We start from the raw sequence: 72089 nt of genomic DNA, 5'->3' as shown, positions 1-72089 counted from the left end.
ATCAGGGCCAACAGAGATGGAGGGGCAGGGGTCTGGGAGCCCGGAAGAAGGACGGATAGGATGAAACCGTCTTGGACACATTAGAAAAGCTGTAAACTTCCTTCACATGAGTTGAAAACAGAATGCCTTTGCTCTGTTCTTTTCCTTAGAAAATTGTGAACAGAGAAGGCTTTGTGCTTACTTTTAAGCAATGTCAAAATGCCAAACACAGCCATAAATCCTAAGGAACTTTAAAAGGGATTTCACTGAGGTTGTGTTGATAAAAGATGGGAAGGGAGAACCAATGAATTTGGGGCAATTTTCTCAGGCCAGAACTTACAGGAAGCATTTCATTTAATCTTCAAACAGCTCTGGGGCATGTCACTGGGGAGGAAAATGAGGCTCAGGGAGCTTAGGTGCTTTCCTCAAGCCACAGGGAACAGAGTGGGGATGTGAGCCCTAATCTTACAGCCCTCAAAGCCTAGACTCCTTCTGAAGACTCTTGCTTCTCATTTCAAACAGGACCCGTTTTATTCAGGGAGAGATGCTGGGGGCTTCTGCGAAGAAGGGCGAGACCATCTTTCCAGGGGACAATTCGATGTCTTATGTGGCTGCTTGGTTGGTCAGGACTAAGGCTTTTGACCTTGACCATAAGCCATGGTAGCCTCTGGAGCCTGAGGGGAGGAGGTGAAGGGACAGCTGATGGCTACATCTTTGGGTAGTTGTGTCTCCTAGCTGGACTGAGATTTTGGGCTCCAGTGCACCTATTTATTTCTCTGTGGTATTTTTCTGAAGTGTTCCAGGTAAGTAGACAATTAAGGAACCACTGGTTCAGTTGGAAATGTAATCTTAGTCACCTTTTGGGGTGAGTGACATTCCCCTACCTTCAATGTGGGTAGGGGAATTGAAGGTAGGGGAATGTTGATACAGGATAATATTGTGAACAATGATGCAAGGGTGTTGAAATCCTGCTAGGCCTCCCACCCCTGAGAGGGTCCCAAAGTACCTGGTACTCTTGTATCTAGTACAAGAGCAGAATCGGAATGAAGGTGTTGATCTGTGGGCAAGTCTCTTTGTAGCTTTCTGGTTTTATCAAACCAACACCCTTCCTCAGATGTGAATGAGGGCCCAGAATGCCCTTGTGCGCCTGCAGGAGAAGAGGGTGAGCCCCAGGCCCTACAGGAGTTCTGCGTCTCCACCTAGCCCCACTGAAAGGAAGAGGGAGGAGGCCAACTGACTTCCCTGAAGAACTAGCCATGTTGGGAGACATGAGAGAGTGAAGAGAAAACCTTCAAGGTACAGTATCCCTACCCAGACCTCACCCTACACTCTGGCGGATGGTTGGCTGGCCTTCTCTGTGGGGAAGCTACGAAGGAGCTGGCAAGACCTCCCTGGCAGTTAGAGTGATAAAGAGCAGTCTTCCACTACACTAGTATCTCTTTTCTGGGCAGTGCACCTCAATCCATAAGGACATGAAGGGGGTCACTGGAAGTTAAGTTGGTTGCATATGAACCCATCTTTCTGGTCATACTGATTGGGATGTGCTGGCCTGGGTTCTTGTCCTACAAATGTGGAGTTTGCTTTGATGGAGAGTTGGTCTTGCTGCACAGTTAGGCTTATAATATGTGAACTTTGAGATTCTAGGTGGCATCTTCTAAATAAACACAAGGACCAAGTTGCAGAAGGAATAGGTTTTTCCAGAAGAAGCAAGTGCAAGAGATGCAGGGAGCATTCTGATGGCTTCCTCCAGCTTTGTTCTGGATCTTTCTGAGGCTCTTACTCATCTTTGTCCTGCGTTTCTATGAGATACATCTGCTTCCTGTTGCTATATTTCTTCTTACTTAAGCTAAGGACTTCTGTTACTTGTAATGGAAAAAAATATGTCTATTGGAGTTAGTAAACAGGCTTAAAAAAAAAAGTTCATTTCATGTCATGCAACTGTTTAGTGTTCCTTCTCTAACGTTGTTTTTATTTTCTTGAAAAACCTTGTAGTCTGGGCCCTAAACTATAACAGGACTGCCTTCACCAGCAAGGCCACTTCTAGCTATTTACCCTAGAGAAATGAAAACTTACCTTGACACAAAAATCTGTAAGCAGATATATGTAGAAGCTGCCTTCATAATTGCCAAACAGTGGAAACAAAATACGTCTTTCAATAAGTGAATGGGTAAACTGTAGCACCTTCATACGATGAAATACTATTCAGCAATAAAAAAGGAACAGGCTATGATACACCCACTACCTTGAATGTGTCTCAAGGCACTGAGCTGCAGGAAGGAATTCATCCCTGACATGGACATATGATCTCATTTAGGTGATGTTCTCAAAAAGACAAAACTGTAGGGAAGAGAAGAGATCTGTGGTTGCCAGGATATAAGGACAGGGAGAAGGGGAGACTGTGAGGGGTAGCAGGCTTTTCCCAGACTGTTCTGTATCCTGATTGTGGTGGTGATTACAAAAATGTATGCAGGTGTGAAGACTTGTCGAAATGTACACTAAAAGAAAAAGGTCTGATCATTTAAAAATAAAATTAAAAACCATAACAGGCCGCACTCAGCCGTGTCGGCATGTTTTCTGTTGGTGGCAGAAGTCATGGATGTGCTGGGAAAAACCAAGTACAAATAATGAGTCTTTGGCCTTATGTTGATGTCCTTCCTCTCTATCAGCTGCATAGGCACCAGTGGAATCCGCATCTCATGAAAGAACGGATATAGTTGGTGGGAGGGGGTGAGAGTTGGTGCAGAGAGGGGGCACCTACCCCTCTCCAGCATTCCCCTGCTGAGTTAACCCCTCCCTCCTCCACCCCTCCCTCTGCTCACTTGGCTTCCCTTCATCTCTGCCTCTGAGCACTGTCCTCCCTCCGTTTCTCCCAAGAAAGAGCTGGTTTGGTCTCCCTTTAGACCAGTGCTTTTCAGTCTTGATTGTAATCAGTGATTACATTCACCTGGGAAGCTCTTTAAACTCCTGGTGCCCAGGCCAGGCCCCAGACCAAAGAACTCAGCCTCTCCAGGGAGGGCTCAGGCAGGAGTATTTTTCAAATCCCTTGGGTCCTGCGAATGTGCAGTCAAGGCTGAGAGGCACGGCGTCGGGTCTCCCGACATGCAGTCCCCGGGTCTGCAGTGGATGCTGGCCCCCGCCACTGTTGTTTCTAACTTCTCCTGGATGATTCTGCTCCGGGGGCTTCTCGCTCTTTTTGGTTTTTTGGTCTCTGTCGTGGGAACTTTATGTTACCACCATCCTTCCCTGCTGCTCAGCCCCTCGGGACGGATGGAAAAGTTAAAGTGACAGTCTGTCCAGGTTTTGGATTCGGTGCTTCCAGAGGACTCTGCCTCTTAGAAGCCAGCCTAGAGCTCGCGACAGGAGGGGTCCCGTCTCAGTGCCCTGTGGGTTTGGAGCCTTTATAGACCCGGGGCAAGGGTGGGGCTGGGTGGGGGTGTGCTCTGCCTCTGAACTCCGGCAGAGCCTCGTCCACTCCTCTGTCACAACACTGACCGCACCCCATAGTAGACGCTGCCTTTGTCCCCGGCCCGATCGGTTTAGGGGCGGATTGCTCCAAAGTTTGAGGAGGACTGTGTGATTTATCCTGTCTCTTTCAGTCCAGCAGAAGACCAGGGATGGTCACTAAAGTTTTTATTTATTTATTTATTTATTTATTTATTTATTTATTTATTTATTTATTTATTTATTTATAAGATTTTACTTATTTATTAATGAGAGACACACACAGAGAGAGGGGCAGAGACACAGGCAGAGGAGAAGCAGGCTCCATGCAGGAAGCCTGACGTGGGACTCGATCCGAGGTCTCCAGGATCATACCCTGGGCTGAAGGTGGTGCTAAACCGCTGCGCCACCCACCCTTTAGTGGGCTGCCCCACTAAAGTTTTTAGAGACAGAATCACCACACTAGGGCTAATTCTCACCAGCCCCTGTCCTGGGCCCTGGACCCCCTTCTCGTGCCCCTGGCTACCAGCTCATGTGTGACAACAGTCGCCACATGTTGGTCCTGGGAGCTCTGGCTGCTTTGTTTCCTCTTGGTTTTGGATGCCGGTTATCAGGTTATGGTCACTAGTTCCTTCCTTGATGGCCTTGTTCACCATCTCCTTTCCACTTTCTTCTTCCACCTCCTCCTCCTCTTCCCCTTCCCCATATTCCAGGCCCTTGGGGACCCAGCAAGACTGACAGGAATTCATTTCTTGAGTGTAACTTAACTTTAAGAACTGTGTCCTTTCCTTCCCCACATCTGTGTCCTTTCCTTCCCCCACATTTCCTAATCTCTAGGAGCTCAGTGTCTGCTGAAGATAAATGAAAAAATTGCACTGTAGTCTGTAGAGGGCCATAAGAGAGGTCTGTGTAAGCATCAGAAGGGACACCTGCCTTCCTGGGGGGGGGGGGGCAGGAGAGGGGAGGAGCTCACACCGGATGGCACTTAGGCAGGGTTTGGAAGGATGAAGAGATCATCAGGAGATGAGAGGGGAAGGGAACTCCAGAAACAGGACATGGCATACTCACTTAGAAGGGTACCTGGCGGTTTCATCCCTGCTGATTTCTTTCTGCATACTCTTTCATTCAAAATCATTTCTGCCCTTGGGTTTTGTAGGGGAAAAACTATTGAGAAAGGTGGTTTAAAACGAACATCTTTTTTACCTCCCGCCTGAAGAGTCAGTGGTCAGACAATTGCAATTTAGGCAGAAAGCTTCACTTAAATCAACATTAGATGAATTTTTGGCAGAGAACACCTAAGCAGACTATAATTCACAAGGTTATCCACATTAACTTCTGCTTAGTCTTTGTCCTAATCCCACTATCTGAGAAGATGTTCTTGGCCCTAAAAGGAAACAATTGCTGGCCTGGGAGTTGGCTTTCTAGGTGTGCAGCCTTCCAGGTGTGCACTAAGGCAGCAGCTCCTGGACTTCTGTAACATAGCAGCCATGACTGCAATGGCAAAGGCCAAGCAATGACCCCACAGCTTTCCCGGGGACAAAGGATGAGGCTGAGATATGTATATGGTGTTGAATGGACAGAACTGGTAGATGAACAGCTGTGAGGGCTAACGACAAAGAAGGGCCCAGGTTAAGCCCTAGGCTGCATGTTGTGGTTGGAGAGGATATGGGGCCAGTCACTGGACTGAGGAATCCCTGCTGCAGAGCACATTGTTGGGAGGCTGGAGAGGGAGACTTAGAAACACGCAGATCCTAGGGATCTCTGAATATTAAGAAGCAGGCGCCCTGATTGTTCCTTGTAGTGGGAATGTTCTGGGCTGGAATTTGTTTCTGGAAGTTAAGAATGGCAGACTAACATTCTTCTTTTTGCAAACAGTAGCAGCAATTTTCTGCCTGCATTGGAAAGATAACAAATTTCCATGTGACATCCCAAGGATTAGCTCATTAAATTCGAAGTATAGGACTAAGGGAATATATTAGGAGGCTCTCAAGGGGAGGTCTCCAGCGGCAGCAGGGTTGCAGGCAGAGGTGGCTCCCAGCCTGAGCTCTGCTCTTTTCTCTTTCACACCTGGATCCATCAAGTGCCTCAAGGGGTCTTGTACACTCTCCTGGGGGTACACCAGTCTGCATGTCTAAGCTGTGTTTACACTTCCCACAAACGGCCACATTTGGATACCCTGTGGGCTGGAGGTGTGAATGCCACTGGTACAGATGACCCTTGGAAGCATGGCACCAAGGAGGAGGCCCAGGCAGCCTTACAAGTGGACTTGGGCTGTCTGGGCAGTAATTCCAGATCATGATTGCACATCTCCAAGGTGATATGTAGTCTCATTATGGGGGTGTGGGCCCAGGGAAGGGGAAGGTTGTGGATTTCTCACCCTGGGGGGAAGGCTGTGGCCAGAGGAGAGCTGTATAGGGCCCCTAAAGTGCAGGGCTCAGGGTAGGGGCCCTTCTTGCTTGAGTCTAAGAGAATACTACTTGGAACTTCACTGATCAATATGGTATCCATTAGCCACATGTGGCCATGTATATTATATTTAAGTTCATTGAAATTAAATACAATTTAAATTCACTACCTCAGTTGCATTAGCCACATCTTAAGAGCTCCATAGCCACATGTGGCTCATAGCTTCCATACTGGACATCACAGATATGGGACATTTCCATTATCACAGAAAGTTTTCCTGGACAGCACTAGTCCCAGAGGCCCAGAGAAGTTGAGTAATTTGTCCAGGGCCATCTAGCTACATAGGTCTGGGGCTCAAATGTGGAGTTCAGTTTGTCTGATTCTAAATCCTCTGTTCATTGTCTTTCTCTGACCTTGAAAAAACTAACTTTACCTCTCCCAGCCTGTTCCTTAATCTGTAAAACAAAATATAAAACCCTCAAACAGCTATGATGAGGATGAAAAGAGATCAGACTTATTCAATGGCCATACAGAGTAGATTGGTGCTGGTTCTTAGTAAACCTGCTTTCCTTCTCCAGCTGGAAACAGAAGCCATGGAAGGATTAAGAAGCTCTTTCTACTTCCAATACTCAAAACAAGAGAAAAATGGCTTGAAAATGGCTGAAAGAAGATCCTTTGTAAACACTTCAATGATTAGACACCTCCATTGGAAGGACAGCTGATTTTGATGAGAGATACCAGGGATTAGCTAATGAAACTCCAAAGCCAGCATTTTTGTTTGAAAGTTAAAACTAATTTCACATGCAATTGGTTTAAAAAAAAAAAAAGTGCGGGGAGTATATTCATTCTCTGATTATTTATAACCAAGAGACAGGGATGAATCCATTAGACATTTAAGTTCCACACTTAATAGCTGGATCTGTTTTCTTATAAATGCTACTTTCAAGATTAAAAAAGGTTTGCTTCTGAAAATGTGTTCTCTTACAGCATAAAGTTAAGTATCCTTGACTGTGAGGATCTCAGCCTTCATCCTCCTGTCCTGTGACCTTGAGAGTTCTCTCCCCTCGGGGCTCCCTGCCCCCTCTGAGAAGAAAGGGTTGAAGGAGCGTTTTTAGGGGCTTTTCACCTCTGACGATACAGGATTCTATATCAATTCTAAACAATTATTTTAAGCATTGTTTTAAAAATCAGAAGAAGCTTACTTTATCTGTCACACGTCCCTACTGCTCAAACATGTTTGAGAAATGTGTTGTTAGAGGAAGATTTTTGTGCCATTTATTTGTGCGAGGGGAGATGGATTTCCTGCCCCCCTCCTTTTTATTACATCAGTGATGAAGAGAAATTAGACTGGCTACGCAATAGAATTTGCCCTTCTAGATTAAAAGAGAATGTATGGATTCATTCATTCATTCATTCATTCACTGATTCAAAAACTATTTATTTAGCTCTGATGATGTGTACCAGGCAGTGATAGGCATTGAGGATGCAATGATGAGCAACAAAGACAGAGCCCTTGCTCACAGAGCTTACATTCTAGGCTGGGAAGACAGATCATCAATAAGCAAAGAAAGATATGATGGGTCAGGTGATGATTAAATGCATTCACAAAGCATGAGCCAAGGTGAGTAGATAAAGCATGATGTGAGGGGGAGACACTGATATCTCAGATCAGGGGATCCTCTTTGAGATGACATTTGAGCAGATTCCCATAGGAAATGAGGAAGCAAGTCTAGTGTGAGACTGTTCCAGGAGGGGGCACAGCAGAAGCAAAACCCTGAGATGGAGAAAGGCTTCACAGGTTTGAAGAACAGAAGGGCTGTCCATGGCCAGAGCTGGGGTGGACAGCTGAGCAGGCCAGCATGCGAGAGGAGGTAGGGGTGAAGCCAGAGAGCTGACCAGGGACTAGATTGGAGAGTCTCAAATTATGGCCTGTGAGCCAAATCTAGTCCAATGGCTGAGTATCTAAATAAAGTTTTTTTTTGTCACACAGACACACCCATTGGTTTGTCCTTGTCTGTGGCTGATTTCACAGTGCAGTGGGAGAGAAGTAGTGACGGAGATGGTATGGCTTGCAAAGCCTAAAATATTTATTATCAGGCCCTTCACAGAGAAAAACTTCAGTCTCCAGCTTTAGATTATTATTTGACTAGTCCATCTTTTACTATGTCACCTTATTTTCAAGCTTGCTGTGTCATCATAACATCTCACAAAACAGAACATAGCTGGATTTTTTTTTTCCGATTCAGTATAAGTATCTCTGCTTTAAGTGACATTTGAATATATTTCTACCATGTTATGCTTTCCATTTGATTTGTCCTCCTTTCTTTCCCTTATCTCTTTCTCGATTACTCGATCCTTTTGTATTGATGCTTTTTTATTTTATTATTTTATTTTTTTAAAAGATTTTTAATTTATTTATTCATGACAGACACACACACACACACACAGAGAGAGAGAGAGAGAGAGAGAGGGAGGCAGAGACACAGGCAAAGGGAGAAGCAGGTTCCATGCAGGGAGCCCAACGTGGGACTCGATCCTGGGTCTCCAGGATCACACCCCGGGCTGAAGGCGCTAAACCACTGGGCCACCGGGGCTGCCCTGTATTGATGCTTTTTTAAAAAAGATTTTTATTTTTAAGTAATCTCTATATCCAACATGATGCTCGAACTCACAACCCTGAGATCAAGAGTAGTATGCTCCACTGACTGAGCCAGCCAGATGCCCTGATACTTTTTTTCTCTTCACTTTCAGTTTGTGGATTTATTTGTAAAGGAGTGCCCCCTAAAATTGATTGTTGTCTTGATGACGTTCTGGATTAGAAGTTTTATTTTCCACTGAGACAAAGCTAAAAAATTGATTTCATGGTTAAGATAAGCAGCAAAATTTAACTCCTAATATGAGAGCTTGCTTTGTAAGCTAAAGAATGTACAGAAACCAAAAACGCAAGGCAGTACCAAACTTAAGTAAGAATATGAAAACTGAAGTCTTTAGTGTCTACTAAATATCTGAAATTGGTATCAGTTAGAAGTTAAAATCTCCACTTTTTAACAATAGTCATTTTATTTTTAAATTTTTTTTAATTTTTATTTATTTATGATAGTCACACAGAGAGAGAGAGAGGCAGAGACATAGGCAGAGGGAGAAGCAGGCTCCATGCACCAGGAGCCCAACGTGGGATTCGATCCCGGGTCTCCAGGATCGCGCCCTGGGCCAAAGGCAGGCGCTAAACCACTGCGCCACCCAGGGATCCCTAAATTTTTTATTTTTAAGAAAGAGAGTGTGAGCAACGGGGAGAAGAGGGAGAGGGAGAGAATCTTACTCTGTGCTGAGGGCGGAGCCTGATGCAGGGCTTGATTTCACAACTCCAAGACCATGACCTGAGCCAAAATCAAGGGTTGAATGCTCAACTGACTGAGCCACTCAGGTACTCTGAAAACCTCCACCTAAAACAAAACAAAAAAAAAAAACTTTTATTGTGGTAATTTATGCAAACATAAGACTTAGCATCTTAACCATTTCTAGGCATCCAGTTCAGTGGCATTAAATGCATTCATAATGTGAAACTGTCTCTACCATCCATCCCAGAACTCTTTTCATCCTGTAAAGCTACAACTCTGTCCCCATTAAACAGTACTCTCCATCCCCCTCTTCCAGTCTCTGGCAACCACCATCCTCCCTTCTGAGTATTAACACTTTTAAGATTCCTTTTTTCCTTTCAAATCAAATGTATGTGAGATCTATATGTTGTAATGGGTTGACTATGCAAACATTTTTCCTGGCTGAGTCATGTAATAAATCCAGAAAAAAGATTTCCCCTTGGAGGGAATTTCTTGTTACTTGATTGTTTTTTTCAAATAGTTATCACCACATCAAGCCCGAACTCCCGCTTCCTGCACCCAGTCTTCCTCTCTTGGCTTGCCACCTCCTTTGAAACAGCACACTCTCTCCAGCTGCTTCTTGACAAAGGGTGCACAGGAGTGCTAGACCATGCATCTCTGAAAATATCCTTAATCTATATTCAAACCTGATTAGCAATTTGGCAATTTCTAGAATTCTCCTCCGGAATTTATTTATTTATTTTTGGAACTTTGAAGACAATCACCATTGGTTTTCTAGATCGCAGTTGAAAAGTCCAAAGCAATTCAGATACCTTGATCTTTTGCATGTGACAATTTTCTTGCCTGCAGCTCGAGAGAGAGAGAGAGAGAGAGAGAGAGAGAGAGAGATATCTTTTCTCGTGATGGTCTGAAATTCCACAATCACTTGCCTTGGCGCTAGTCTATTTTTGTCCACTGCATTGGGCCCTGGGTGGCTTCTCTCAGTCTGGACTCTCTTATTTACCTGGGAGATTGTCTTGAATTATTTTGGAGAAGACTTTCTCCCTTCTATTTTCTCACTCTCTCTTTTTTTCTGAAGTTATTATTTGAACACTGGGCTTCCTGGACCTCTTTTTAAATTTTTCTTTTTTAAAAATTCTCTACTTCTTTGTTCTATTTTGGGAAAGGAGGGGGCAGATTTCCTTAACTCTGTCTTCCAACCCTTTTATTGAGTTTTTAATTTCTACTTTTTTCCAAGATTTTTTGTTCTCTGTTTCTTTTTATAGTATCCGATTTCCATATCTTTTCATGTGTTTCTGAGGATATTAATGATAGCAAATGGCGTAGGGATCTTCAGCAGCAAGGGCATTCAGCCTACTTGGAAAACAAAATACCTGCTGTGGGGGTGGGGTGCAAAGGTAGGGGAGGGAGGGAGCCTTTTTCGAGTGAGGGTAGAGAAAGAAAGAAGGGAGAAAATGCAGTTGCTAGTAATGGTGTGGATTTTGGAAACAGTGGTGGGTAAAAAGATTTTTAAAGATCTTGCTTGGTTTTGCACCCTGTAATTCGCCCTTTGCATGTTCCTTAATAGATCTTGGAATACAGATCTGCCTTAATTTTCAAAGCTTTTGTAGCTGTACTTGTATTTCTTTTGGACTCAACCCAGTGCCTGGGGCTGCCTTTAGGGCAACCCATTTTTATTTGGATTACACCAGATTCCCTGGGGCAATCTGATTTCACTTGGGACCTCATCTGGGAAGTTACTCTTCTCTGAAAAGAGGGTAGAGTAGACTATTATTGTCAGGCAGAGCAGTTTTGCAAATTGGGTAGAGAACTACAGGTCCAGGCAGGCAGAGTAGCCATTTCAAGACCATCATTAAATAGCACAGGCTTGTTTCAGAGACCCTCAGAGAAAGCAGGACTTTGTAAGAAGAGACTTAGGGAGGTTGTGATGAGAGGAAACCAGGAAATCCAGGAAGAAAACAAGACACACATTGGACCTGAACAGACCCGAACAGAAACAATCTTTTAGTTCCATAAGATTAAACCTATAAAGTAATGCCTATAATATTTTATCAAATGCTTAGTAAGAAGAAAATAGAGGGATCCCTGGGTGGCGCAGCGGTTTGGCGCCTGCCTTTGGCTCAGGGCGCGATCCTGGAGACCCGGGATCGAGTCCCACGTCGGGCTCCCAGTGCATGGAGCCTGCTTCTCCCTCTGCCTGTGTCTCTGCCTCTTCTCTCTCTCTCTCTCTGTGACTATCGTAAATAAATAAAAGAAGAAGAAAATGGAAATTAATATCTGAACTCTCTTATTCTTGAGCTTGCTCTCCTAGAAACCTCACACAGATGGCTGGCTGCTGGTCAAGAAAGGAGTCAAAAATTCTGGATCCGAGGTCACTCATCTGCTTATTTTGGGCATAGGCTTACACTATTTACACTCAATGCAGAGTATGGACATGATGCTCTCACTAATTTGTTATCCTTGTAAATAAAGTCTCCCACTAAATAGCTCACTGACAAAATAGTATATACAGTATAGTCCCACTTTTGAAACTTTTTTCTATATACACCCAGATGTATTTGCACAAGAAAAAGACAGAAAGGTACAACGTAAAAGATGCACAGTATTATTTGGAACCATGGGGCTGTACATGGTGTGAAATTTTTCTTTTGGCATGTCTGAGTTTTCCAAATGGTTTATTATGATGGGAGGACATTTGTCATCATGTAAAAAAATAACAAGTTAATATTTCTATAATTAGAATAATTGTGATCACACAACAGGCATTTGGCAGACACTTACCCTGTGCTGGGCACCACTTGAGGGACCTCACAGGTATTATTCCATTTTTTTCTCAGGGCATCCAGGCTTCCAGCGAAGCAGGGCCTTTTTTATGTGCTCTCTGCAGGAGAAAACCCAGATGCAGACACACATCTTTCAGCTCACAGTGCTAGTCAGAGGCAGGATTAGAGTCTCTGCGGCTTCAAAGCTTGGTTTTTAATTTTTTTTTGGTTTGAAAATAAAAAAATAAAAAATAAAATAAAATTTTTTTTTGTTTGGTTCTGCCCTCCTGAAATATTTCCTAAGGAAATCCTATGCAAGGAAAGCTGTTCAATACACACGTTCCCCCCACCCCAGACGTTGTGTCTTCTAAAATGATAACTTTATAAGAAATATGTCTGCATGTAGCACAGTGTGGAAGGAATTTGCATGTGTAAATAATCGTTTTAGGTTGAGCAGGTTATCAAGTGCATATATATTTTTTTGCTTTTCATTTTCCTTATGCCCTTTGAAGATGTTATCGTCCTAGAATAAGAAATGCAATTTAAATATTAGGACATCTGTCTGAAAAGCCAGTGTTTCCTTGGCATGTCAGTAGGATGCAAAATCCCTATCATTTTAAAACAAAAATACAACAGACTATCCTAGCAGCCTTTGAAGCCCAGAGCCATAATCACAGGCTTTGAAAAGTGTGCAAGGAAAATGCTATCCAGACTTTTGGATTTCTGATGGGATTAGATTTCCTGTATCCCTGGGACTCTGATGGGCATGTGTTGTTATCATGGCTCCCCAGAGCCCTAAAGGTCTTGCCTTCCCCGTATCTGCAGCAGGCTGAAGCCCGGCTTTGCTGTGGGATTGCTACAGTGGCTCCATTTTTGTCTGGACCATGATCACTTCTGAGCCTCAAATATTGGCTTTAGAAAAATGAAGCTTCCTTTTTTAGGAATAATTTTTTTTTAAGATTTTATTTATTTATTCATGAGAGAGAGAGAGGCAGAGACACAGGCAGAGGGAAAGGCAGGCTTCATGCAGGGAGCCCGATGCGGGACTCGATCCAGGGTCTCCAGGATCACACCCTGGGCCGCAGGCGGCGCTAAACCGCTGAGCCACCTGGGCTGCCCTAGGAATAATTTTCTTAGACCATCAAAATTATTTCTCTGGGGGGTGGGGAGGGGAGGTTACTTGGGGCTTTCTGACCAGGTTATGTTTCAACCAAAAAGGGATGCACATGAACTTAAAAAGAATACTTCAGGGGCAGCCCCGGTGGCTCAGCGGTTTAGCGCCGCCTTCAGCCCGGGCTGTGATCCAGGAGATCCAGGATCAAGTCCCACATCGGGCTCCCTGCATGGAGCCTGCTTCTCCCTCTGCCTGTGTCTCTGCTTCTCTCTCTCTCCTCTCTGTATATTCTCATGAATAAATAAATAAAATATTTTTTAAAAAAAGAATACTTCAGTACAACTGTTAGGAGTCAGAAGTTGTGCCTTATTGACTGCAGAGCTTATCATCGGTTTGTTTTATGAGTTCATTCTCTACACCCCCTAGAGTGAAACAAACCCTCATCAGATCAACCCTGTGTTTGACATCATTCAAAGCCTCCCCAGTCCTCCTAGGATCAAGTCCAGCCCTGACAGTGCAGCATTCAAGCCCATTCAGCTCCAGCCTTCTCTGCCAGCCTGGCCTGGAGCTAAGGCCCCTCCCCTTTCACCTGCATTCCATTCATTGAAAACTGCTTGCTTTTCTCCTATATGCCACCCACCCTGAAGCTCTATCTTTACTCATCTTCTTCCTGGTGCCTAGAATGCTAGCCTGACTCCTTGTCCACCTGGAAAACTCACCAGCATTCTATGAAATTGAGCTCAAATGCAACTACCTCTAGGAAGCTTTTCCTGAAGATCCCTCCTTCCTTCTGCTCTGTTTCTTATCTCCTGCTGACTTACTTCCTCTTTTCCCCTGGGCCTCACTACACCCTGTACACCCCTCTGGTACAACACTTGGCACACGGCTCTGTGATTATGAATAAGTAGTGCTTGCCAACAGGGATTTTGAAGTCAGATGCACTTGGAGTAGGATTCCATATTCTCCACTTGTTGACTGTGTGACTTTGGGCGGGTTATCACACCTCTCTCAGTTTCCTTTTTTTTTTTTTTAAGAATTTATTTATTTATTTATTTATTTATTTATGAGAGAGAGAGAGGCAGAGACACAGGCAGAGGGAGAAGCAGGCTCCATGCAGGGAGCCCGACGTGGGACCCAATCCCGGGTCTCCAGGATCACGCCCTGGGCCAAAGGCAGGCAAACCGCTGAGTCGCGCAGGGATCCCCGATCTCTCAGTTTCCTATCCATGAACTGGAACGTAATAGAACCTTCTTGCAAGGTTGTGAAAGTCAGATGAGATCATGTATGTAAAATTGAGGCATGGTACCTGGAATATTGAAACTTCAGTGAGCCCCACCTGCTGTTCTTGTTTCTATGGCTGATGGGCTCTGTGTCTCTGATTACAAGATCTGAAGAACTGTGGCTGGCTCTGTTCTCTAAGGCAAACGCTCACTACAGGCCTGGCCCAGATGCGTGTTGTTCAGAAAACTTTCTGGATTGCTGAATGCAAAGCCGCTGTGGAGGGCTGCTATCCTGGAATAATGGAAAAATCAATATTCCAGTCTCAATGTGAATGGATACGGGTACCTAGCACCATCCCAAAGCAGAGCTTCACCTTAGATCCCACCAGGAGCACATATTTGCAATGCTAACTCCACTTTTCCAGGCTCTGCAGGCTCCTTTGCAAATTTTGTGCCTCAAAGACTAGAGAAGAGCTTGGGCATTTCCCATTTTACTTTCAAATATTCCCCAATTCATCTGGGTCCTAAAACTTGTCATTATTCTCCCAGAATTCCCTCAGATTCAAGAAGTAGGGAAGAAGCAAAACACGGGAAAAGCAAAAATGATTTCCTGGTTTAGGTGCAGCCTTCTATAAGCAGCATGGCTTGGGGATTTGGGGAGAAGCTCTTCTGGGTGTCACGGAGCCTGGGCAGCAAGGCCAGTTCGGGGCAGCCCGGCTCTGCCTCCCCGGACTGCAAGGTTCTGCTTCAACCACCTATTGCTTCTTGAGCCTTGTTCTGTGAAACGTGTGTGGAGCTGTGACTCCCAGGGCCGAGCTGCCTGGCATAGAGCAGGTGCTCGATTAGTGAAACATTATGAATGGTGATGTTTGATAGGATTATCCTGATGGGAACTCAGAGGGAGTCCTGTTCATCCTGTGGCTGCTCAGGTGGAATGGTGGGACCTGCCTGATTGCAACACGTTTGCCGAGAGAACTGACGCCAAGGGAGGGAGATACCAGGGGTGGCCAAAGTTGTTGCCCAGTAACTGACTCTTAGCCGGCAGAGGGAAGTGAGGCTGCTAAGCAGACTGTATTACTCCCCGTGCTCCTGGACCAGCCACCTGGAAGCACATCCGGATTCCAGCAAGAGAACACCTGCACTGTCGTGGGGAAAGGCTTCCACCCTACTTTGCTGTGCGTTTCTGTGGCCCTTGACCCAGGGTAAGTTCCAGGTATCTCTTCTGGGCAGCACACTGCTCTGGCCAGTGAGGAGGGCCTCTGCCCCCTGGAGCAATGGAATGCCCCAGAGAGTGATAATGACTCAGCCAGAAGCTGGCTTGGACCCAAGGCAGTGTCTGGAAGACCAAAGGTGACACCCACTGCTGCAGTTGCTCCAGGTAGCTGCTTTCCCAGAGAGGCAGGCAGAGGGAGGAACATGACACCCAGAGGGGCAGGCAGAGAGATGTAGCAGCCCTACTGCGAACTGCCGGGTTCAACCGAGAGCCTCCATGGCTGGTACGTGCCAGTGAGCCAGGGAGCACCTCACGGCAGGCAACGGTGGGATGTCTGTGTCCAGGAGTGCGGCACGGAGACTGGCCGCCCACGGAACACAGCGGTACCTTGGAGACCTGAACTTAAGACTCAGCGCGATAATGCATCGTGTGGATCTGGGGAGCCGGGTTGAAGAGCAGGGACTGCAGAGCGGCAGGAACAGAGCTGCACTGTGAACACACAGGAGAGGATCCTCTGGGGCCTTCTGCAGTGATTGGGGTGTGCCAGTTGTGTTGGCCAGGAGCCAGGGCAAGTGGAGTCCTTACGGTTCTTACTGACTCAACGACGCTCACAAGCTGGTACAGCTTAGGGAAATGGGGGTTACAACAGTGGGTACTTGCAAGCACTGTTGGCAATAATAAAAACAAGGAGGGGATTTACCCTACACAATGTCTGGAGTGCCCTCTTGCATTTAAATTGATGAATCTCTGAAGAGTTTCCCTCAGAATATCAGAACTTCATATTCAAAGACGTCTTCAATTTCCCTCCTAATTAATTCTAATTATAATTGTTCTCTCCTTCTTGTCATACTCTACAAACCTCGAGATGAGATCAGATTACAATCTGCATATATTAGACTTGAAATAAAACTTGCTTCCATTGTGCCAGTCTTCCTTGTAGGTTCCGCAGTGGGAGATCCCCTCCTCCCTTCACCCTGACCTCCTGACCCAGCTGGGTGGGCAGCTGGGGAGGAATAGAGAGTCACAGACAAGGTGATTTGAGCTGAGCTTTGGAAGTTTGATGTTCAGGAGGGATGGTAAACAGGTGGAAGAGAGGGAAGTGGTTCTGGAGAGAAGAACTACTGTACATGGATGGCCCTGGCTTGCAGGGTGGCATGTAGGGGTCTCCCAGCAGAGGCAGCAGCACTGCTGGGAATAAAGAGGAAGGGATGTGAGCAGCAGGAGATAAAAAAAAAAAAAAAGAAAAGCGTCGAGGTGGACTTTGACCCCGCAGTAAAAGCTCTGATGAGCTGTACTAGCTTGAGAGCGCCTCTGCCCCTTTCCTGCCGCAGGGCCCTGTATTAACCTTTGTCCTTGGATCCCTTCTTTCTGTGGCTGTAGGCTTAGGGCACCCCATGCCCCTGCCTCTGACATCAGCTCTGCTAACTTTTCTTACCTGCACTCTCAGGTGACCTGCCAGCTTTGTAGCTGGGGGTTAGGAAAGCGTTTTGATTACCTGATGGAGTTGGTAGTAGGGGCTGGGGCCACAGGAAAGGCAGGGCTGTCCACGGATCAGTGACAAGGCAGGAGTCACAGAGGCCAGTTCTGGGGTCAGGTAGGTCGGTCAGCCTCTCAGAACCTCATTGCCTCCTCTGCAAGGTGGGGCTAGCTATGTCCACGTACAGAACTCTCTGGAGATGATGCATTCATTGCATTCAGCCAAAACCTCCTGACAGCAAACTGGGGCAATGGGAGCAACAGCCCTGTATTATGTGCTGAAAGCAGCTTGTCTGACAGAAATCCACCATTCAGTGGGGACAAATCCACCAAATTCTTCTACCAGCTGCTGTATCTATAGCATCTGCTTGAGGGGTGGGAGCATAATTCATAATTCACCTGGAGCAGAGCTGATCTTTGGTTGGTGGGGGGGCATCATTATGGGCTTTGGGGTTTGCCGGTGAGACGAAGCTGCCCTGGGGATGAAGAAGCAGTTGTGGATGTTAACTGGCTTTGGGAGCCGGGGAGCTGAGGGCCTGCAGTCAGGAGCCGAGTGGCTTATTGACTGGGGAGCGGGGGAGAGGGCCTGGGTCTGAGCAGAAGACCGAGGGCAGTGGCAGCAGGCGGGACCACAGGCAGACGTGGTCGCTGTGCTCTTGTACGCCTGGGCTTCAAGGCCCTAGTTTATAATATCGAAACTTCAGTGTTCACTTTCTGGAGAAAAATACATGTAAATCCATAGAGCATCTCTGGAAAGCTACATCAGGAACTAAAAGAAATGGTTCCTTTTTGGGAACTGGAACATGAGGAAGTTCGCTTTTTAACCATATACTGTTTTGTGTCTGTATGCGAATAAAGTAATCTCAAATATCAGTTCCCTTGTTTTGCTCTGGAATGTGTCTGTAATAGCCTCAAGTCTTGAGTAAACCCCAAAGGACTCAGCACTCAGCTGGGTGCTGCCCCAGCAAGTGGGAGGAGGGGCTGGTTTCCCCACTCCTGGGAAAAGGAAGACCACATGGGCGGGGAGGGAGTGGGAAGGGAAAGTTTTGGGTGAGAACAAGTCCAATCGTGCCCAGGGAACTCTCAGAAATGTTTGGGAGGAGCCTGGCTTTCCTGCGATCCAATAGGATGGGGACTCGGGATTCTTTGCTTGGCGGTCACTACTACGTTACAGGAAGGGTGACCTCAGAAGACTTTGAGGACATGGAAGCTCCCAGAGTAAAACAGATGGCTCTGTGAGAGAAAGAAAAAGAAGCAAAGATCAGACACACCAGCTCAGAGCTAGGTGTCATCCCGTATTTAGTCTTGCAAAATCCTCACTCCCATTTATGGGGTGAGTAGCCTTATCCCCATTTTATTGATTAGGATACTGAGGCTTAGAAGTGAAGTAACTTGCTCAAGTTTTAGCGATCTGCTGGCTCCAAGCTCAGACCTTTCCAGCACCTGAAAGCAGCCTCTTGGGAGAGGGTGGGAGAGCAGGGCAAGAAAAGGGAGGCTGAGGCAGGGAACTGGAGCGACAAACAGGTGGGACTGGAAGATCACCAAGAACTAGCTCATTATCCCAGTGGGTTTGAATAATTCAGGGACACCTCCAAAGGCTCTGATCTAACTTCGAAATAAGAGTAGAGCACCTTTGAATAAAAAGTGCTTTGAACGTAGGCAGGAAGTCTCTTTAGAAGCGCACACTGGCAGGGGATGCTGGCAGGTGGAGCAGGTCGGGGAGGACTGCAGACAGGGACATTTAGGGACTGCTCATGTATCTCCTGAATATGAGCATGGTGGCCACAGCTACTTTCTGGAACGGCACCAACCGAATCACACCCTGCCGTCCGGATCTGAACTGTTCATGCAGCAAAGAGCAGAAGATCCGAGGGAAACCAGCTCAGGTTACTTGTTGAGTCATTTCACTAAACGGTCCAGGGGCAAGTAGTCTTTTATGTGATGAGACCCGGGAGACAGTGGGCACTTGGGGTGCTTCCTCTCTGTCCCCCATTCCTTGGGGACAATCTAGTCTCAGGCAGGCTTTCTCCTACGGCGGTTCCCATGATGGTGGCCACAAGCTCCTGGGGTTGCATCTTCGTTAATGTCCAGCAGGAAAAAGACCGGGGTTCTCCGAAGCTCCTCTGGATGAAGAGAAAACTTTTTCTCACTGGCTCCTTAGATCAAGTTGGGAAATTGCCAGCAGGATCCACCACTTGGGAAGCTTGATGTAGATTCAATATATCATCCACGCCAAATGACTGAGGAAGAGAAGTGAATTCCACTGTAGCTTGTTGGAATTTGTCATGACCGCCACGATAGAAAGCAGAGGAGGGCAGAAGAAGGGACAGGTATGTTTTTCCAATGGACAGTCCACCCACAGAGGGCCCATGACTCTTGGCAGTGTGGCGTGGGAACAAAAACGAAGTTCTGAATGGGAGGCTAGGCCTGTTCCAGTAGCCTAGCCAGGGGCAGGGGTGGACTGAAAAGGGCTCTGGTGGATATTTTTAAATCTCTCGGTGTTCTCAGATGAAGCATGATGGGTAGCTGAACTGTGTGATTCACCTTTCCCTCCAATTTTTTGTTATGGAAAATTTCGAACATGGGACACCTGGGTGGCTCAGCGGTTGAGTGTCTGCCTTTGGCCCAGGGTGTGATCCTGGAGTCCAGGGATCGAGTCCCACATGGGGATCCCTGCAGGGAGCCTGCTTCTCCCTCTGCCTGTGTCTCTGCCTCTCTCTGTGTGTCTCTCATGATTAAATAAATAAAATCTTAAAAAAAAAAAGAAAAAGAAAAATTTTGAACATACAGAAAAGTTAAGTATTGTAATGATCACCTGAATATCTAATACTTAAATAAGAAGGAAGTCCAAGCCTTTTACATGCGTTCTGGAGAGAAAACACTGGGTGATTCTCTCCTGTCTCAGCTCCCTTATTTGGGCACGGTTTGTGGGAGTGGAGTTGGTCGTGTTGGTGGTGGACCCTGCCTGCCGGACATAGCTTTGCACTGTTTGACACAGCTCTCAGGATACTTTGGCATATATCATCTTGTGTCATTCTCGCAGACAGCAGATGAAGCAGTGTTACATCCTTTCCCCAGATTAGGTCATAGACGTTCAGGAGGGCAATGATGTGCCCTGCTCCAGTTTCTAGGAGTGACATGTAAGGCCCCTCCTCATGGATGTTTCCCTGAACTGGGGGATTTTTTATATAACATCTTGACAATTTAGGCTATTTCTGTGAGCCATGTGTACCACATTACACAAGATAATTTTCTTTTTTAAAAATTATTTTTTATTTTAATTTTTTTAGAGAGAGCAAGAGAGCTTGGGTGGGAGAAGGGCATAGGGAGAGGGAGATTCTCAAGCAGACTCTGTGCCCAGCGTGGAGCTTGACATGGGGCTTGATCTCATGGCCCTGAAATCATGACCTGAGCTGAAATCAAGAGTCAGATGCTTAACTGAATGAGGCACCCTGTGTCCCCAAAATAATTTTCTTTACATAGACTTTGAACAACTCCTATTTTTGTTTAGCCCTGCCTTATGCAATCATATATGCCAAATCATACTTTATAAACTTTTCTAACTTATATTCAGATAAATGAGATAAGAGCTCCTTTATCAAGTATCACTGAGTCTTATAGTTGCATGGAAAAATTCAGGTTAAAACAAGGAATTCTAAAATGAGACATATCATAAGTAAATTATTTTGATTTCAAAGATAAATTTTTCAAAGGAAACAATGGACTTCTCTTTGAGCGTGGTGAGTTCCCTACAGCTGCCCCAACGAAACATCACAGACTGGTGGCTTAAACAACAGAAATGGACTATCTCACAGTCTGGAGGCTAGAAGTCCAAGATCAGGTGTCGGCGCCCTGGTGCCCTCTGAGGCTGTGAGGGAGGGTCTGCTCCATGCGTCTTCCCTGGCTTGTGGTGGTTTATTGGCAATCTTTGCTGTGCCTTGGCTTGTGGAGGGAGCACTTCAATCCGTGCTTTCCCCCTACAAGACAGTTCTCCCTGTGTGGCTGTCTGTGTCCAAATTTCCCCTTTTCTGTAAGGACACGAGTTGTACTGTATTAGGGGTCCGCTTACTCTGGGGGGACTTCATCTTAGTTGAACTAATTATGTCAGCAAGGACTCTATTTACAAATGAGCTCACGTTCTGAGGCACTGGGAGTTAGGGCTTTAACATGTCTGTTTTGGGGGGACACAGTTCAACCCCTAATGGGTATATTAATTAGGATCCTGTGACATCTAGCATTTACTACACCATCATGTATTGCCCACAATTTCCAAATTCAGATTTTACAGTAGGGTGGGGATTCCAGACCTTTGGATATAAATATGGGTATAAAAGCTCCCAGGATTATATTACTTTTCCCTATATTTTTAAAATTTAAATTCAATTTGCCAACATATAGTATAACACCGTGCTCATCCTATTCCCTATTCTTTTTTTCCAGCTGTCTTTCCACCTACCTAACTCAACAGCAGAATTCTTCCCCTGGCTCCCGGCACATAGAAGTGGCTCAGTAAATAATAATGATGAAATGATGGTTGTGGGAAGCTGGTGTTCCTCATTATATGTGTGGGGAACTGGGGGGGGGGATTGAAAGAAGGGGAACAATTCTTCCACATGTTCCTGTGTTCCAACCAAGGAGAGCAGCAGAATCAAAGAAAGCTTCCTTGATGGAAAGGTGTCCAGTAGAATCTTCTTGAATAGGGAAGAAAAAGCTCTCGGGATAAGACACCCTAAGGGAAAGTGAGGAGAATTTTCGGGGGTGCTTGAGATTTGTCATAAAGTTTCCTTGATGGTAATCCTTCCCAGGCCATGTTTTGGGGAATGATCAGGCTTGAACGCTGCCTCCGGCAAAGAAAGTCCTTTATTACGAACTCCAGGAAATCAGCTGAAGGCCTCTCTATCTGCTGAGAAGATTTCAACAGGGCCCCAAGCAAGGATGACAGTGGCAGAACTAGAAGCAAAAGTGAGTTTAGTGCTTGAAGATCATTTTCTTAGAGAATACTTTCAATCAGAGGCACCCAACACTTCTGGGAGAGAGATTGTTGAGTCTCTTACATCATTCCCAATGGAAGGAGTCAGACAAAACACATGTCTCTCTCTTGAAAGAGAAGGCCATTGTTTGAATACCACCAAGCAATTCTCGGACACCAGCTGAGTGTCCTACAAATTCTACTCAATTCTGACACGGTCTACCGGGAAAATGATGCAGCACTTTTAGAGAGAGATGAGAGTGCCAGTGTGGTTGGGTTCTGCTGAGAGCCCTTGGCCTGGTCTGCATAAGGATGCCCTCTTGCTGTGTCCTCACATGGCAGGAGGGGAGAGAGGGAGAGAGGAAGGAACAGCTAATCCCACTGTGGAGGACTGCATTCTCACCACCTGATCACTTCCCAAAGGCTGCACTTTTTTAATATTATCACACTGGGGGGGATACAAACATGTGGTCCATAAGCAGCTGGGATGGCCAAGGGGAGCCCTCTTGAGGTGACACTGGACCCTAAACTGGTAGGATAAGTGTTTGCCAGGTGGAGGGGGAAGAAACAGTGGGCAGGTGAGGGATGGATAGAGGAGGTGGCCCTGGAGTGAGTGTTAGAGGATAGGTTGATACTTATGTATGTGGAGGAAAAAGGAGGACATCGGAAGCAGAGGATGAAAATGGGCCTCCAGATGAGGAGAGGAGTGCCCCATTCTGCTGGGGGAAGGGGGCACAGAAAGTGATACTGAGGAGCCCAGGGCCCGAGCCTCCTTAGCACACACTCAGCCATGTATGCAAGAGCTGAGCTGACTTAGAGTTTGTCCTGGGACTTTATGAGGCTGTTGATGTTGATTTTAATGGAAATGGGTGGAAATTATTCAGAGGTTACAGCTGAGAGTTGTTCAGTGTTTCAACACGGAAGAAAGAAAAATAATGTTCACTGAGCACCGATCATAGGCTAAGGAGTGGAAATAAGTTGTTTACTCCTTTGGAGAAAGCTCTGCAGCTGCACAGCCTTTCTCATGTTCTAGAACATTCCAGCAGCTTCCTGCCCTTGACCCAGGCACCTGTTGTTCCCTTGAAGGTGTTTGTCATCACCTTCCATGTTAAGTTTCTGTTGACCCTTCAGGTCTGAGGGGAACTTCCACTTCTGTGGAGAGGCTTCCCTGAGCACCTGGCCTGAACCGGCTCCTTCCTCAGCCACACTGACTTTCTCTCATTTACCTCTGTTTTGGAAACAATTGTGCCGCTTCTCACAATTTGTGATTAGGTTTTTATACCAGTGTGCGTTTCACGCTCGCTCTTCCACTGAACTGCGAATTTCATAACATCAGGGGCCATTTCTGTGCTTGTCATCCCTGAGGCCCCGGGTCTGGCTGAGCGCCTGGCATGTAGTAGGCACCGAATGTATATTTTGAAACGAAATGAGATAAAATGAGCGAGGGCCCATGCTAAGAACTTCCACAAGCAGTCGGCCATTTAATCTTCTCGAGGACATGAAGAGAAAGAGTATTACTGGTGTTGCTTAGATGTGGAACCTGAGGCCCAAGGTCACACAGTGTGTAGGGGTGGAGCTGAGTTCAAGTCCATGTTTGTCTGATCTAACAAGGCTTTTCCTGTGATTAACTAACAGGATCTGAAGACCACACCATACACCTCTAACAGGCTGCGTGCACATGCTGGAAAGGACACACACACACACACACACACACACACACGCTGCTGCGTTGTTTTATTGGTTTCAAAGCATCTTCTTTATTCCAAGGATTGAGGCTGGCCAGCTCCCCTCCTGCCAGCCTTGGTTCCCTCCCAGTGAGTGTTCATCCTCTGTGAATCTCACCGAGCTTTGTAGGCATCACTCCCATAATGCTCCTGAGAAGTAAACTGACAGTTTGTTCAATACGGGAGGATACTGAGATGCTGCAGAGCTACATGAACATGAAATATTGGCAAGTACACTGTGCACATTTAAGAATACATTACACGTCACCGCCAAAAAATTTGTGACAATAATGCACATATCAAAGGATTTTTTTTTTCTGGGGCTTGCAGGGCAGAGCTGGTATATCAATCCATTTTCCCTAAAACACAAATCACTGGCATAGCTAACTGAACCCCTGGAGCCCTTGGGAGGTACCACAGAAGTTCATAGCTATTTTCCAATCTCTTTGAAGACATGATGGAAATTGTACATTTCCTTACAACGTGGCTGCCAGTCCCACGGTGCTGTGCGCTGGGCTGGCAGCATAACCTTCCCTGTAGCACCTTTTACAATTCCTTCTCTTTTTGGAACCATGTATTTGGGAAAGATTTCGCTTTGCCAAGTGAACCATGCAGTACCGTTGAAAATATATTTGTTTTCTGGGTTTCTACTCATCATAAAGACAGAGAAGAGCTTGCTAGAGCTTGTGACTAGAGGAAATGAGGAGGACAATGATGGGACCAGACCACAGGGCTTCCCACGGAGTTCCTGGGTCCTTGCAAGTAGATCTGGAAATTGGAAATGCAAAGTGGTTTTGTACACAAAACAAGCCACAGGTTAGCAACCTTGACTGTTGTAACATAATAGTGCCATTAAAGCCTGGAATATTTCCTATCTGAGAAGTTTACTGACCTCTACCTTAGGTGACAGGACGTGAGCTTCAGTGAGGCAGTCTGCTTATTCCACTGAGTGTGACATTCATACATGCTGCTGTCCATGTGTTTAACGACGGGGTATGGTCCCCCCCCCCCCGATACTGTGCCTTAGTGTATGGCACATACAACAGATTACTTTCTTAATTCCAGAGCATCCCGTGACACATCCAGTGATGGGGTTTCTGATAGAATAAGTGCACAGGCAGTGGCTCACACTCTGTGCTTTCTGTGCCAATGCTGCTTTAAGTAGTAGCTGTGTAATAACTCAGCCCTCATGCAACTCTCCCCCATAAGTCACATCATAACACATCTGACAAGTGAGGACCCTGCAGCCAGAGAAGTTAGTGTGCCAGGGTCACACCTCTGGGGAGGGCCAGTGGGAGGTCCTAACTCTCATCCCTGCCCAGACAGACCCTCCTGAACGGCCATCAATTGCAGTGATGCAGGTGCTGGAGCATCCGTGGGCTTTGGGGTCAGGTGCACCTGGCCTTACCACCTGCCAGGTATGTGACCTTAGGCATATATGTAGCTTCTGCAGCCTCATCTGCAGGGGGAAACAACAGAAAGCTACCTCCCGGAGTTGTTCTAGGGCTCCCTGATGCTGTTAGTCGTGGTAGCTCACACTGACATAGGACTTGCCATCTGCCTCGCACTATTTGAAACCATTTATTTACATTAATTCAGTCCTCTTAACCTAGGTGGTAGCCACTACTATCATCCCTTCTTTATAGATGAGGAAACTGAGGCACAGAGAGGTAAGTGCCCTGTTGATAGTCCCCACTGGTAAGTAGTGAAGCCAGGATATGATCCCAGCTGTCTGCTCTAGACTTCATGCCCACAGCAACTACACTCTGGTCACAAACTGAACATCTGTGGTATACTTGAGCCTCAACTTTCCCATTCTTAAAATGGGACCACTGTTTATACCTTCCAGGATTACATGAGATAGTCTGTGTTAAAGGGCTGAATGGGTAGTAGATATTCAGCACAAGTTGGTCAAATAAATGACAAATGTCTTGAGGAGATAGTCTTATCTTTTCTGAAAACATTCGGACAATTGCATTCAATCTATTTCTCCCACATCCATCACTGAAGCAGAATTTGGGCTTCCACAGAGGTAAGAACTGGGTAGTCACTTTCTTTACTCCACCCGCAACTTTGTTCCCCTGCATCTATGTAGACGACACCTAGGACTCTTGAATTTCTTTTTGTCTCTCTACAGGTGTCGCATTTGTTACCACTGGCCCATGAGAGACTACTCTCTGCCCCCAACCCGTCCCTGATAATGCCTATCCCAGGTAGGGCTCTATGTAAGCCTCCCTTCCTCTTGGTGACCCTCCTGACTCTGGCCTGGGCTGGGCTCTCAGGAACCGGCTCTCCCAGCTGCCCTGTCCCGACACATCCCTGCAAGTTTGATGCTTGCTCGCTTGTCAGCTGCCAGTGGGGCACCAGAAGCTCTGGGAAGGCAGGGCTTGTGTGATAGTCTGGGAGGGTACTTCTCAAGCTTTAGTGTTCAGAAAATCCACTTGAGGAGCAAGTGAGGAGCTTTTTGACACATGCAGACACTGGGCCCGGCTCCCGAGATCCTGGTTCAGCAGTGCTAGGATGCACCCCAGGAATCACCATTTTCAACACACCAACTCCTCTCTCCCATCACTGGTGGAGGCTGAGAAAGCCCGGGGAGCGGGACTGGGTTTGCCTGGTCACCACTCAGCCCCTATCCTTAGTACCTCAGAGAGGGTGGGGTGGTGGTTAAAAATTCAGAATCCTGGGATCCAGCCCTTTGCCGTCAAAGTTGTTGGGGATCTAGGCTTATTTTTTTCTTCTAAATGATCTCTCTGGCTGCTTTCTTTACATCCGAAAGCATTGTGGATCACAGTTGTCAGTTGGGAGTGGACATTTGAAGTGGCTTGATTGACAGTTGCTTGAGGGTAGGACCTGTGTTGAATTTTTTTTCCTCAATCTTTCCCAGCCCTGGGCAAAGGGCACAGATGAGCTGCAAACATCCTCACTGAATTTTCGAGAGGGACGGCTGCTCCCAGCAGGCCCTCAGGGCCTGTTTGTTGTGGTTGATATAAAATGTATACAACACAAAGTGTCACAAATTCACTCTCACAGAATTTACTTCCATTGAAGAAGCAGGAAAAGCAACTAGTGTTTACCGTGCTATGAAGCCGGCAGAGCACAAAACCCTGTGTATGAGTTGTGCTGCTCAGCCTTGTCTCATAATTCAAGGGGTTGAAGGTAACTTCCCCATTTGACAGATGGAAACACTGAGGTTCAGGCTTTCCCGAAGCCTTGCAGGGATATTGGGCTGGGACCCGAGCCCACGAGCTGCTACCTCCCAAGTCATCTTTCCCTTTGTCTGGGCCACACCACCTTTCCTCCTGAGAGCCCTTTGCTGTAACTTGTATTATGTTCATTTCAGAGATGAGGAAAGTGGCATTAAAGTGGTTTCCTGGTCACCCAGCCAGTGGACGTTAGAGCCAGACTCAAACCTGGGATCCTCAGAGGCTGAATCCTACGTGTTTATCACCCCTGCATGGAGGTGGTGGTGCTGGCATTGACCCTGGCTGCATTCCTAAGTGACCTGAGTGTGTGGCAGACCTGTTCCTCCAGAGCCAGGGGTTCTGGGCTGCCTGGCCACACAGGTCCTCTCTGGAAGATGCAGCCCTGTTGTCTCTGGATTCCTACCTACATGGAAACTGCAGGGTTTCAGAGCCATGCAGTAGGTCTAGGGGCTTTTTAACAGAAACTGTAGGCAGCTTGAAAGAAGCAGAGAAGTGTTTTAGTCTGGGGAATTTGGCTCTAGAGATCCAGACCACCACTCTTGGAGTACAGGCTGGTAGCATAAGCCCAGCTAAATACTGCTGATCAGCATGGGGCTTTCTTCATCACCTCTAACCAAATCATGGTTGCTCTGGTTCAAGCCATCCTTTAAAGGAGCTGGGGAAAAACAATACTGAACCCCTGAGTCCCAAGGGTAACAGAATAAACAGATAATACTCACGAGGGAAATTATCCATATGGTGGTCAAAGAAGGGCACAGTTAAACAAGGGGTACTGTTTTAGATCCACTAAATAAGTAAAATAAGTGGGAAAATCGTAACTCCCAGTGCTGGTCAGGATGTGGTAAAATTGGCACACATATGTCCTGAGGCCAATGGTGCGAATGGACACAGCACATTTTGAAAAGTAATAGCAAGATGTAAAAAAAAGTTTAAAAATGTTGCTTTTTAAAGTCAACAATTTTATTCTCCAAGGAAATAACTTGATAGAAATGAAAAACTGTACACAAAGAGGTTCATCACACCAGTATCTAAAATGGCCAAAGCGGAAAAGAAAAAAAGAAGGCCATGCATGCACCCCCAGCGAACATATGCATGTGGATAAGACAGGGACCTGCTGGAAGAGTCTGGTTGCAGGGGCAGCTGGTTGGGGTGGGCCCCGGGTGGTCAGGGTGACAACAGTTATAGTGATAGAAAGAGGTGGGAATGGGTTAATGTTGGAGCCGTGGAATAACAGTAATAGTCAACGTTTCTCCAACAGTCACCATTTATTTGTTGCACTATTTTAAACAATCCTATGAGGTAGGTACTTCCATTGTCCTCATGAAGAAGGAGAAGCACAGAGAGATTAAGTAAGTCCATTTGGTTAGTAAGGCCACATCCTTTAGAGCACAGACTCCCTGCTAACGATGCTGCCCCTCAGAGGCTAACAGCTGCCTCCTGCATGTTAGCCATGATGGGGCAACTGTGGTAGGTGCTGCCCATGCCTTTATGGGTTCATTCGCAGTCCAGGAGAGACCCCTGGGGGAGGCTATCGCCTTCTAGATACTGGGTATGCCATTGGATAGCAGATTGCAAGGCACATTAGATATTTTATGGCTAAAAAGACAGGCTCAGGGAGGACTAAGTAACCTACTAATTAATGATTTGATTATTAATGAGTATTACTTAGTTTTCATATCAGTAGAATATTCATTACAATAAAGTTAATAATGTGGTTTCGGCGCCAGATATCATCTCACCTAAACCCCCATGTCACCTCATTTTTATCGGGTATGATTACTGCTTTCCTCATCCTGTATATGAGTAAATTGATGTTAGGAGCATTTAGGCAGTTTTACCAAGATTGAGCTGCCCGGATGCCGTAATCTGATCACCTTCCTGCTTCTGTGGGATAGTGGGATAAGATACTGAGTCCCCTGCTGGTTGCAGAGATGCCCAGCTTGTTCCCAACAGGATGTCTTTGGGTGGGGGGAGTGTCTCTCAGTCAAGCCCAGGAGTGAGCCCTGGGGGATGACCAAGCCCTACAGGTTGGTGGCCTAGGATGCCAGCTGACTGGGCATAGCTGGGGGCTCAGCCAGGCGAGCTGGGCCAGGCTGGCCCCGCCGTTCACTTTCCTGTGGCTACTCCCCACTTAGGACCCGTGCCGATGGCGGGAATTCATTGCCAAAATCACTTCTGTTGAGCTTGCAAAATGAGGATGAAAATCATGATGCCTGGGGTTGCAGTGCCGAATTTGGAGCAGAGGCAACGTACCTTCTGGAGTTTGTAGCTCACTTGCCATCGCCCACACTTGTCTGGCAGGTTGGATTTGGTGTGTGCAAGTGAGCCAAGTGGCTGCAGCAATATTTTTGATGCTGGCAGTCACCAAAGCCGGGCTGGTGCCGGAGACAGGCAGCCGGCCGTGTCGGCAGCTGGCAGTCCCATCAACCAGCCAGGGTCCACATCCCTGACATGGCCTGTGTGAGGGTTGAGCAGATGATTGATGCCGGTACAGGGACTCGAATCTTGTACCCTGCAGAGTGGGGGGAGAGCATGAGATTGGGAGTCAGATGTCCCTCTGAATTTCAGTTGTGCCTTGGACGTGACCTTGGGCAGTCATTTCTCTGAGCTTTACTTTCCTCATCTGTAAAATACTATCCATAGATGATAGTCCTTTCCACCTCATGAGGATTAAATTGGACCACTCATGTGAGGTGGGCCAATCCTGAGGACACAGCACTTCTAGCTATTATCAAAGGTAATCGGCCAGTTTCCCTGGGTCCTTCTCTGTGGCTCTTGATGTATCTGGTGACACCAATACCTCGAAAAGGAGGAAAGGAGGAACAAATATGAATCATCCACCTCCACCTCAAAGCTTTTATTTCAATGTTATTGAAATTCATTGTTATTTCATTCATTGTTACAGAAGTTTAGTTTCTGGGGGACTAGAGGGAATTTTCAGTAAAGAAAGCCCCCCCCCCCAATACTGTAACGTTTCCTTTGGGTGGAGGAGCACTCAGCAGGGAGACCTGACAACACCGTGGATGTGACTGTTAACATCTCTGGCTCTGACCACTGGCCCCCTTTAGCGGTGAGATCTTCACACAGTGTAGGCCTTGACCCAAAGTCCGCTGAGCCTGCGGAGGTAGTTCCAGGCACATTGTCCCAGGTACATGGACAAACATCCAGGGGAATAAACCCGGAGGATCTACAGCGTAATCACAGGGCCAGTCGTGCCTGTTCTCATTCTAGAGGCACCAGGAGGGGTACATAGGTGGCAGGAGTGAGGAATGGTCTCTCCCTTCCAATGACAGGTTGGCTCTGCATGGAGAACTGCTGTAATTTCAGTCTGGTGGACTCTCCCCATGATGGAGCTTTGCACTCAGCACGCATCAGATGGATAAATGCACATAGTGATGAGAAGATTCTGTTTATAGAGGATGGGCTGGAGACTGGGTCTCCACTCCCTTTTCACCATCTCACGACAGTGCAGGGGTAGAGAGAGGTAAGAGCCCTTGCTGTGACAGCTCTGGGGTCCCCGCTGGTTTGGTACATGGCTGAGAGAGGTACATGGCTACAAGGCTCCAGTCTTCTCTCCTGTTCCACAGTGTCATTATTTTAGCACCTTTATTTGTCGGTCCACAGCTTCTGGGAGCCCATAAGGGGCAAATACTTGTTCAATAAATAGAGTCCTCAAATTTCCAATGGTAAGGAAACAGGACCCTCTCTGGGTCTCAGTTGCTCCATAGGTAAAATGAGCTGGTTGACCTCTGAGTTCTCAGTTGCTTTTAATCTCTGATAGACTTCTGTGATTTTTCTGCTTCCCTGGCAACCAACAGCCTCTGTGGACAAGCAGAAATTAACCAGGGTCCACTCCAGTGGCCTGTTGCACTTGATAGCTCTTGGCGTGGTTCCGTCCCAGGCATCCCGGACCCACCAAGGCTGCAAGAGACAGAAACGTGTGTGGCCCACACAAGAGGTAAGGAGAGGTTTGATTAAATTGATTAAATTTCATTTCTAGTCCTGGAGGCTAGGGGAGCAGACTTAACATTTTGCTAAGGGCTTTTTGAAAAAAGAAAAAGAAAATAAACTAACTTATGCTCAGCAACCCTTGCATGCCAGAACTGTGTATATATTGTGTTTTTCTATCCTTTTCCTTTTCCAGACAAGAGCCTGGAGGCTGAGAGAAGTTTAATAGGATGCCCAAGGTCCCATGGGCAATGAAGGAAGCAGACCTTAGGCTTCTCTTTACTTTCCGTGCCTCAGTTTCCCTATCAAATTGCCAGGACAAAACACAAAGGAAGGTTCCTCCCACATAGTAAATGTTAATAAACCTGAGCCTCCCTGATGGCTAGTGATCCTCACGCCTAAAGTTCTCTCCCAGGGAATACCAAAGCTCCTCAACTATGGCCAGACTCACCCAACTCACTTGAACATGCACTGCAAGAGTTCCCACCTTTAAATGAATTTAGTGGCTTAGTCCAAGCAAACAGACAAGAGTCATTCGATCTGCAGATCCTGAGGCACCAACCTTGCAATTTAGGTAAATTCACCTGCAGGAGATTTTGTCTCGGTTTGAACTGTTTTTGTCTAAGGCCAACTCACATCGGGACACAGGGTACAGTTGAACGCACACACGTGTGTGGGCACTGATGGGTCTTCTGGGAAGTGTGGGATTTCTGCTTTCATCATAACAGGCTCTGCTCAAGACCCAATCTCATTTTTGTGAATATAGATGCACATACACGTACATATACAAACTCTCAAAAGGTTAATGGTGATTAGTGAGGATGATGGGCTTGTGGTGGTTGTTTTTTTAATCTGCATATTTAATTTTTTTTCAAAGAAACATATACTGCTTTATAAAGTAAAATAGAATGTAATGGCTGTTCTTTACCAACCCCTCTTTTTTTGTGTGCTGGACATTACACAACGTGCTTTTTCTATATGTTCGCTCTATATGAAGCCTCACAGCCATCTTGCAAGGAAGTGATTATTATTTAAGGAGGAAACTGAGACTTAGAAATGCTAGGGAATAAAGATTCATTTGTTACCTCTCCCCAAAGTGGCCCCCAAATCTTTTCCAAATTCGGAGTCCTTCTGCAATCTATCACCAGAGGCCCGCTAATTACCTCTGGCCCTCTCCCTTTCTTGTGAAGCCTTCCATGCAATTGAGAGCCCACCTCGCCCACACAGTCCCCTGGGAAGAAGTTTGGCGAGTCCCAGGGGGCTCAGAGATATGTACTGCATCGCAGAGGCCTGCTGGGCCTGGGCAACATGGCCTGGTTGATGCTATCCTGGTGAAGGGAGCTGAGGTGTGAACAGCCTGTGAGCACAGAGGCCTGGATTTCCACAGATGCTGCCTGAGATTGGGGTGGGTGGATGTAGGTGGTGGGGGCCCCAGGTGGGAGGATCTGGTAGGGTAACCCAGAGCTGGCCTGCCCTTGTCCCATGAAACTCTAGATGTAGAGCTCGAAGTCAGCTGGGGGTGGGAGTTACCTCCTTAGTTTGGTTTTCCAGGGCTGGCATCAAACGATTTTTAAAAGCAGAGCTGGTGGGCAGCCTGGTTGGTTCAGTGGCTTAGCACCGCCTTCAGCCCAGGGCGTGATCCTGGAGACTTCGGATCCAGTCCCACGTTAGGCTCCCTGCATGGAGCCTGCTTCTCCCTTTCCCTGTGTCTCTGCCTCTCTCCCTCTGTGTTCTCATGAATAAATAAATAAAATCTTTTAAAAATAAATAAATAAATAAATAAATAAATAAGCAGAGCTGTAGCAGAGATTGCATTTGGTTTGGCCCGGTGGGGACAGGTGGTCTTTGGGGTTATTTTGTGTCTCATCTACCTGGAGTCCCGCTGACTGCAGTCGTAAACTGGGAGCACTGGTCCATACTTCCTTGGGCCGATGTGAGGGTTAAAGGAACAAGATGACATCAAGAGTCTGGGCTAGTGTCTGGGCAGATTATAGGGGCTCAGTAAATGTGAGTAGAATCTGCTTCATGCTCACTGCCTAATAGGGGTGGACAGGCCCATAAATACTCAGATGCTTCTATAGAAGCATGAAACGTGCCATGTGAAGAGGGGCATGGGGGCTGAGAAGCTCAGAGGTGGGAGTCTGGGGTAAGAGGATGATTTTTTTGGGGGGCCGGTGGGTGGGCATAGAGGTCTCATAGAAATACAGAAATAAAACTAGACCATATACAGGAATAGTAATCATCCGTGGAGCATCTACCAGTTCTAGGCAACGTCCTGACCCTTATAAATATCATCTTGTTTCCCTGTCACAAGCCCAGCGGTTGATATTATTTTCGGAGGCAAAGGTCACAGCAGAAGCCAAAGGACAGAGGTAGCCTACAGGGGAATCTTGAGTAGTCCTGAGCTGCCTTCTCCTGTCTGTTAATCCCCCCGTAGGTGGTACAGTCTGTCTTCAGGCTCCCAGCCGGAGGCTCTCAGCCTTGGCATGGCTGGCATTTTGGGGTGGGGTCATTCTGTGTGTGGGGGCTGTCCTGTGCACTGTAGGTAGTAGGGTGTCCCTCAGCATTCTTCGATGCCCTCCCCACTGGAAACTAGTAGCATTCCTCCTCCACCTGCCCCCAGATGACAGCCAAAAATGTCTCCAGACATCGACTGAAGTCATCTAGGGGCAAAATACCACAAGAACTGCTGCTCTAAATACAATCTATCCATGAATGATGTCAAATGAATGTCCAACCCAAACTGAGTTCCACGTTCACATAACCGGCTACTTACATAACAGCTTTGCTTGGGTGCTTCTCAGCTCTCTTGAACTTAACATACTCAAAATGGAACTCCTGGTCTGCTTCTGGTTTGTTCTCCCTGCATCAAGTTTGAACAAGCCAACTGAAGACATTTTCATTTGCTCATGGGCTCAAATAAGAAATGTCAAACGTATCTTCCTTTTTCCTAACCTCACATCCAATATATCGGCAAGGTCTGTTCAATTTCCTGAACCCATGCATTTTTTCCTATTGCACCCCTTGTCCTCAGCCAGCCAGCCTCTTCTGTCACTCAGCACCATCTGTACTGCTCTGACTGTTCCCACTGCTTGTTTTCTTTCAGTTCATTCTCCAAATAACAGCCAAAGTGGTCTCTTTCAGGCAGAAATCCGAATACATCACTTCCCTCCCTAAAATCCAAACTTTTAACCATAGCCTTTGAGGCCTTACTTGTTCTGGGCCCAGACACCTTTTCCAGTTTAAGATTTTGAGATTTTCCCAGGTAGCTCAAGGATAAGTGAAAGTCAGTTCGTTTATTTTCCCCATGTTCCTGCCATGAGGTCCTACCTTCAAAGGTGCTCAATATAGTAGGGACGTAGAACAACAACATATAGAACTGGGACATCAGTGATAGTGTGGCATAAAGAGTCAGAGAGCCCTGAGAACCCTGACAGGAACTAACCCAGTCTAGGAGATCATGGAGGACTTCATGGAGGAAGTGCCGTTTGAAAAAGGTTGAAAAGAGAAACACACCCATAAGGGTATGACCATGTTGGAGGAAATGTAGTTCAGGGTTGCTGAAACATAAATTTGTGAGAAAGGAAGTAGTGACAGAGGTAAGCCTGGGGTGCTGGGGGTAGCTAATGACTTAATAATAAAGGCTGTGCAGAGTGTTCAACTCCAAAGAGTAGTCATGGTCATGATGAAAGATGGATCAAATCTTAAGAAAGCCAAGCCACTACCCAAAGTCACAGAACTAGAAAGTGGCAGAGAAGGGGATCACACTCAGGTCACTTGGATTCAGGTCTACATGCTTCCTTCCCTGTCATTGATATGGAAGTCACACTGGACAGGACAAGTAGGGAAATGGCCTTAGGGAAGCTGGATGAGGGCTATGTGGTCAGAGTCAATACCATCCTATGTATAAGAAAGAGAATGTTCAGAACATCTGGTTTCAGCTTATAATACAAACATAAATTTTGATTTTTAAAAAAGATTTTATTTATTCGTGACAGAAAGAAAGAGAAAGAGAGAGAGGCAAAGACACAGGCAGAGGGAGAAACAGGCTCCCTGCAGGGAGCCCAATGTGGGACTCGATTCCGGGACCCCAGGATTACAACCTGAGCCAAAGGCAGACGCTCAACTGCTGAGCCACCCGGATGTCCCAAATCTTGATCTTGTATAATAATGTAAGGATTGGGGCACCTGGGTGGCTCAGTCAGCTAAATATCTGACTCTTGATTTTGGCTCAGGTCATGATTTCAGGGTGATGAGATTGAGCCCCTTGTTGGGCTCCACGCTCAGCAGGGAGTCTGCTGGAGACTCTCCACCCTCTCCTTCTGCCCCTCCCCTTGCTCACTCTAATTCTAAAATAAAAATAAAAACATTAAAAAAATAATATAAGGATTGACAATTAATTCAAACATTTCAGAAGCATGGTGGACCAATCCAAACATGTTTGTGGCTTACCCTTAGTCCATGGCCACTGTTTGAGACTTTGGCAGACATTTCCCAGGATTGCCTTCAGGATGGGTCTATATAGGTTATAAAACAATAGATAGAAAGAAAGATAGGTAGATAGCTAGAGGGATGGATACATAGAGAGATGACAGATGGAAATCATAGGGATAGTTATCACTTGTTTTAGGGCTGAGAAGCTGAGGCACAAAGATGAGAGTTCACGCAACTCAGATAGGCAGAGCAGGGTCTTGCCCTCAGCATCCTTTTTACTGCATCTCCTTGCCTCTCCACCTGGGAAGCTGCGGTCTTAAGGTAGATGTCTTATTCTTTTTCACACAACATTTGAACAGCCTTCCCCTGTTTGAAGACTCCTGCACCTTTGGGACAGAATCCACACTACACTATAAAAATACTGGAAATGCCAGGCTCTTTTCCTAGACTCACTTGTACATAGTACTAGATTTGTCCTTCAAGTGGACCGACCCCAGATTTTGAATGGCAACCTAGAGACACAAAAAGGCAGGATTGTGCCAAATCTTTTGTGAAGATGGGTGGTAGCAAGGGTGCCAGCTTCACCTAAGGTCTAGCTCTGTTGTCATTACCCCTAATATTGGCAGTGTAAGCCACAGGGCCTGTCCCCAGCAGTGGCGGCTATGAATTGGTGCTTTATTGGGTCAACAGTGTACAGTGATTCGGAGAAATTGTCCTTGGCTCCACGGCATCTGTGCCCAGGTCTCCAGCTGTCTTTGAGATGCAAGAAGTATCCTATATCCCTTTTTGGGGGAGGCAGGTGGCTTCAATTAGAGCCAGCGACCATCCAGGTCCCTGGTACCAGAACCATAGAAAAAGTTATAAGAGATTACTGAGAGCTTCGCTTGGTGAGTTTTTCTTCTTTCAACACTTCACTTACCAATTTTCCATTTAGCAATCACTGACAACAGTTTTCTGATTGCCCATGATACTGTATTCTATTTACAACTCCATCTTTGGGGAGGGAAAAAATCCTCCTGAATTCCTTGAGTGATGGCCTTTGCATAATTTTGCTTTGCCCTCTTGTTCTTATGATTGCTGCTCCTCTAAATAGTCACGTAGTAGTGATCGTCTTTCATTGCAGATCACAGGGGCTGAGTCTCCTCTTTGAAGGTGCTTCATTTTTATGGAGTGCGGATGGTCGCATAGCTTCAGCTTGCTCTTTCATTAAACATTTGTCCCTTTGTTTTCCAGAAAGATATGTATATCTTTCTTTGGGAACACTGTGCCAATCAAGACAGGCTAGACGATGTTACGGTAGCAAGTGATCCTAAAATCCCAATGTCTTATGAGAACAAAGGTTTATTACTCTCCATACTGATCAGACAGATTCTATCCAGTCTTGACTCTGAGACCCAGCTCATGGAAAACTGCTGGCTGGAACAGTGCCAGATGTACAGCAGGAAGAAAAGAGGTTCAGGAAATCATGGGCTGATTCTTAAAGCTTTTCCCAGGAAATGACTCAATACTTGCTTCCCACTGTCATGCACCAGAGAAGTCACACGGTTTACTTCTAAGTTCCAGAGAGTGGAGGTGTACTGTCCTCCCACAGGGAAGGACACACACACAGAAAGTCCACCCTTTCAGCCACTAGGTAGCTCGTTCCTTTACTCTACCTCAAGCAGAAACATCCAACTCTTCCTTAAGGGGGACAACTCAAGGGTCCCCCTAATGCTCCACCCAATCACTGCTTCAAATGAAAAGTTCAGGATCTCTGGGGATGGGTCTCCACCAGATATGGAACCCCTGGGTCCAGGGAGCAGTGGTCATAGTTGGTTTGTTTTCTTTAGAATGGGACCCTGGGACAGGGGTACATTATTAATGATTTCTCTGGGAAGTGATTGATACTGATAGAGGATTGGAGAAGCAAGACAAGGACCAGAAGGCAGCCAACAGAAGGCATGAGCTAAATCTCATTGGAGAAATTATGGGAGCCAGTGAAGGGACACACCTCAGGATTATCTCACTTCATGGACAAGGAACCTTGGGGACTTACGTGCTGACTCCTACCGGTGACTGGTTGAGGGTGCTCCCAGGGAAGTTGAATTCCTCAGCACATCTGGACTGGAAGCTGGGCAGAGAAAGCCCTCAGGACAATAAATTCAGGCAATACAGTTGGAATTTGGTAGGTGTGTGCTGACAGAGTTAGAGGTGGGGGAACAGGAATGGGACACCAAAAGCATCACACATTAGTGAACCCAAAAGATGAATTATGTGTTTATTTCTACCCCCAAAGCAATGGTGAAACAGGATAGGATAATTCCAATAAATACTCTCGTTTGGAAGGAAAAGAATGGGAAGTGCACAGCAGTTACTGGTCCATAGCAATTCTGTAATCCTGTATGACAGACATTATCAGATTCCTAGCTGGGGATGGGACAATCCTCACCCATTCCTTGACTTTCTAGGATTCTTTTTTTTCTGTTTTAAAAATATTTTATTTATTTATTCATGAAAGACACACACACACACACACACACACAGAGGCAGAGACATAGGCAGAGGGAGAAGCAGGCTCCATGCAGGGAGCCCGATGTGGGACTCGATCCCAGGACCCCAGGATCACACCCTGAGCCAAAGGCAGATGCTCAACCACTGAGCCACCAGGTGCCCAACCTTCTGGGATTCTTATATTCTCTTTCTTAGATGCAGTTGAAGAGGGCTTTGGAGAATCTGTTCTCAAGTGGGGGTGAGCAGCTCGCTCCTCTGCTTCCTTCTGGAGAAGACTGAGGACCTATAGGTCATTTTGAGTCTGGCACTGTCACAATCTTTTTTTTTTTTTGTCTACAGTGATGGGTCATTTGACTTCAGACTCTCCCCAAAACTCAGCTGCTATATTCCGGTCAACAGCATGTGCCAGTGGCACTCACAATTCTTTTTGAGACATGACGTTTCACTCAACATTTAATTGTGGGTGTCTTGAGTTTGTCAGCTTTCTGAGTGAGAGCCACATCCTTCAGATCTTTTCCCTGAGCCATTTGGTCCAACTAAAAAAATTTATTAGATGCCATGTCAGTTTTCCACTGCTGTTGAACAGATGACGAGACTCTTACTAGCTTAAAACAACACATGTAATCTCATGGTTCCGTAGGTCGGAAGTCCGTGCGTGCCATGGCTCCATTCTCTGCTTAGGGTCACACAAGGCTGACCTCAAAGCTTCAGCAGGACTGTGCACCCTTATGGAGCTTGGGGTCCTCTTCCAAGCTCATTATGGTCTAGAGAAGAATCCAGTTCTATGTGGTTGTAGCAGTGAGGTTCCTATCTTTTTGCTGGCTATCACCCAGGAATCGCTTTCAACTCCTAGAGGCTGTCCTCAGGTCCTCACATGGCAGCTTGCTTCCTTGAAGCCAGCAAAGAAATTTCTTTTTCTTTAAATCTCTCAAATCCCCTTTAAGGATTCATCTGATTATCAGGATTACCCAGGAAAATCTGGTGAGGGACCTTAATTACATTTGTAAAATCTCTTTTGTCACATAGTTCAAGAAAATTTTGGGAGTGACATCTCCTGAGATTCACAGTTTCTTTTCTTTTCTTTTCTTTTCTTTTCTTTTCTTTTCTTTTCTTTTCTTTTCTTTTCTTTCTTTTCTTTTCTTTTCTTTTCTTTTCTTTTCTTTTCTTTCTTTTCTTTTTTCTTTTCTTTTCCTTTTCTTTTCTTTCTTTTCTTTTTTTCTTTTCTTTTCTCTTTTCTTTTCTTTTCTTTTTTTTTGTATGGTTTTTTTTTTTATAAATTAATTTTTATTGGTGTTCAATTTACCAACATACAGAATAACACCCAGTGCTCATCCCGTCAAGTGTACCCCTCAGTGCCCGTCACCCATTCACCCCCACCCCCCACCCTCCTCCCCCTCCACCACCCCTAGTTCATTTCCCAGAGTTAGAAGTCTTTATGTTCTGTCTCCCTTTCTGATATTTCTCACACATTTCTTCTCCCTTCCCTTATATTCCCTTTCGCTATTATTCATATTCCCCAAATGAATGAGAACATACACTGTTTGTCCTTCTCTGGTTACTGTGGCCAAGTTCAAAAAGGGTGTTGCCTGAGTTCTTCTCTGGGATTTTGATGGAATCTTGTCTCACATTTAGATCTTTCATCCATTTTGAGTTTATCTTTGTGTATGTTGCATGAGAGTGGTCCAGTTTCATTCTTCTGCATGTGGATGTCCAATTTTCCCAGCACCATTTATTGAAGAGACTGTCTTTCTTCTAGTGGATCGTCTTTCCTCCTTTATCGTATATTAGTTGAGCATAAAGTTCAGGGTCCACTTCTGGGTTCTCTGTTCTGTTCCATTGATCTATATGTCTGTTTTTGTGCCAGTACCACACTGTCTTGATGAACACAGCTTTGTAGTACAACCTGAAATCTGGCATTGTGATGCCCCCAGATATGGTTTTCTTTTTTTAAAATTCCCCTGGCTGTTTGGGGTCTTTTCTGATTCCACACAAATCTTAAAATAATTTGTTCTAAGTCTCTGAAGAAAGTCCATGGTATTTTGATAGGGATTGCATTATACGTGTAAATTGCCCTGGGTAACATTGACATTTTCACAATATTAATTCTGCCAATCCATGAGCATGGAATATTTTTCCATCTCTTTGTGTCTTCCTCAATTTCTTTCAGAAGTGTTCTGTAGTTTTTAGGGTATATTTTGAGAACCATTTGAATGGTAAATGGTTCTCCAACCTTTTATTTTCAGGTTGTAGGTGTCCTTCTGTCTAAAATGAGTCTCTTGTAGACAGCAAATAGATGGGTCCTGTTTTTTTATCCAGTCTGAAACTCTGCGCCTTTTGATGGGGTCATTAAGCCCATTCACGTTCAGAGTTACTTGAACTTCTTCTTAAAGGGGAGTTTTAAGAGTCCCCCTTAAAATTTCTTGCAGAGCTGGTTTGGAGGTCACATATTCTTTCAGTTCCTGCCTGTCTTGGAAGCTCTTTATCTCTCCTTCCATTTTGAATGAGAGCCTTGCTGGATAAAGTATTCTTGGTTGCATGTTCTTCTCATTTAGGACCCTGAATATATCCTTCCAGCCCTTTCTGGCCTGCCAGGTCTCTGTGGAGAGGTCTGCTGTTACCCTAATATTCCTCCCCATGAAAGTCAGGGACTTCTTGTCTCTTGCTGCTTTAAGGATCTTCTCTTTATCTTTGGAATTTGCAAGCTTCACTATTAGATGTCGAGGTGTTGAACGGTTTTTATTGATTTTAGGGGGGGATCTCTCTATTTCCTGGATCTGAATGCCTGTTTCCCTTCCCAGATTGGGAAAGTTTTCAGCTAGGATTTGTTCAAATACATATTCTGGCCCTCTGTCCCTTTCGGCGCCCTCGGGAACCCCAATTAAACGTAGGTTTTTCTTCCTTAGAGTGTCGTTCATTTCCCTTAATCTGTCTTCATGGTTCTTTAATTGTTTATCTCTTTTTTCCTCAGTTTCCCTCTTTGCCATTAACTTGTCTTCTATGTCACTCACTCGTTCTTCCACCTCGTTAACCCTCGTCGTTAGGACTTCTAGTTTGGATTGCATCTCATTCAATTGATTTTTAATTTCTGCCTGATTGGATCTAAATTCTGCAGTCATGAAGTCTCGTGAGGCCTTAATGCTTTTTTCTAGAGCCACCAGTAGCTGTATAATGGTGCTTCTGAATTGGCTTTCTGACATTGAAGTGTAATCCAGATTTTGTAACTCTGTGGGAGAGAGGGCTGTTTCTGATTCTTTCTTTTGAAGTGAGGTTTTCCTTCTAATCATTTTGCTCAGTGCAGAGTGGCCAAAAACAAGTTGTATTGGAACACGGGGGAGTATCACTGGTCCGTCTAGCTGGTCTTCTGGGGGAGGGGCCTGCTGTGCTGATTTTCAGGTGTCAGCACTTGGGGGAGCTGCTCTGCCCCTGCCTGCTGCAGGGCTCAGTGGGGGTTGTTTACCCCGTGGGACCCAGGGAGGAACAGCAGCAGTTGCTATGGCAACTCTGGAAGCCTGGATTCAGCCTCCGCAGGAACTACGGGCTCGGGGCTCTCGGTTCTCTGTCCGCAGGGCCTGGAGGCTCCGGGGCGGGGCCGCTGATGTGCTCAGCTCGGGGCAGGAGCGTCCTTGCTGTCCTGGGCCCTCCCGGCCTCTGCCTGTCCCAGGGGGAGGCCGGATCCTGGGCTGTGTCCCGGCGCCCTGTGCTCCGGAGCCTGCGCTGGTGGATTCGCGCTCCCGCCCTGCAGCTCCCTCCCCGGAGCCGCCCCTCCGAGCTGCTCCGGTCCCGCCATGCGCGCTGCAGCCCTTAGGGAGCTCGGAGCACTCTCCTGCGCTCGCAGGTGTCTGTTAGTGTCCCAGGGAGCCCGAGGGCATCCCCGCTCTCCTGGGTCCTGCTCCAACTCCCTGCGAGCCCCTTTCCGCCCGCCCGGGAAGGTTGGTGCAGCTCCTGCTCCTCCGGGACGGGACGGGGCTCTCCTGTCCTGGGGACACTCGCCCCGGCCTCAGCCCGGCTCCTCGCGGGGCCCCTCCCCCTCGGAGGCCTTTTGTTCCTTTATTTCTTTTTCCCCGTCTTCCTACCTTGATAGAAGCGCGAACTCTTCTCACTGTAGCATTCCAGCTGGTCTCTCTTTACATCTCAGGCTGAATTCGTAGATTTTCAGGATGGTTTGAAGGTTATCTAGGTAACTTGGTGGGGACAGGTGATTTGGGGACCCTGCTCTTCCGCCATCTTGCCCCTCCCCTTGTATGTTTTTTTTTTATTGGAGTTCGATTTGCCAACATATAGTATAACACCCAGTGCTCATCCTGTCAAGTGCCCCCCTCAGTGCCCGTCACCCAGTCACCCAACCCCCCTGCCCACCTCCCCTTCCAACACCCCTTGTTCGTTTCCCAGAGTTAGGAGTCTCTCATGTTGTGTCACCCTCTCTGATATTTCCCACTCATTTTCTCTCCTTTCCCCTATAATCCCTTTCACTATTTCTTATATTCCCCGTATGAGTGAAACCATATGATGTTTGTCCTTTTCTGATGGACTTACTTCACTCATCATAATACCCTCCAGGTCCATCCACGTTGAAGCAAATGGTGGGTATTTGTCGTTTCTAATGGCTGAGGAATATTCCATTGTATATATAGACCAAACCTTCTTTATCCATCATTTGTCCATGGACACTGAGGCTCCTTCCACAGTTTGGCTATTGTGGACATTGCTGCTAGAAACATCGGGGTGCAGGTGTCCCGATGTTTCATTGCATCTGAATCTTTGGGGTAAATCCCCAGGAGTACAATTGCTGGGTCGTAGGGCAGGTCTATTTTTAACTCTTTGAGGAACCTCCACACAGTTTTACAGAGTGGCTGCACCAGTTCACATTCCCACCAACAGTGCAAGAGGGTTCCCTTTTCTCCACATCCTCTCCAACATTTGTGGTTTCCTGCCTTGTTAATTTTCCCCATTCTCACTGGTGTGAGGTGGTATCTCATTGTGGTTTTGATGTGTGTTTCCCTGATGGCAAGTGATGCGGAGCATTTTCTCATGTGCGTGTTGGCCATTTCTGTGTCTTCCTCTGTGAGATTTCTGTTCATGTCTTTTGCCCATTTCATGATTGGATTATTTGTTTCTTTGGTGTTGAGTTTAAGAAGTTCTTATAGATCTTGGACACTAGCCCTTTATCTGATATGTCATTTGTAAATATCTTCTCCCATTCTGTAGTTCTGTAGGTTCTTTTAGTTTGGTTGACTGCTTCTTTTGCTGTGCAGAAACTTTTTATCCTGATTAAGTCCCAACAGTTCATTTTTGCTTTTGTTTCCCTTGCCTTCATAGATGTATCTTGCAAGAAGTTGTTGTGGCCAAGTTCAAAAAGGGTGTTGCCTGTGTTCTCCTCTAGGATTTTGATGGATTCCTGTCTCACATTGAGATCTTTCATCCATTTTGAGTTTCTCTTTGTGTATGGTGTAAGAGAGTGGTCTACTTTCATTCTTCTGCACGTGACTGTCCAATTTTCCCAGCAGCATTTATTGAAGAGACTGTCCTTTTTCCAGTGGATATTCTTTCCTGCTTTGTTGAATATTAGGTGACCATAGAGTTGAGGGGCCATTTCTGGATTCTCTATTTTGTTCCATTGATCTATGTTTTTGTGCCAGTACCACACTGTCTTGATAATCACAGCTTTGTAGTACAACCTGAAATCAGGCATTGTGGTGCCCCCGGCTCTGGTTTTCTTTTTCAATATTCCCCTGGCTATTCGGGGTCTTTTCTGATTCCACACAAATTTAAGATGATTTGTTCCAACTCTCTAAAGAAAGTCCAGATTCACAATTTCTGCAAACATTTGAGTGGAGGGGATTATACAGTGTGTGTGCACACATGCCAACTTAATCAGAAAGTCAGCTTAATTCTGGGGCCCCACAGGAAGCTGTTCTGGCTCTGTCTGTTCGTGGTCTGGCCCTACCCAGAGGCTATGTTTTCATCAGCCTTAGCTGCTCAAAGACCTCAGCTTTATCTTGTTCTGTTTGGATTTGAGAAGGAGCAGCTCTTCAAAAATATATAAGGTCTTGAGTTTCTGGTCTTTTTGTCATGGGTCAGTCTTGACAAAAAGTTGGCTGATTCTTTGTGATCTCATTTCTTTTTTGGAGTATTTTATTACTTGCTACAAAGAGTCATCAAGGCACACTGCTGAAATTCCATCTGCCTCCTTTTTAGTTTAAAGTCACAGCTCCTTGGGGCTATTCCCTGTCTTCCAAGTTATGGCAGGTAACCGTTTTTACAAATTGTTACAGCACTGAATTACACAAATTGTCATCCTTGTGGTTTTGATGCTGAGTATTTTAGGTTTTGTAGAAGGGATCCCACTTCAGAACAGATTTCTTTGTTAGTAGAACAGGCTGGGTGTGCCGCGCATAATAGATGACTTATAAATCTCAGTGGCTTGCCCTGAGAAAGTTTCATTGCCTGTCCCTGCAACATATTCATCCTGGGTTAGCTGCATCCTCACTCTGATACCCACTAATGGAGCAGCCTATGCAAGGGACAGTTCCAGTTTTGTGGCAGAGGGGAAAAGAGATACAGGCAATCATGCTAGGTTCTTAGAACTTCTGCCTGAAGTGACAAATGTTACTCCTGCCCATATTTCATTGTCAAAACCAACTTAAGTGGACACCCTTCTGTTCAACAGGATGGAGGTGTGAAGACGATGGAGATGGGTACTCCCACTACAAGGTTGGGAGTGAAATTAGTATATGAGTAAACAGGAATGTAAACTCATACTCCAAGTGCCCTGTGAAAGGGCATTTTTATCTCTCTTCAGGACTAGAGCTTTTTCACTTGCTGTCTCTCCCTTCAGTATCTCTATTGAGAAATATGCTTTTGGAATTTGGAAAGCAGGAGTGGGATCCTCCTTTAAGAGGAGGTTGGGTAGAGTCATCTGGTTTGACTGGCATTTCCTAATCTTTGTTCCCAGCAGGATTTGGGCACTGTTAAGCCCCGACTCTTTATCCACATGACACGGCATTCCAGGGGATGACATGCACTCCGATCACTTTACAATCTTTGTCTCTCTTGAGTTGACATGTCAGATTTATGTAACTTGTATGCATTTGACCTCTTGTTTTCAGTCAAGAGAGAGGACTTAGGTGCTAAATTGCTTGAGATCTTGGTTGCTTTTGTAACATCTGCGGCCTAATTGATAGTTCCAGTGGCCAATTTTCCAAAGCCCATAGAGAAATATCATGGCTGTAACTGCTTTCTGTATTGATAGGATGATGGACTACATATTAGTCAAGGTCCAGTCAGGGGAGGAGGAACCACATGGATGTGGGGTAGGTGTTCTTACAATGGGAAGCCCAGTGGATTGAGGGAGGATGATACACAAGTGCCTCGTGGTGAACAGAAAAGCTCTGTCCACGTTGATGTTTGAGCTGAGCCTCAAAGTTGAGGAGTTTGCCAGATGGAAGAGGTAAGAGTTAGGGGGCTGAGACTGGGAATTCTGGACAGAGCACAATAAGTATGGAGACCTGAAAAGCAGTTTAGCATGGTGGCTGAGTTTAGGTTTTAGAGTTAAACTGGTTTGTGTTTGAATACCGGATCTGATGCTTACTAGCTGAGCAGCCATGGATGAGTCACTTCAGTCCCCTGAGCCTGGGTATCCTCTCATGGAAGATGGTGTTTTTTCAACCTCAAAGGAGTGTTATGAAAATTAAAAGAGATAATGCAAATCATTTGTTCTCTAAATCATCAAAAAATGACCAAAATTGTGTTTAATAAAGGCATATAAATATAATAGAATAAGGTGTTACTAGAAAAAGGGAGTAGAGGCGGCCCTGGTGGCATGCAGGGAGGAAGAGGTGGCCTCATGGACTGTGGTGGTCTCGGTGGGATGTTCAGAGGTGGCCGCAGTGGAGACAGAGGGGGCTTCCGTGGTGGCTGGGGCATGGACCTAGGTGGCTTTGACGGAAGAAGACAAGACGGTCCTGGTGGGCCCCCTGGACCTTTGATGGAACAGATGGGAGGAAGAAGAGTGGGTGTGAAGGACCTAGAAAAATGGATAAAGGCGAGCACCGTCAGAAGTGCAGAGACCGGCTCTACTAGACGCAGAGACCCCGCAGAGCTGCATTGACTACCAGATTTATTTTTTAAATCAGAAAATATTTTAAATTTATAATTCCATACTTATAATGTTGGCCACAACATTATGATTATTCCGTGTCTGTACTTTGTTGTGCCCAAGATTGTGAATCTGAGAAACCACCAAGGAGCCCACACCGATGCAAGCACAGGAGGGTTTATTTACAAGCTCGAGCTTGGGTCCAAGTATACCCCACACAGAGGAGCAGGGACTCGGACCCGAGGTTAAGAGGCGTAGCAATTTTATACGGGCCCGTGGCCAATGGGATTGTAACACACACAGAAAGTTGCAGTCTTGTCGGTCCACACGCAGGTGGCCAATTGAATCATGATTCGCCCTATAGTGACCATTTGAACTGGCCTACCACTCTGGTCCGAAATGGCGCGCATGTTTGGCTGGCAAAAGGCGGGGTTTACATTCTTTGGTGGCTAGGGGTTCCGCATTCCTATATGAGCCGGTTTCCGGTAAGGGTGTGCTCAGCGGCTCAACTAGGGTGGGGCAGCGCCCTAAGCAATAAGCAGGTCATGTGGGGGTCATACATGAGATGGCGGGTGTAGCACAAAATGGAGTTAGTCCTACTCTGCTTGTCCAGGGGTAGGGGATTTTTGTTAAATTCCTTGGTTCCGGGATCCCTGGGTGGCTCAGCGGTTTAGCGCCTGCATTCGGCCCGGGATGTGGTCCTGGAGACCCGGGATCGAGTCCCACGTCGGGCTCCCTGCATGGAGCCTGCTTCTCCCTCTGCCTGTGTCTCTGCCTCTCTCTCTGTGTCTCTCATGAATAAATAAATAAAATATTTAAAAAAAAATTCCTTGGTTCCCACATACTTCAGTATTTTTCACCATTTGTGAAGAAACATTAAAACAAGTTAAATGGTAGTGTGCTTTTTTCCCCCTTCTTTTAAAGATGGTTGTTTAAAGACTAAACAATGGGAACCCCTTTTAAGCATGCTCAGTATCATTGTGGAGAACCAAGAGGGCCTCTAACTGTAACAATGTTCATGTTTCTGATTTTTTTAAAAAAAAAATAAAATTCCAAATGTTTATAAACAGTAAAAAAAAAAAGAGAGAGAGAGAAAAAAGAAAGAAAGGAAGGAAGGAAGGAAGGAAGGAAGGAAGGAAGGAAGAAAGAAAGAAAGAAAGAAAGAAAGAAAGAAAGAAAGAAAGAAAGAAAGAAAAAGAAAGAAAAGAAAAAGGGAGTAGATTTGTGTATGGGTAGGGCAAATGTAGGTCTCAATGCTCCAGGGTTGGAAGAAGCAGGTGACAGAAGATGAAGCTAAATGTGTTAAGTTGTAAAGTCTCAAGTATCTTTAGAGATAAGAGTTTTGGGTTTGATATAAAGACAAAAAAACAAAAAAGAATAATGTAAGTAGCTAATAAGACACACAATGTGATCAAATCTGGGCCTAGAAAACTCATTCTGTAGCAATGCAGAACATAAACTGGAAGTAGGGACCAGTTAGGAGCCTGGCATCATGACCAGGTGAGTGATGAAGTGGCTTGATCCGGGGCAGGGCCATGGCCATGGGGATGCTGACCCACTAGAGATTCAGAATAATGTGTTATGAAATCAAAGACTGATGAGAAGAAAACCCACCTGTGTCCTCTTGAGGGACTCTAGCACGCTCAGCTTCCAGAAGCCACCATGTTCCCTTGAGGCTGTACTCAGCTTGAGGCCACATGGATCACTTTCACAACACAGCAGCTTACTTCTCCAGCATCATTTAGGGAGGGTCTCTCCCACCCAGTCTGCTAAAACGACATCTTTTATAATCACGCAAGTGATCCTGTTGTCTTTGCCATGTCCTGTTGGTTAGAAGCAAGTCACGGGTTCTTCTGTACTTGATGGGGAGGGTACTATACTCAGGTGTGACTCAATGGGGTGATCACTCAGGGTGTACCAAGTAGATTCTGTCACAGCAATCGTGAGTAGTCAGTGCACAATAAATATTTGTTGAAGAAGTAAACGACAAAGAGTGAATCTGGTGAAAGGAGGTCTAGGGAAACCCAACAGGACTTGAGTTTTCATACCTTTGCAGTATTTATTCACATGGCATATGGGTTTGTTTAAAAGAGAGATACCAGAATGAACTCATATTCTTGGATCTTCTCATCCTGTGTTTCTCCTTGGATAGAGGGCAATCATGCACAAAATTGGGCAGCCAGGCCTTGGGGTGGGGGTAGGGGTGTAGACTGCTTTGTGCAGGGAATACTATTGTTCCACCCAGGTAAATGCCAAGGGAATGGGGGCAAGTTTCCTAACATTACTACACTTGCTGTGTGCAGTCAGCACCATTGGTATAATGAAGACAATGATTAGAGTGGATTTCCACAATTACCACATCAGCTCCACTTAATGAGATACGAAAGCCTAGATGCCCAGGGCAACCCAGTTCCTTCTGTGGCTGATTTTCCCTTTTCTCTACCCAAATTAATTTTTCTTTTTGCAAGCCCTTCCTGGGAAAGTCAGTTATAATCTGAGGTGCCATCTGTCTTTCTGGCTCCAAGCCAAACAACTTCATTAAAAATTGGGAGAGGCTCTCCTGCTCTGTTCTCAGCTTGTACCAAAGTGGATGGGAAGGAGTGGTCAAGGAAGGAGCGTCTTGGAAGGAGGGCCAGAGACAAGGATTTGAGTACACATGATTTTGGGGAAGTGGCCCCAGCAAATCCCAGTAGGGGAGTGGAGAAGTGAGGCAGAGGAGGGAAAGAAGCTCATGTATGAGTGTGCATTTATGAGCTGATTACCATTGTCTGTTGCTGAGGGACAAGCCCACGAGTCACTCCGAGGAACTGTAGACATGCTGCAGAGTTGTCTCGGTCCAAAGGCAAGAAAGCGGGAGTATTGATCACCAGTTCTTGTCCATGAATGCTTGAGGGAAGCCTCCAAGGGTGTGTTTCCCATGGCTCTGCAGCCCACATGTAGGACCAGCAGAAGGTTGCATTGTAGGTGCAGGTGCTGATAGTAAGAAGCCCACGAGTGTGCACAGGTAAAGTGAGTGCTTGTATCATGAGACTATGACAGATCAGCAGTGGGGCTGCTAGATGGAGTCTCAGGTGGTCAATATTGACAGTCCTGCTAGGTCTGTGGGCAGGGAGGAAACACAGATCTGTAAAAATAGTCTTTTTTGTTGTGTTGCTGAATTCTATGTGCCAATATTTCATTAAGATTTTTTTGTATCTTGTGCTCCTGAGAGATTGATCTGTAATTGTCTTTGTTTTGCTTTGGTATTAAGGTAACACTCATTAGATGAATGATGAAGTTTACCTCTCTTGTCTATTTTCAGAAAGAGTTTGTGTAGTGTTTTCTTCTTTAAATGATTGATAGAATTCAAGAGACAAGCTATCTGGGCCTGGGCTTTTCTATGTGGGAAGATTTTTAATTGCAAATTGAATTTATTGACTTAATATATTTCTATTCAGATATTTGATTCCTTCCTGAGAGACTTTGGATAATTTGTGTCTATCTAAGAATGTGCTCATTTCATCTAAGCCACATTGGTTGGCATAAAGTTGATTTTCCTTTCTTCATTCCTGACTGGTAATTAGGTCTTTAAAAAAAATTTTTTTTTCTTAGTCATTCTGGCTAAAAGTGCATCCATTTTGTTGATCTTTACAAAGAACTGATGTTTGGTTTCATTGATGTCCTCTTCTTTTTTCTAGGTTATTGACTATTTTTCTAGTTTATTTCTAGTTTATTGCTCTTCTAGTTACTAGTTACTTTTTTTGTTTATTCTTCCTTTTCTAGCTTCTTGAGGTAGAACCTTATATTATTGATTTTTGATGTATTTTTCTTTCTCTATATTTTTAACTATAAATTTCCATCTAAAGTATCTTGATTTGTTGTATTTTTCTTTTCTTTTTCCAGTTATTGTACCATTTTTGGGTAATTTTTAATTTTTCTGTTGGGGTTCTTCATTTGCTGAACCACTGCCATCGTATGTATTTTTTGTATATAGTTTCATTAAATTCTGTGTATCTTTTTTATAATTGCCTTTTTGATGTTTTGGTTTGGTAAATATATCTAAAGTAAGCTCCTGCAGTTCTTTGCATGTCTCAGTATTTGGTGGAAATTAAACCCTTTAGATAAAATATTGCATGACTCTAGATTATGTTTTGTTTTCTGGAGAGTGGTTAATTTTTAAAAAGTAATTTCCCGGGATCCCTGGGTGGCGCAGCGGTTTGGCGCCTGCCTTTGGCCCGGGGCGCGATCCTGAGGACCTGGGATCGAATCCCACATCAGGCTCCCGGTGCATGGAGCCTGCTTCTCCCTCTGCCTCTCTCTCTGTGTGTGTGTGTGTGTGTGTGTGTGTGTGTGACTATCATAAATAAAAAATAAAAAAAAAATAAAAAAAAAGTAATTTCCCTGAAATGGGAATCCAGGGCTATGGAATCCATCTCTATCCTGCAACAGGCAGCCACTACTACTTTCTATTCTTGATTTTATGTATTAGTCTTGCTTTCCAGGGGCATGCCTGTGTCTGCATCACTGAGTGGTCCATGATTTGGGTACAGGTTGTGCTCAAATACCCCAGACCCTAAGCTCCCAGTCTATGCTGATTGGTACCTGTGTGTTGGTTGGGGAAGGCACTCAGAGTTGCGGGGAGTTCTCAAGTTTCTCCAGTTTTTTACTTTCTGCTGTGCTTTTTTGGTGTCTCTTGAACACATGAATAGTTTTTTTCATCAGCCAGCAATGTGTAGAGAGCTCATGTCAATCCTTCTATAGTCTTCCCATGGCCAGGACTGTTTCTCTTTTATTCATTGCTATATCCCTGCAACCTAGGAGAATGCCTGATATGTAAGAGATGAAGTTCAGGAAATATTAGCTTAATAAACAGATATCTGTTTCAAAATTGGATCCAGAAAGAAGCTTGATTTTTCATTTGTGTGTCTCCAACTCGAAGCATAGAACGTGACCCAGAAGGGTCACACACTCATACATTAGTGATTGCAAAACTACCCCCCTCCTCAATGAGCAGCGGTTTGGATAGAAGGGTTCTATGAGTAAGCTGTACCAAATACTCAACCGTCTCTATTTTGAACAATAACTTCAGGAGTGCAGTAAAATAGGGAGAGCAAATCAGTGCATCTTATGAGCCTGGAATGACCTTGATATCAAACTGAAAAAGCAGTTTGAGAAAGGAAAACTGCAGGCTCGCTGGCCTCACTTTATAAACATAAATGGAAATAGTCCCAAACAAAATATTAGTATATGAATACTAATTTTTAAAAATGACTTTTAAAAATCAGGTGTTTTGGAAACAGGCCCAGGATCAGCTATTTGAGCTCTGCCACGTGTAACTGTGTGGCCTTGGGAAACAATCTCTCAGAGACTCGGTTTCCTTATTTAGAAGATGAGACCAGTAAACTCTCTCTCATTTATCCATGCTCCCATTCATTCTATTTTTATTAGAGTACTCATGTGCCATCTGTTGCCTGTTGTACTGGTGACCAGAGTCAGTGCACTTACTGCCATGGTGGTCTGTGAAGATTGAGTAAGTGGAGAGGTATTAACACAGCACCATGCCTGGCACAGAGCAGTGCTTAGAGAGGGTGGATTCTTTGCCCACATCTAGTCTTCCAGACAAACTCAATAGTCACTAGCTCATTTCCATCCTCATACTTGTCTTGAAATGTCATCTCCCAAGGCAACCCATCCCTGCTCATCCTATCCCATCTCATCCCATCTGATTTTCTTCATAGCATTTTTCAATTTTGAAAGTTATCTTTAAAAGTTATCTTTAAAATATTTTCCCCTTGGGACTCTCAGGTGGCTCAGCAGTTAAGCACCTCCCTTCAGCCCAGGTCGTGATCCTGGAGTCCCAGGATCAAGTCCCACATCGGGCTCCCTGCACGAAACCTGCTTCTCCGCCCCCTCTCTCTGTGTCTCTCATGAATAAATAAATAAAATATTAAAAAAAATTTCCCCCTTTACCATTAATGTCCCTGTTGGAAAACATAAGCTTCATGAGAGCAGGGTCCTGTTTCCTTTATTCTCTGCTGTGTCCCTGGCACCTGGAAGGGTGCTTGGCACATAGAAGTGCTCCACAAAGAGGTTGTGAAATGACTGAGTATCTGTGTCTTTTGCCACCATGTAGCTCGGTGCCAGACCCAGAGATGGGTCAAGAGCCGGGGTTCAGAAAGCATGTGGAATGAAATTCTTGCGTGGCAGCCACTGGGTCTCCCTCCCAACTGGTTGCCACGTAAACTGCTTCTCCACAAAGATCTGCAGGCTGGAGAGATGTTGGGTGTGACGTTAGCATGTGTGTTGGCTCTGTAGTTGTGCCAAAGCTTCATCCTTAAAGGTAGGCCTATAAATACCCATGGGGGCGCAGGCCCTGCCTTTCCTGTATTGTGCTTCTTAGTAAAACCTGTTTTTCTCTGCCTATTCTGGCCTTCCAGGGACATTAGTAAATGCAGAAGAGCATGTGTTTAGAACATTAGTTTCCAAACTTCGTTTTTGCTCCAGAATGCCCTTGGCTCCTCATGCCACCCCTTGGAGGTAAGGATTTCCTCACTTTGTTGAGAGAGGGTGAGGTGACTTGCTCATGGGACACAGCAAACAGGTGGTGAAGTGAACTTCTGACTTTAAATCACACACTTTCCTACTCAAATTTCCATCTCTTGGCATGACATGGACCTCATAACTTGCTTAAGTGTGTGTCCAAGTTGAAAGGTAAGAATGTGAAAAGGGAGAGAAAAATAAAATGTTAATTTCAAAGGATTCATTAAAAAGTGTAAGAAGGAGAATGCAGGTTGAAAGGCTGAAAACTACTTCCAACTTACTCTTTTAGGTGGAAAAATACCATGTGATTTATTTATTTATTATGTTGCATCAAGAACAGACATTAGATAATGGTATGGGTCAAGAAAGAAATTAAAATTAAAAAATATTTAGTAAGAAATCATGGGATGTTTCTATTTGCCTTTTTTTTTTTTTTAGATTTTATTTACTGGGATGCCTGGGCAGCTCAGCAGTTGAGTGCCTGCCTTTGGCTCAAGGTTCGAATCCCACATCATGCTCCTTGCATGCAGCCTGCATGAGAGACACAGAGAGAGAGAAAGGCAGAAGGAGAAGCAGGCCCCATGCAGGGAGCCCGATGTGGGACTCGATCCTGGGTCTCCAGGATCAGATCAGGACGTGGGTCTCCAGGATCAGATCAGGATCTCCCTGAGCTGAAGGTGGCGCTAAACCGCTGAGCCACCCAGGCTGCCCCTCTATTTGCCTTTTAAGATAGAAAGTAGAAACTTTGAAGAGGGTGCAAAATGCATCAACAGATTTGACCATGCTTGAGGAAAAAAGCTGAGATTGAAAAAAGGTTCCACACACTTTTGAATAGAACACAGTTATCAGGCAATTCTAAATTCCAGCACATTGTTTCCAAAACTCATTCAATGGGCACAATAGCCTTGCAAAGTGCGGAGCCTTCTCTTAATTTTTCTCTGAGTTGAGCTTAGAGACGTGAAGTGATTTGTTTGAGGGCACAAAGTTAATACGTAGCAGGACCAGATGTTCGAGATGTTCTTCTCCTAGATGTTTGGGTCAGAAGTGTTGGGGGCCACATAGGATAGATCCTGCCCCTAACTCTGGGTTCACAGTGTAGATATGGTGGTTTGCCTGGGATGTGAATCAGATGGGATGCAGAAGAAGTGGCTCAGAGGATGCCAGAATCAGGCAAAGGAACGGGGTCAGAACTAGAGCTTTGGTAGCACCCCAGGCTCCCCTGCATTATGTGCTTCACTTGAGCAACATCCCATTGGAAAGAGTTTGGTTGTATTAAAGCAGGATTGATAATCTGATGAGTGTATGCAGTGCACATGTGCCCACGAATGGACACATGTGAATCCGAACATGCACGCGCACACACATACACACATGCACGCACGCACAGGCAGGGATGGACATTCGTAATCAAACTGCTTAATACATTCTTTATTTTTATTTACATAGGGTAGTTTCAATTCTCATTAGTTAATATTTTTTTAGGGGGAAGTAGCCAAACACAGGGTAGTGATATTTAAATTTTCAACACTCTTTAAAGAAAATGAGAACTCCTATGGAAAAAATGCTCAATAGAAAATACACAGGTGGTACTTTGGTAGCTCAAATTTATCTTACAATTTCAAATGATAACAATTGCTTATGCTAAGTCAGTCAATAGGACAGCAAGGCAGTGTCAGTGAATTCACAACTTGAAATTGGGACTTGTGAATGGCTATCATGTAGTAACCTGAGCATCACATCTAGTGCCATATTTTGTTCTATAGTTTAGTTGTTCAATGTGAAGAGAGTTTCAATTTGTACAGAGAGGTAGCTACAAATGGTAGACTTAAAAAATTTTTTTTATCTATGATGTTTTTCCTTTTTCTAGAAATGTGACATACATATTTTCATCAGTAATGTTCTATGGAACATTGTACTAAAGCAAAGCCAGACGGATGGCCAGAAAGCTGTACTGCCTCCTACTCGTGCAGACTAGTGCAACATCAATTTGACAGAGGAGGTTTTGAAAAGAAAGAAGGATTAAGCTCATCTTTGTTTTTGTTTTTAAAGATTTTATTCTTTTATTCATGAGAGAAAAAGAGAGAGGCAGAGACATAGGCAGAGGGAGAAGCAAGCTCCATGCAGGGAGCCCGGTGTGGGACCTGATCCCAGGACTCCAGGATCACTACCTGAGAGCCAAAGACAGATGCTCAACCACTGAGCCACCCAGGTCTCCCATGTTTTGTTTTGTTTTTTTTTAAGATTTATTTATTTATTTATTTATTTGAGAAGCAGGGGAAGGGCAGAGAAAGAGGGAGAGGGAGAGAACCTTGAGCAGACTCCTCACGGAGCATGGAGCCTGATGCAGTGCATGATCCCACAACCCTGAGATCATGACCTGAGCAGATATCAAGAGTCAGACGCTTGACTTCCTGAGCCATCCAGGCCCCCACTCGTCTTTGCTTTTTAAACCAAACACACCCACCCTAACAAACTCAGTTATACAGAGAGGATTTCAAGCAAAGCTGCCCAAACACATCTAACAGGTGATAGGTCGGGGGACGTTTTAGTCTGCTTCCAGCGCACCATGCCCATTCGCTGCTGCTGGTAAAAGAGGGAAGCCAGTGCAGAAAAGAGTTTTGATTTCATAGCACTAACAACGAAAAAGCACACAGTAGATAATACTTGGATCTTTAGAGGAGTAATCAAAGAAATTCCAAAGTTAGATCTGATAGGTTAACCTGAATATTCATCTGTAAAAAGTATTGTTTTGAAAAGCAATGCTTTAGAGAGGCTTCTAGGTATAGGAGGCTACCTGGAGATGGGTAGGAGACACAGGAAGAGGGTTGCAGACACAGTGTTAGGCTGGATTTTCCCATAGGTCTATCAGTAGAGGGCATCTCTCTCAGTTGGTTCCCCACAGCCAAGACTAGCAGAATAATTGGGACTTCAGAATCTCACAAGGGTGGTGGGGGATGGGCAGCTGGTCTGAGTCACCCCAGAGAATCACTCCCAAGCCATCCTCACCCAGCTGGACCACTCGGTCCAAAGTACTGCAACTCTGACCCAAGTGCAAGCGCTGGGGGCGTGGAGAAAATGTGAGTCATGCCTGCTGTGGTCTTTGGGACAAAGTGGGTTCGTGATGATGGGTTAGTCCATATTTCTGACACATGGACATGTGTGCTGTTGGAGGGGGACCCACGAGGAGAATGCTCAACATCAGCTTTCTCTAGAAGTCTGACTCAGAAGCAGCCGAGAGTGGGTTCTACCCTGGGGGAGAGTATTGAATATAAGGTGCTTTGGGGGCAGGTCATTTTCTGTTTGACTCAATAGTTAACTTTAATGAAGAGCTGCAGGCAGAGTCAGCTTTTACACCACGGATTCTCCTGTCAACAGTAACTGAAACCTCTTACAGCCCTAGTGGGTGAGGGAGGTCCTCCAGGGTACCATTGTCTGCAAGAGGGAGCAGGGGCAACAGATTTTTCTGTGAAGTGGGCATGAGAGATGATTTGCACAGCAAAGTCACTACCAAGCCACTGCAGATGTCTTGTCCCTGGCCTACTTTTGTTCTGTAGTCTAGAAGAATGCATTTAAAAGCCTGAAACTCAGTAAATGTGAGCAGCGTGTCAAGTATGTCCCCAACCCTGTCATCTTCACGGTTCTATGGGTTGCTGGGAAGGCCACCATGTTTGGGGCAACTGCACCAGCAGCTCTTCTTCAATCTGCTTTTCAACCAAAGAAATATATTTGTTAAAAGTAGACAGCAGGTGGGTTGATTCCCTTCTGTGTGCTCAATGTTCTGGTAGTACTCATCCATGAAATTCCTCGATGACATCTGGAACTTGTCATCCATAAGGTTGTTGTCTGAACATGCAACCCCAGCTTCACATTCTGCTTCAGAGGTGACAGAGATGGGCAGCATGAATCCCTGGGCCTCTTACTGCACCTGCAGCCCAGATGTAGCCTCCCCTGTGCCTGCGGAGCCCTAACCTGCCTGAAGGGCACAGGGTTGGGCTGTAGCGTGGGCCCCTCGCTCAGGGCTACAGTGGCCTTTGTGGGGCCCAGCTGGTCTGTGCTGGCTTGGGAGGCTCCAGCCCCAGGCTCCTGAGGCCCCCCGCCCAGCTGACTCCACCACTGTAGCACCCACCTGCACAGGTTTGCTTTTAACAGTTCACTGAGTCATCTCAGGATATTTGTCAAGTTAAGCCAATCAAGCATCTTGAAAGAACAGTACTACGCGATTTCTGTTTCAACGTCAAATCATGGGCAGCGTATTGGCATTTCTGAACTGCAAGTGTGCAATGTGAAGGAAGTCAATGCATAGATACTTGGGTTAACTTAGAATCCCCATTGTTTGGTATTTTTTTTTTTGTTTGGTATTTTATAGAATAATTTCATTGTTAAAATAATGACCATCCTATGAATGTCAAAGCTGCCCAACTTCTTGTGTTTGGGACCACAGTTTTGAGTTTCAGCTTCATTGCAGACACTTTATGTGCAGTGGGAGGCCTGGCAACCCCGTGACCTGTCCAGAAGAACTTACAATGGAGGGGAGGGCCCCAGACTTGCTGCAAACCCCACAATCGCCCTAGAAGGGCATGGATGCACTGTGTCATGTGAACATTCATCTGGGGTTGCACATCTGGCTTGGCAGCTTGATGGCAGATGTTGACCCCTTGATGAGACACCTTCACAACATTTGCCCTGAGCAGGTCTATTCAGCATTTATCCAAGGATGCTCTAAGATATTCACTTGAACAATTTTATGTGAGTGCAAACATGTCCAAGCCAAGCCTGATTTTTTTTTAAAAGAGGAGCACTTTTAGTCATTCTAATCATTCTAATTGGTGAACCCATTTTCCAGACGTTCGCTGGTAAATACAAAGATGGCAGAAGAATCCCCCCAGGGGTCTGCATCAACATGAGTCAATGTGCAAGCGCATGGCGAAGCACTAGGAGGCGTCTAGGCGCTATGGTTTGGCATATGACACAAACACAATGGAGTCTGTGCTTTTCTATGCCATGGCTTTGAGAATAAAAAAATGTACAATTAAGATAGGGGTCAGACTTGTGCCCCACCTCAAACACCACCATCATTTGGAAACCACTGGCCTAGAGGAAAAAGGACTCTGGAACTGAACCTGATTGTGGCTTGTGAGCTGTCTGAACATGATTCCACTTCTTTAAACCTCAGTTTTCTCATGTTGAAGTGGAGACGGCTATTCCCTGGGGTTTATGCAGCGATTCAATGAACGCAATATACAATGTACGTCAGGCAGGTTCCATCAAAGTCTTGCATAGGGAGGGCACCCAGCAAATGCTAACCCATCTCTCCCTGACTTTTTAAAATTCCCATTTCATAGAATAGAGGTATTGCTAAGGATGTGAGAACTGCAGCAGAAAAAAACTCATGCCACATTTGTTCTCAGCCTCCTGAGGTCTCCTGGGATCAAGCAAAAGCTGTGCTCAAGTGTGGTAGCTGTCAGCCCTGGCTGCACACAAGTCACATGGGGAGTTCTGGAAGAAATGCTGATGCCTGGACCCCACCCTCAGAGACTCTGATCTAAATAGTTTGGAATACTCAGTGCTGGCATTTAAAAAAGTTCTCCAGGTAATTTTGATGTGCAGTCAGGGTTGAGAACTACTGCTCTGGACAGAGGGCTATCCATCCTTCGCCTTCTACCGTGGTTCCTGGCACAACACTCCGGGCTCATCTTTGATCCTCCCTGGTCCTCTGTAGGTGTGTAATCTGGTCTCCAAGTTACTCCCATGGCCTATTCCCCTGGCAAAGTGCCACTGCCACCATATGTCACACCATGTGCCTCTTCTTCTCCATCCTGTTGCTATTTCTAAGCTCCTCCCTGAGCTTCTAAAGCAAGATGCTTGGCACATTGGCCGAATGCCTTGAGAAAATTTCCAAGTGCCTTCTTTAGGCTAAAGCCAAATCTGGCATCCCACAGTGCGGTGGCAACACGCTTAACAACACTTCTGCTTACTCTGTGGGAGAAGTGACATCATTTAGAATGGAAGAGAAGAGGCTCTGGGCTTGACACCCCAAGGGTCCTTAACATAGCAAAAGATGGCAGGCAAGTCATTTCTGGCCAGAGGCTGCACCCACCCCCCATCCCCCACTCATTCATGAAATGTCTTCTGAGCTGAGCTCAAAGGAGAGGGCATTTACCTGTGCCTCCAGGAGACAGAAGAGCCTTCATGGAAGAAATGACACTTGATCTGGGTTTGGAAGAGGTTTTGGAGGTTGGTTGGATGTTGGAGGACATGTGATTAAAGACCAAGGGTGATGAACATGAGCAGAAGCATGGAGCCAAACAGTCCCATGGTATGTATAGAAATCCTGTCATGTGGAAAAGTGGCTGGGAGGCCAGAAGCGCATGTATCAGCATGGTCAGTCCATGCTGCAGTAACAAATAGCCTTGAAATCTTGGTGGCCAATCATACCCATGTCTATTTCTTACCTGTGCTAAAGATCCACCATGGGGAAGGTCTTGTCTATGTTGTTCTGAAGGTGACGGACCCTCTACCACCTGGATCATCATCATTCCTGGCAAGGGAACTGGAAAGTGATGACTGGACTAAATTTTATAGGTTTCTGTGGCATTTCCTTTTTTTTTTTTTTTTTTTTTTTTTCTGTGGCATTTCCATTCACATTTTGTTGGTCAAAGCCAGCCACATGGCCATGAATAACTTGAAGACGGTGGGAAAGTAGCATAGGCCCAAAAGGGGAGGAACTAGAAACATTGGTAAATTGCTTTAATGGCCTCGACAGGGAAGAAGGACCTCAAATATCTCACTAGGGCACTTGGATTTCATCTTGAATAAGGGAACCAGCCAAGGTTTGTAAGTGGGAGAGGCATAGTTAGAACTGTGGTTGCCTAGAACTGGGGTGGAGAAGAACATTTATCCCTTTGCTCTGTACAGCCTTTTTCTCTCTTTCTGCTTTTTTAGATCTGTCTTCCAGCATAAAAGTCACAATATTTATCTGCTCTCTGCTTTTTGGTAAGCTTAGCCAGAAAGACTCCCTCTCATCATTTACCCTGCAGTTTTTGTTTTTGTTTTGTTTTGTTTTACCCTGCAGTTTTGAGGATTCATGCAATTCATGGGATTATTGTCAACCTACTTGTCCCCAGGTCTAAGCTATGTCCTTCAGCCTCACTTTTATGAAAAGGAAAATGCTGATGTGTTCATCATCATCTGACTTTAGAACCTATTTCTCAATTAATGGACTCCTAACTTAGTAAGAGAAGAAAGGGGCTTCCTTAAAGCCCAAGATAAATTAGAAGGGGAGAGAGAGAGAGAAAAGAGAAAAGCAGACCAGTAAGAAGGTGGGAATAGAGGAATAGAATAGGAAAAAAAAAAGATCATAAAAAGATTAAAAAAAAACACAATGTGGAGAAAAGGAAAAATCCCAAGAGAGAGATTTCTGACTGAGCGGAAAGTGGGAGATGGAAATGCCACAGAAACCTATAAAATTCAGTCCAGTCATCACTTTCCAGTTCCCTTGCCAGGAGCCCGGGAGCCAGGCTGCTCCAAGCTTCAATCCCAAAAGGGTAAGAGGTAACATCCTGGGCAAGTTACTTTACCTTCCTCTGCTTCATTGACCAACTCTAAAATGGGCGCAAGATTAAAAGAAACCAGATTATAGGGGCACCTGGATGGCTCAGTGGTTGAGCATCTGCCTTCTTGTCAGGTCATGATCCTGGGGTCCCTGGATCGAGTCCCCGAGTCCCACATTGGGCTCCCCACGGGGAGCCTGCTTCTCCCTCTGCCTGTGTCTCTGCCTCTTTCTGTGTCTTTCATAGATAAATAAAATAATAAAAAAAAAGAATCTGATTATAGCCTTCTCTTGAGAAATAAGTGAGTAAATCCCGGGCACATGTTCAGCATAGTCTCTGACATATTAAGCCGTCGATAAACAGTTTTGACAATTATAGTTTTGCAAACTGAAGTTACAACTGATTTGAGTCCACACTGTGTATGAAGATTTTTGGACTCCTTAAAATTAAAAAGCCATGTTCTGACTCTAACTTTTCTCCTTATCTTTTGCCTCTTGTCCTTAAAATCAAATTCCTGTTGATGAAGAGATTTGGTGACTTAGTCCAGATGAACAGAGCTAATACATTTCTTCATATCTTTCTGCCCTCTGTTCCTTCTGCAGTTCAAATTCTATTTGTTCTTGGAACTTTAATAAGCTTTTTCCTATTTTCATTCTCACTAGACTGATTTTCATTATAAATTCTAGTTTTTTCCACCTTCTCAGGCTGGCCTGAGTCACAGTCTTTCCATGGGTCTGTAATTAATTGTGATGACATCTGCTAATGGTGGTGGCTTGGGGGGTAAAGTCTGATGGCCTGCAAGACTACTTCATGCCCTACACTGGAATGTAATATGAATTGTCTAACATTCTCTTAATGCAGGTGGGAACAGACTTATTTTCACATCAGAGCTTTCATTTTTAAAATTATATGGAAATTTACCTATGTGGAGGGAATTTTTTGGTTTTATTTTATTGCTCAGAGATGCCCTATAGGTTCTGTAGATAGGAACCTGAGACTTTGGCTAATAGCCAGCATTCTAGTTGTGGGGCTGGAAATAATTTTTTGGGATATCTTAAGTTGAGGTTCTTAGAGGAAGGCTCGAAGATGGACGTTTGTGTGCAGGAGGTATACTGGGTAATGCTCTCGGGAGCAGATCTGTAATGAAGCAAGGGAGGCTGGATCAGGTGGAGAGGGAAGATGGGGTACAATGCAGTTCAATAGTGGCTTCAGGAAATCCCATGAAGAGCTTGGGAACTGGGATAGCCCTGCAGAGATGTCCTCAACTGAGGCAAAGGGTCCTTGGATCTCCCCATCAACCAGTAGTTATGGCCAGCATTAAGGAAGAAGATAAGAAGTCAGGTGAAGTGGCTCTTTTCAGCTAAGAACAATTCCTGGAGAGGGACACATCTCTGAGCCCTCCGTATCCATCATTTCCAGGTGGAGGACAATGGGTGCCATGGTCCTGAGGGGAGGAACACCCTAGTACACACTATGTAGGACATTTCCTAATCATTATAACAGCATCGGAACTCCTGGAAAATGTTGGCTGAGTTCTTTTTCTCTCTGTGTGATTGTGTTAGTTTCTTAGGGATCCTGAAACAACATACCACAAACTTGGCAGCTCAACACAACAAATTTATTGTCTCATAGTTCTGGAGGCAAGAAGTTCAAAATCAAGATATTGATAATGCCACGCTCTCTCTAAAGGCGCTAGGAGATGACTTTTCCTTTCTTCTCTCCTAGCTTGTGATGGTTGCTGGAAATCCTTGGTGTTCCTTGGCTTGTAGATGCTTCACTCCAATCTCTGCCAGTGTCATCACATGGCACTTTCCCTGTGTGTCTCTGTGTCTAAATTTCCTTCTTTGTGCTAGGACACCAGTCACTGGATTAGACTGCACCCTGATTTAGTATGACTTAATTTTAATTGATTACTTTTGCAAAGACTCCATTTCCAAATAAGGTCATATTCTAAGGTTCCTGAGGTTAGAACTTCAATATTTTTTTGGGGGGAGGGGAGGGGGCCCACAGCCCATAGCTGCATATATTTGAGTAGATATATAAATCCATCTACTGATTCATTATCCAGACCATATCATGCCATCTTGCTCATAGAGGTGTCATTAAAGGTACCTCCACTTCCACTGTCCTTGATCAGATCTAACCATCTCTCTCCTGGATTGTTGTGATAGTCTCTCAGCCATTCTCCCTCCAGTCCCTTTGTCTCCATCTACCTCCTCATTACCCCCAAGAGATCCTTTTAAGACCCAGTTTTGATCATGTAACTATGCTGCTCAGAACACATCAGTGGTTTTCAGTTACCTATAACATGAAGTCCACGAACTTTGGTTTGATATTCAAGGTCCTGTGTTACCTGATCTTGTTGACCTGCACAGCCTCATCCCTGTTTCATGTTTGTTTTGAACTTTACACTGAAAAAAAAAGCAATTTGTTTCTGTCTGCCTAGCATGTCATAGTCACTCAACAAGTGGCAGTTCTCTTTCTTCCTACACTTTACAGTAAGATGTTTCTCCTCTAATGATCTAATGGAATGGCTACTTCACCTGGTGATGTAGGTACTTTTATAGGTAATGAATGTAGTTGATGAGGATACGGAAAGTCAGAGAGAAGAAAAAAATTACCCAGCTGATGGTGAAGCCAGGAGTCACACCCAGATTTGTGACTTCCAGTATGGGGGCCTTTCTGGTGTCTTTGCAGTTCATACTGAAAAATTCAGTTCATATTGAAAAAATTCCACCCTCCATACATTTAAAATTTATGTTGCTGGTTGCTCATACCAACTTTTGTGCAGGCTGCAAAGATTGAATGAGGGGACAGGTCTCTCCTATGTTACACCCGGAACAGATATAATTGTGGAGGAAGAAATTGGTTTTCACAAGTTGGCATACAGAGTACATTTAAAATAAAAATGTACTCCTCCGAACTTGAGGAGACTACGTTGCTCTCAAAACTTCTCCCTTATTAAAAGATAAATGCATGCCAGTAATTGTCCTCTCATTATGTATCAGGAAGACACTGTTGACCTCAAGTTTGAATAAAAACATCAGTTTATATCTGTGTTTCTTTAAGATACAGCTGTGTGAGTCAGAGGTGCTATGCCAGGTGTTACAGAGGTTTCCATGGCAACTTCATCTTTATTTTCCTTCCTGAATAGCGATGTTAAATGGTGACTTTGAGTCAACACTCATTTGAGATTCTCCATTTTAAAAGTTCTGTTCCATTATAAGCTGCATTTATACATCTCCAAGTAGAGAGGAGAACTGAACAATTTCTTGAGGAATTGGGAAAATGCAGACCTTTCATCTGATTTGGACTATTTACCTTGCCCTATTATTACTACTATTATCAAAATGATCCTGGGCTTACTTTGCTCTCAAGTTGGTTTTTGCTTCATAGAAGCAGCTGAGGACACTTTGGACCCTCACTCTCATAAAGGAGACATTTCTAGAAATTACTTCCAGAAAAACCAGATCAGGATCATCAGGCAACTGAAGCAAGAGAATATTGCAATACTTGGGCAGTCAAGAGAGAATATCTATAAAGTTGGAGTGAGGGTAGCAGTGAGTGTAGTCATGTTTCATATTTCACAGACCACAGGAAGGGTTTGAAATGGACTAAATATAACTGCTCTGTCTTGGGTGGTACTGAATTTGCACATTCTTTCTGAGAATACCAGATAAGAAAAACTTGGCAATGGACTTTTTGTTGACAAAGACCTTCCACAAAGAATCTTTTTGTAGACAACTGCATGCTATTCTTCTTGGTCAACGTTTTCTTCTAAGACTGGCCCTTAAGTTTCTCAATGTCTTGTAAATGAATTGCAGTGATTAGACTCCAGCTGAGACAAGGGCAGTGGGCAGGGATATGGATGAGGAACCAGGAGACCTGATTCTTTTTTTTTTTTTAAAGATTTTATTTATCTATTCATGAGAGACAGAGACACAGGCAGAGGGAGAAGCAGGCTCCATGCAGGGAGCCCGACATGGGACCCGATCCCGGGTCCCCAGGATCATACCCAGAGCTGCAGGCGGTGCTAAACCGCTGCGCCACTGGGCTGCCCAGGAGACCTGATTCTTGTTACACTCTGCTACTCATTAGCTGTGTGGCTTGGTAAGTCACTCGATTTTCTTTATAGAATTGAATTAATAACATTTCTAGACTCTGACCCTTTAAAGTAGCATTAAGAGATTTCCATCTAAGGTTATCATATTTGCAATTGTTTATCTCATACATAGACAAAAATCATCAGAGGTATTCATTCATTCACTCATTCACCAAGAGCAGTGGAACAGTGGTTAATGCTTGCAGTCAAGACTGGAGGATCTGGGCTCGATTTTACCTCTTTAAGTCTGTTTCTTCATTTTTAAACTGGGGCCAAAAATAGTAACTTCTGGAGGGATATGGAGATTAAATAAGATAACGCACATAAAACATGCAGCAGGGTGTTTGGCTCATCATAGGCGCCCAATAAATCTTTATTGAATACATGAGCAGGAATGTTTATGGAGCAGCTACTTCATTCAAGGCTCTTTTAGAGCTACTGAGGCTAGAGACGACTCAGACATGACCCAGGCCTTGGTGAGTGAAGCAAATACAACCATAGTAGGCCTAGTCACTGTCACAGCCTGTAGCATTCATCACATTTAGGTTATTTGGAAATGTAATTAACATCAACAATGTGGCCATGAACCTCTTTGAGTTCATTTAAGATTATAGGTCCTCAAGATTCCTGGAAGCGGAATTGGTGGGCCAAAGGGTGTGAGTTACACTGCACCAGAGGCAAGCCTGGGAGTCATGACAGTCCTGAAAGGGGCAAATGGCACTTGACCCGAGCAGGCAAAGAAGGGCAGTGAGTGAAGGTTTCTGTTTGAATGTGAAAGGGGGAGGTGACAAAACCAAGAGCAATGGGAGATACACACTATTGTTACTACCACTTTACAGATGAGGAAACGGAATAGGCCCAGCAGTCTGTGCCACGTCCCACAGTGAACATGGGGTGGAGCTGGGGCCCTGACTGGGCATATTCAGTTCTGCTCACTGTGTGGCGCGAGGACGAGGCTCACGGGGAAAGGAGGATATGGGGGTGAGAATTCCAAGCACAAGGAACAGCATGTGCAAAGGTAAGAGTCTCAAAAACCAGTTCGAGAGATGCAAGAGACATTTATTATTGTGAATAGTAAGAATTGCCCCCACCAAAATCCCTCTGGAGAACTGCTGACTGTCTCCAAAATACTAAAAAATCGGTTCTGAAAGTCCTAGCAAAACTCCTCTTAGTTCCTTTGTTGTTCAGATAAATTGAGACAGGTACTTTGAAAAATGTGAGATTCTACAAAAGTATGAATATTTATTACTATTGAGGACAAACTGGAAGGGATTCAATTTATACTCAGTTTAATTAATTTACTTTGACTTGCCCATATGGTTCTCACACTAGCTGCTAGCATGCTTCTGGCTGGTGAATAATTATTTTGTAGATGGGGTATCTGCTGCCTGCCGGGCCCATGGCTCAGTGCTTTATGAACAGTGATTCTTGTCCTTTTATCTACGTTCCAAGGTAGATGTTTTCAACCCCATTCCACAGATAAATAAATCGAGCTCAGACATGTTGGGAGGTTTTCCTCATGGCTGCCATGCAAGGCGTGGGGGAGCTGCTGTGGGAGCCCATCTCAGCCTGCCCTTGGAATCGATGGTGTGGTAGTGTAGGGGACGAAGGCAAAAGTCTAGATTGCCAGAGTAGGCCAGAGAAGGGATGAGGGTGGTCTCTAACCTCTCCCAAGAGCTTAGAGCTGCCTCTCTGACTCTCACTTAACACCAGAAGACTAGAAATGGTTCCTTAACAGCTCTCCCAACCTTCCCGTTTTCCACAGGTCACTTCCCTGCACAGCATTTCCCATACATGGTCCAGGACTGCTGCACTCACATCTGCCAACCCCACAGACGGCCAGTGGTAGAGCCGAGATTTTGGTGCGAACATGCCTAATCCAATGCCACTTGCCTGCCTCCAGCCCTTTGGTCATGCTGTTCCCTCCACTGAGACGACCTCCTCTCTCTACTGTCTGTTGAAACACTACAGGGCAGAAGTAACTAGCCCTTTCCTGAACCTTTTTCTTGTCCCTTTCTGGAGTCACTTCTCCCCTTGTTATTGTTGACTGTGGATGCTTAGTAAATTGTCCACCTGTTTATTTCTTGAAGTAACAAATGTGTTCAGTATACCTTTTGCCAAGCACACAGAAGGCAGTTGTGTTAGATAAATATAAAATGCCACATTCCATCTTTGTGGTTGAGCTCAGTTACTTCTTTCCTATTTGGGCCAAATTTGTCTTGTAAGGTGGAAATACTGAGACTTGCCACATACTTACAAAATGGAACCAGCCAGATTGGTCTTTTTGACAATAAGGCATGACTGGTGTTTGGTCTATTCCAAGCCCTGTGTTACATACTGAGGACTCAGCCATGAGTAATACTTGTCTCTTCCCCTGAGGAGCTCAGGGTGAGAGGGTGGTGAGTGGGATTGACAGAAAGAACTAGAAAATCAATGATTACTGTCCACTGTGACTTTGAGTGCACTGTGACGGGCCACCTCATCCAACCTAGGGTGAAAGGTATCAGGGAAAGGTTCTCAGGGGAGGTGGCCTTTAACCGAATTGTGAAGGAGCAAAATGTATTAGAAAGATTCATGGGGGAGGGGTCCATGAATATCGGAAGCCGAGAAAACAGCATATGAAGAGGCTCTGGAGAATAAATCGTCCTGGTGCATTTGTTGTACTGGTAGGTAAATGTGGTCTTGGTTTCCCTAACAATAAAGTAGAGGGTAGGTCAGATGATGTCCAAAGAGCCTTAAAAAAACTCTGATGTGAGAGAGCATTTCTTTTAACTCTCCCCTCAATAATAACTACAATTTCAAATACAAAATGGATTATGGAAAGAAGTGAATATTTAGTCTTCATCCTTTACAAATATCCTTGCAAGGTTTTCAGAGGGCTAGCTCCAGAAACCTCTCTCAGGTTTTGAGCTTGAAAATCTTACTTAAAGGACTAGTCAGTTTAGTGTCTTTTTTTTTTATTTTTATTTTTTAAAAAACATTTTATTTATTTGTTCATTGAGACAGACAGAGAGAGAGAGAGAGAGAGAGAGAGAGAGAGAGGCAGAGGCACAGGCAGAGGGAGAAGCAGGCTCCACGCAGGGAGCCCGACGCGGGACCCGATCCCGGTACCCCAGGATCACATCCTGGGCTGAAGGCAGGCGCCAAACTGCTGAGCCACCCAGGGATCTCCTGAATATAACTTTTAAAAATTACCTCACTCTTTTTTTTTTTAATATTTATTTATTTATTTATTTATTTATTTGTTTGTTTATTTATTTATTTATTTATTTTAGACATAGAGAGAGACGGGGGCAGAGACACAGGAGGAGGGAGAAGCAGACTCCATGCAGGGAGCCTGATGTGGGACTCAATCCTAGGACCCCGGGATCACGACCTGAGCCAAAGGCAGACGCTCAACCCTTGAGCCATCCAGGTGCCCCAGTTTAGTGTCTTTAGAGGACTGGTCCAGTTAAACATCCTGAGGAAAGTAAAATGCTTCTCATCAACATCAATGTTCTCATATCCTCTCTCATGTATTTAGATCACTTTTTCTAAAAATGAGATTATGCATTTTTTGCTACAGGATCTCAGGGTAAGTAGAAGTGTTGAATGCTAATTCTTTCAAAATAACTCCAGAATCACACTTGCTTTAAGACAGAAACCATTTCCTACTCAACTACATATTATGAAAGATGTCCTTGGTTTCTGCCACTGGGGATGCCTGGTTAAGACTGTTTATTTCCAGGCAAATGTGGTGAGCAAGAGCATTGGGCAAGCATCTGCTCCTTGCCAGTTCCCTTCAACACCTTGTGCTTTTTTTTTTTTTAAGATTTTAATTTTAAGTAATCTCTGCACCCAACATGGGGCCCGAGATCAAGAGTTGCACGCTCCACCAACAGAGTCAACCAGGTGCCCCAACACCTTGTGCTTTTAATCCTTACAATGGTCATCAGCTTGTGCACTCCCCCCTCCCCCGCCCCCCATTTCCTCTGCCCCTGGGGAGCTCACCAGGGTTACTTTGGAAATGATAGATTTGGGACTTGAACTCAGATCTGTGTGACACCGTGACTAGTGCTCTTTCTGCCATATCACCCTTGTAGTGGGCGTTGTTTTGCCTGCCCACAACATCCCCTTCCCTCTTGATTTCCCTCTGAGGACTCATCTCTCTTTCATTCTCAAGTCTGTTCATTTTGATACATCTGATTCTAAAACTCAGTCCTAGAGGTGGGCACGCATCCTGTGCCTGGTCAGTGTCTCTGATTTTACTCGGCCACAGGAATTGGCTCGGGGATTGTCCCTGCCATCCGGGCTAGGCCACTGAGACACCATTCTGAAAGTTTGATGAAACCCCGTGAAAGAGAAATTCCCACTAGAATCATTACCTGTGTAGATACTGGAGCCTTGCGATGCCAGACCACACAGAGGATTTGCCTAAAGATGGCACTAGCGCAGAGGGAAATGGAAGCAAGAGTTGGAGAGAGTTAAGTGCCCGGCCTGTCTTGGTCTGCTTGGGACTTTGAAACTGAGAGTCTCTCATCACCGGAAGCCCTCAGTGCCCCAGCAGACTAAGACCGCTGGTCTCCTTAGTGGAGAATGACATCAAGTTTTGGTATAATTTTTATGTTTTACCAGATTAAGCCATGTCTGACACCCGCATACACAGGGACTTTTCTGTTACACCTAAACCAATACATCTCCTTTTCTTTTTCTTTTAAGATTATTTATTTGTTTATTCATGAGAGACACACAGAAAGAGGCAGAGACACAGGCAGAGGGAGAAGCAGGCTCCTTGCAGGGAGCCTGATGTGGGACTCGATCCCACTACCCTGGGATCACACCCTGAGCCAAAGGTAGACGCTCAACCACTGAGCCACCCAGGCGTCCTAATACATCTCCTTTTCTGCTGAAGCAGACTGAGTTGGTTTCTGGTACCTGCAATTTAGAAGATCTTAATGAATACATGGCACCAAATTCAAGGTTGGGAATCTTCCCACAGGACCCTACAGGGTTTTGTCAGAGAACAAGGGAAGGCAAGACACAGAAGGTTACAAGACAGGGGTTTGAGATTGTTGCTTTAATGCAAGTGCTGTAGGAACTCCAAGGCAAGAAATGTCAGGGAGGAGACCAGGTTTTAGTTGGATTTTGAATAAAGTTCAAGATTGGGGTTGCATCAAGCAAGAAGGGAGGAGGTAGAAAAAAAAGAGCTCACTGAACATCAAAAAATGTTCAGTCAAAAATAATGCTTCTCCCTAAGCAGCAACATCAATACGCACGGTATAAATTAATCTTTCTTTGAGGTTCCTGATTCAGAAAGGATCTTGGAAGGTATTCAGTGGGGCTTGTGAGCAGTTTTTAATATTAACATGCATTGATTTTAAATCGGAACTGGCTATTGGCAGTGCTGTGTGCCTCTGCTTTCGCATGGAATTCTACAAGCCCTTTCCTTTTAGTGGACAGCACTGTAGCCTGCCCTGTGATGAACCACTGATGCTTGGTAGAAGCAGTTAATTGAATGGATAGGGTCTTTTAAAGATATCTGTGGGGATGGGACGGGTCTCAGAGGAGATCTTGGTGCTGAAAGGATGAAAGGGCATTGAATCCTTTCATCTAGTCTGACTGACCTTGTGAGATTTGGAATTAGATAGACTTGGACTCAAAATTCCACATTAATTATGTTATCAGGTTAATTAGTTGATTTTTCTGAGCTTAGTTTCACTAGTCATATAAATAAGGATGTGTACAAAATATTTTCCCATGAGATTCTGTATGCAAGCACTGTGCCTGGTCATAGTGAGTTCATCCTGATACCCTCCCCCAGTTATCAGCTTACAAAACAAAAAAGTTGATTCTACAAGTCTCTTTGAGCAGATAGACTCTTCTTGAGTATCTTCAGGGATGGAGAGCTCATTATTTTACAAAGAGACTCAATCTGGGCCAGCTCAGATGGTTAGAAATTATCTTATTTTGAGCCAACATTTGTCTCCTTGTAACTTCTCACCAATCCAAATTATGATCTCTGTGGTTATTTTAGTAGGCTTAATTCTTTATTCCTTATGGCAGCTCTTCAATATTTGACAACAGCTGTCATGTCAACACCTTCTGGATGAATGTGGTGAGGATCATGGATAGCAATGATAATGTAAAGAGCTCAGTACGGTGTCTGATGTATGGTAAAACCTCAGGATGGTAGCACATCAGACTTAGGGCTAGAAAATCCTGGGAGAAAATCCTAGCTCTACTACTTTCTAGATGTGAGACTCGGGGCAAGTTGCTTTCCATTTCAGTTTGCTTCTCTACATAATGGGAATTATTTATTTATTTATTTATTTATTTATTTATTTATTTATTTATTTATTTTTTAACTGAAGTCTCCTTTATTCTATATCATCCTACTAGGATTTTATTTTTATGCCAGAACTACAAAATGCTTAGGATATAGATTACTAAATAAAAAAAATATTTCAAAACAGAAAATACATCTAATAAATTAAAGCGAAAGCCAAAGACCTGGGGAGAATGGAGAGAGCAAGATAAGCCTTAGCCAAAAACATCTAAATACCCAGGAAGCTAGTCTTGTGAGCCATATTCTCTCAGCTTCTGGTGACCATATTTAATAATAAGCACATCAGCCAAAAAAGGCCAGGAAAAAGTTAAATGGCTTAAAAGATAAGCAAACGTAGACTTCTTTTTGTACAGCACAAAGTGCTAATTTCAATAGATCCATTAAAATAATATTTGAGAAATAATAAAAGTGATGGTCAGTCGATCCAAATTAATGTTAGGCATAGAGTTTCTAGCATTGTATTACTGCTAGTGTTTTATATATAGATAAACGTTCAAATACATAAGTAGCTGGTTTCCTGAACTTAATAGAAAACCTATAATCTCAAATGCTTATCATCAGAAGCATATTAACAAATACAACTGTTTAAATGTTAACTAGGCGCTGTGGTCCTAAAGTGGGTTACTTCCAAAAAGTCTAATAATTACAGCTTATCATAGTAACTCTATAGTGTATTAGAGTAAACAGAACAGTTCTATACATGAGCCACACGTAAAGGCAGTAGTCCTGAATATGCGGGGATCACTGGACATCTATTTCCAAAGCTTCCACGATGCGTGCGGCAGAAGGACGATCTTTAGGATCTTCGTTAGTGCATACAGAGAAAAGTTCAATTACTTTCTGGTACGTTTCATCCAGTTCTTCCATATTAACAGGTGGTCTCGTCCCCAAAGCTGCATAGTATGCTTCATCATCAAAGTCGCTTTCATCAAAAGTTTTATCTTCATCATCATCATCATCTGGAAGATTAATGTGTGGATTAGACAAAGTCATCATTTCCCACAGAGTCAGACCAAAAGCATGTATGTCTGCCTTGTCAGTAATAATGCCATTCTCTTCCAAAGCTTCCTTGGGTTTCCAAGGCTCGGTGCCAATATAACAGGCCTCAGGATCAGTCACAGTCATATTTTCATCAAGTGGCAGAGAGACTCCTACATCACAGATTTTAATTGTTTCAAAATCACCTTTAGTTACAACATTTGAAGACTTTATGTCTCCATGAAGCAGTTTCTTTTCTTGGTGTACATACTTTAACCCTCTTGCCATGTTCAAAGCAACTTTTAAAATTATGACCGCTGGAAAAGGATCTTGGCTGTCTTTATTTCGTTCTTCTATTAAGTCATTTAGAGACTTTTCACCTCCATATTCCATAGCAAGACATAGACTACCATCACTGGCTTCAGTGAAGGCACGATAACCTACAATGTTTGGGTGATGGAGGTTTTTCAAAATCTTAGCTTCACCTATTAATCTCTTTTGATACATACTTTGATAATGATCATTACATTTAGGGTTAATCTTTTTCACAGCCCAAGGAGAATGAGACAAACCTCTTAGAGATCTTTTCATAAGGTACACATTCACCCCAGTACCAAAGCCAAGCTTCTGCATAAATGAAGAGGGAGGAATATTTATACATGGAGTTGAACATAATGCAGATTTCTTTTTTTCTGATAATTTGCTTGGTGTCTTGAAATTATTGATTTCTTCCATTGTAATGAACACTCGGAGCCACGCCGGGGAGGAGAGGTCTTGGCCAAGCCGGTCTTGAAATCTCC

General features: G+C 44.9%; 1 protein-coding gene across 1 annotated transcript; it reads right to left on the bottom strand.

Moving 5' to 3' along the window:
• Nucleotides 1-71051: 71051 nt before the first annotated feature.
• LOC129509909 (lymphokine-activated killer T-cell-originated protein kinase-like) lies at nt 71052-72024 on the bottom strand. The gene has a single exon (XM_055325823.1). The coding sequence runs from the start codon at nt 72022-72024 to the stop codon at nt 71053-71055; it is 972 nt and encodes a 323-aa protein (XP_055181798.1). The 3' UTR covers nt 71052.
• Nucleotides 72025-72089: the final 65 nt, after the last annotated feature.

Source organism: Nyctereutes procyonoides, unplaced genomic scaffold, assembly GCF_905146905.1.
Source record: "Nyctereutes procyonoides isolate TBG_1078 unplaced genomic scaffold, NYPRO_anot_genome, whole genome shotgun sequence".
Classification (NCBI taxonomy): Eukaryota; Metazoa; Chordata; class Mammalia; order Carnivora; family Canidae; genus Nyctereutes; species Nyctereutes procyonoides.
This window is presented reverse-complemented; position numbering and strand designations above follow the sequence as displayed.

Bases quoted from the DNA above. Each gene is read 5' to 3' on its own strand.
- LOC129509909 (XM_055325823.1), bottom strand. From the start codon at position 72,024: ATGGAAGAAATCAATAATTTCAAGACACCAAGCAAATTATCAGAAAAA.